General features: G+C 43.4%; 6 protein-coding genes across 14 annotated transcripts; 3 read left to right on the top strand and 3 right to left on the bottom strand.

Moving 5' to 3' along the window:
* Positions 1–19,249: 19,249 nt before the first annotated feature.
* nr2c2ap (nuclear receptor 2C2-associated protein) lies at positions 19,250–21,541 on the top strand (the record flags this gene model as incomplete). The annotated part of the gene is made up of 5 exons (XM_079266838.1): positions 19,250–19,287; positions 19,478–19,568; positions 20,079–20,184; positions 20,343–20,412; positions 21,101–21,541. 5 exons carry the CDS (start codon positions 19,250–19,252, stop codon positions 21,219–21,221), a joined length of 426 nt encoding a protein of 141 aa, XP_079122964.1. The 3' UTR covers positions 21,222–21,541.
* A 142-nt stretch (positions 21,542–21,683) lies between these two features.
* On the bottom strand, positions 21,684–24,157 carry rfxank (regulatory factor X-associated ankyrin-containing protein). Its single transcript, XM_079266837.1, has 9 exons — positions 23,942–24,157; positions 23,735–23,839; positions 23,530–23,640; positions 22,699–22,764; positions 22,491–22,591; positions 22,273–22,398; positions 22,090–22,156; positions 21,933–22,013; positions 21,684–21,826 (listed from the first exon to the last, which is right to left on the bottom strand). The coding sequence occupies exons 2-9, from the start codon at positions 23,832–23,834 to the stop codon at positions 21,777–21,779; spliced, it is 702 nt and encodes a 233-aa protein (XP_079122963.1). The 5' UTR covers positions 23,835–23,839; positions 23,942–24,157; the 3' UTR covers positions 21,684–21,776.
* An 82-nt stretch (positions 24,158–24,239) lies between these two features.
* Positions 24,240–29,045, top strand: borcs8 (BLOC-1 related complex subunit 8). Of its 4 annotated transcripts, none has more exons than XM_079267772.1 (6): positions 24,240–24,367; positions 24,589–24,701; positions 25,369–25,433; positions 25,512–25,619; positions 26,446–26,510; positions 27,940–29,045. In XM_079267772.1, the coding sequence occupies exons 1-5, from the start codon at positions 24,331–24,333 to the stop codon at positions 26,498–26,500; spliced, it is 378 nt and encodes a 125-aa protein (XP_079123898.1). In that variant the 5' UTR covers positions 24,240–24,330; the 3' UTR covers positions 26,501–26,510; positions 27,940–29,045. The 4 variants fall into 4 exon arrangements, with proteins under 4 accessions (XP_079123898.1, XP_079123895.1, XP_079123896.1 ...); XM_079267769.1 differs by having other exon boundaries at positions 26,419–26,510; XM_079267770.1 differs by lacking the exon at positions 27,940–29,045 and adding an exon at positions 26,647–26,786 and having other exon boundaries at positions 26,419–26,510.
* On the bottom strand, positions 27,116–30,390 carry tmem221 (transmembrane protein 221). The gene is made up of 3 exons (XM_079267768.1): positions 30,041–30,390; positions 28,537–28,622; positions 27,116–27,658 (listed from the first exon to the last, which is right to left on the bottom strand). The coding sequence occupies exons 1-3, from the start codon at positions 30,340–30,342 to the stop codon at positions 27,123–27,125; spliced, it is 924 nt and encodes a 307-aa protein (XP_079123894.1). The 5' UTR covers positions 30,343–30,390; the 3' UTR covers positions 27,116–27,122.
* Positions 30,391–34,543: 4,153 nt separating this feature from the next.
* Positions 34,544–47,199, top strand: mef2b (myocyte enhancer factor 2b). 3 transcript variants are annotated; one of them, XM_079266812.1, is made up of 11 exons: positions 34,544–34,614; positions 34,720–34,757; positions 37,632–37,778; positions 38,906–38,986; positions 41,132–41,335; positions 41,544–41,672; positions 41,936–42,125; positions 42,897–43,045; positions 43,190–43,304; positions 43,760–43,871; positions 44,715–47,199. In XM_079266812.1, the coding sequence occupies exons 4-11, from the start codon at positions 38,933–38,935 to the stop codon at positions 45,025–45,027; spliced, it is 1,266 nt and encodes a 421-aa protein (XP_079122938.1). In that variant the 5' UTR covers positions 34,544–34,614; positions 34,720–34,757; positions 37,632–37,778; positions 38,906–38,932; the 3' UTR covers positions 45,028–47,199. The 3 variants fall into 3 exon arrangements, with proteins under 3 accessions (XP_079122938.1, XP_079122939.1, XP_079122937.1); XM_079266813.1 differs by lacking the exon at positions 37,632–37,778 and having other exon boundaries at positions 34,558–34,614; XM_079266811.1 differs by having other exon boundaries at positions 34,613–34,757.
* Positions 47,200–47,914: 715 nt separating this feature from the next.
* Positions 47,915–60,815, bottom strand: tmem161a (transmembrane protein 161A). Of its 4 annotated transcripts, XR_013771930.1 has the most exons (12): positions 60,727–60,815; positions 60,070–60,173; positions 59,892–59,975; positions 59,566–59,657; positions 59,216–59,372; positions 58,841–59,056; positions 58,531–58,674; positions 58,298–58,411; positions 57,984–58,158; positions 57,752–57,848; positions 55,091–56,720; positions 50,559–54,959 (listed from the first exon to the last, which is right to left on the bottom strand). XR_013771930.1 is itself a non-coding variant. In XM_079267665.1 (11 exons), exons 1-11 carry the CDS (start codon positions 60,727–60,729, stop codon positions 50,135–50,137), a joined length of 1,491 nt encoding a protein of 496 aa, XP_079123791.1. In that variant the 5' UTR covers positions 60,730–60,815; the 3' UTR covers positions 47,915–50,134. The 4 variants fall into 4 exon arrangements, 3 of the variants coding, with proteins under 3 accessions (XP_079123791.1, XP_079123792.1, XP_079123793.1); XM_079267665.1 differs by lacking the exons at positions 50,559–54,959; positions 55,091–56,720 and adding an exon at positions 47,915–50,439; XM_079267666.1 differs by having other exon boundaries at positions 50,559–56,720.
* Positions 60,816–69,593: the final 8,778 nt, after the last annotated feature.

Raw genomic sequence — 69,593 nt, 5'->3', positions numbered from 1 at the left:
ACCGATTTCCTATTTTCATAACAGCAAGAGCCTGCTGCCCAAAATGAAATCCCAACTGTTAGAATTTAATATATGTATGATCAGTGGACATTTTCTGGCATTCGGTTGTGCAAATTGTTCCTTGACGGAATAGTAAAGCAGCAGCTGTTGTTATTGAAGTAAAGTCTCCTCTTGCATATTTCAGTCCACCAACTACAACTTGCATATGTTTTACATCGCCGCTAAAGTATTTTTATAGCAATCTCCTACATTTCAGGTGATCACTTTCAATTCATTTCAACATGAAGATTTTTTCTTCAGAAAGGAAACAATGGAGGCCATTAATCCAGCTCCATAATATGATGCCAAATGCATTATGACACGCAATCTAACCAGGCAATGTACATTACGTTGCTAAATTCTAAAGCTAATCTAATCCAGAGTTTTACTTCAACAAAGGATCAGATTACTCTGTCTGGTGTGAGAGGCAGCGCTCATAGAGACAAACGCACACAGAACTGTCCCCCGACTCGCCGCTTCCCCTCAGATCTACGGAGCGTTTTAGCCTCTTTCAGCTCGTTTTGATTTTATTGACCATTTTTTTGGGGTTTTAGTTCAGACTCATCGATCTCGTCAACCACTTTCAAGCTACACACATTTCTCTCAGGATTCATGGACACCAAAACAAAGCTAAGGAGAGAGCAAATACTGAATTTACGTTCGTCAAGTGACCTGAAATTCACCTCAAAATGCACGCTGATGTGTAAATAAGCAACTGTTTGTCAACATGGCCGCCATATCGACTTTAGAAGGAACAGGTAGTAATATGTCAATGTTGTGTTGTCACTTGGGGGCGGTGTACAAGTAGTGACTTAAATCCAGGTTTAGAGCCAGTATGTGCAAAGACACTGTGGCAGACAGCAATGCACCCGCACCAAACGGGCACAATTATTTTAACGTCTACATTTCCGAGGTTTGATTACTGCGGTACCTTTTTAGTAGCTGAATATAGAATGTCAGAGTGTCCCTAAAAGCACCACGAAGAAAACTTTTTTCTGTTTTTAAATGGCCCCGCAAATGAATTACTACACAAAAATAATCAGAGTGTGACCGGGGGGGATAAGGAATGTGGCTGACTACATGAACACTGTGATGGATTGCCGATCTGAAGCAGTTTCTCAAGTTTCAGCTCACTAATTTACAGTGTGCTGGAACAACGGAGGCCGCGCACCGGCCGACTGGAAAGTAGGAAATCACAGTTATGGTTTAGAGAATGGCCAGCAGTAATGTTAAGTGTACATGATTTGCATTTAATGGGCTACAATGCGCAAAACCACCGGCATGGCACTGCAGCGGTTCAGTTTCAAACTCCTATACTTTATTGTGACAAATAAAATGTAGAAGTAGAATTATTCTCATGAATGAACCAAAGACTCACTGAGCCCTCCTGGAAACGGTGAGCGAGAGCAAAGCGAGCATCGAGTCGTTTAATGGCGCCGACTCCTTTTCTTCCTGCAGTCAGTCAACAGCGCTCCTGTTGGCCCGTTATAAATCACCATAATGAGGCATAAATCAGCATTAATTAGCATATGGGTTACAGGCACACAGTAAGACTCGTAATTGCACATGACATATATTCTCCATTATCGACTCGCGCAGAGTAGCGGCAATTACGGCGTCATCTCTCAATCTGCCTCACTTCGCCGGCTCATCGTTATTGGCGATCGGTGTACCGAGTGGCTTCGGCAAATCGCCGGCGCAGAGAGCCTGACGGACGGACGATGCCGGCCCGCCGCTTTGAAACGCAGAAGAGGCATCCGCAAACACGCCAATGACTCTGATGAGGGAGAGGGCAGGAAAGTGATGACAGAGAGGGAAAAAAAAAGATGTGATCAATGGCTCAGGAAAGAATTTGGCATCGCTAACTGCACAGACAATGCTGGACGTAGTACAGTTAGACTGCTTTTGGTGTTCTAAAGGGTCCATTTCACTACAATACTCCAACCAGCCATGTGCTCCTCTCCACATCCCTTTCATCATCTCCTCCCTCTTTCTTCTTCTGTCCTTTGTTTCTCCCCACGGCTCTCTTCACCCATCTCCCTCCTTATCGCCTCCCGCTGCCCGCAGAGAGCTCAGTTTCGAGTGTCGCCGGTCAACGAGGACGCGCTTCTGTCGGCGACGCTCGGCTGCTGGACGGCAAACACTCAACCGGTAGAGGCCCAGCGGAGACCCGTCTGCTGAAGCCACTCCAAATGCCTCTCTCGGTCTGCCACTCGGCATAATCGAGCCTCCAAACGTAAAGGCCCCCCCGCTGCCGTGGCTTTATCTCAAAAGACAGCATGTATGGATAGACCAGCGCAGGGAACAATGTGTCCAGTCGGTGGGGGGGGGGGGGGGGGGGGGGGTAGAAATAGAGTGGATATATTTCAGCCCAAGGGCCCGGTGTGTCCAGCTGCGGGCCCCTCATTCATCTGGGATTGGCGGTCGGCTCCATTCATCTGTTCACTTCAGACTGAACAATTAGCTGGCGCACGTCTTCTCTTGCTGGACGTAGTTCCAGCAGTTCCTGCTGCTGCATTCACGTTTGTTATCGTACATAAATTCACCTACAGGACTCACTGTCAACCAACATTTGTTGTTAAAATATGATGCTGAATGGTTGTTGGTTCAAACAAATGTATTTACCACACCTTAAAGAGGAAGGGGTGGATAACAAACTCACTTTTCCACTGCTTGTGCACATAACGTTTGGAGCGCTAGAAATGAAACAATCCATCAGATATTTTGTGGGCTGTCGAGGTCAGAGGTCAATCTTTTTTTTTTTGCCCTCCTTCCTTTGTCACATGCAGGTTCATTAGAATACACCCACCCCTCCCCTTTCTTTTCTGAACATTAAAGCATGTAAACTAGTTTTAGTAGAAACCCAAAATACAAGTATGAACCTAAAAAATGAAACATGATATGTGCCCTTTAAATAATTGTAGAACAATACAGAATTTAATGTTTCATGAGATTAAACTTATTCCTTCACTTTCCCAGATAAAGGGATTTTCATCTGCAGTCAAAGTTTCAGAACTGACAACCAGCATCCTAAACTGCACATTACGGAAAAACCAAATAATCGAGCTCCATGAGCTTCCATAGAGAGAGGCAGGCATAATAATCACAGCTTCCTATGCATATTTTAGCATTCAAATCATGCCTGCGGCCGTACAAATCTGCTTCTTTTTCATGTTGATCTTCCTCTTCTGTGCGGGAGTCAAAGGAAAACAAGAGAGCCGCTGTTTCAGTGGCTCAATTATGGAGATGTTAAAGAAATGGTGATCGTGCTGTTAATGTATGATGTCAGATGTGTCAGTGTTGGAATTTGACAGCTAGAACAGCTGCTCAAATGAGCCGTTTATGGACGATTAAAGCAACAAAACAAACAAAAAAATATATATATATACACTATACTTTTGGGCTGATGACTCAAACAGAAACAGGATATGGTGAACACAGCAGTTCCATGTCAAACAGCGGTTTCGGGGTATATTTGCAACTGTTTTGCTCTCTTTCAAGCAGCCACGTCTGTCTATTCATGACTATTTCTAATAAAGGTGACTGTGCTCGCTTGCATCAGTGTTGCATATCATTGTTATTCAGCTCTTGCTTCTTGCTCGGAGGCGTCATCTTTTTAACAGGGAAAATATTCAATCCTGCAAGTCAATGTGACCCCCATTGGTGCACAAACTGTCCTGTGATTCTTTTGCCTGATATGTGGACATCAAGTCACTGTCATGCATCCCGCATTATGCCGACACACAGAGAGTGCCTACTGGTGGAGTCTACCAGGATCTGTATTTAAATAATGGGCCGAGCTGAGCAGAAGTCGTGTCCATATGGTCGCCCCCAGCTCTTCCTCTAATGATCTCGTTGGAGAATAAATATCAGGACCCAGATGCTCGGGGGGGGGGGGGAAGGGGGGGGGCTCAGAGACAGAGCTGTGTGCACTCTATTTTGTCAGGGAGGGAGCGATACAGGTTCAATAGACACCTTCAGGAAAGCAGCTGAAAACCACTTTACCCAAAGCCGGACAAAAAGGCCACTCGCTTCCCAAGACATTTGTCCAAAAGCCTGCAGCAAATACACTCGTCCATTGTGGTTTTTGGGAGGTAGTTGAAATGGCTTCACTTCACTATCACACACACGTGCACACACACACACACACTATTTATATACTTCATCCCACATCTTCAGAAGTGATATTTTTCCCTTTTCTTAAAGACATGTTCCCTCTTCATAAGCCTTTTGTCAACTTGTCAGCTCCCCTTATACATAACCTTTGAAACTTCAGATGACACGTATATGTGAAGATCTAAGTGTGTCGAGAATTTAATTTATGCGACTGACGCGGCTGGCTGCAAGGGCTTTTATGAAAGGAAACCTGATGTATATTATGACTCTGTGCCTGGAGTATTAAATGTCATGTTGATAGCATTGTAATACTCTCCCTGGATGAATGAATGTCACATTTATTTGAGAACCTCAGAATAAATACATAGAATTCTCTCTTTACATTGCTGTTAATCAGTTTCGGGGGAAATAACAATGTTGTTGCAAATATTTGTCTTTCAAAAAAGCATGACAGCCGAATCAGATACTTCGGCGTCGGGGTGTTTCTTTAAAAACCTCAAATTCAGGGACTCTTTTCTGAAAGCTGAGAGCTGATCTCCACATAGATGTAGTTAAAATGATTGTGGAAGCATGTCGCCAACCTTTGGTCATCTCAGCCTTTTCATAACTTAATAACTAACAGAAATATGAGATAAACATGGAAATTGTACAATTGAAGAATGGTACAGGATGTCCATGAAACAACTACTAAATCACAAGAATAGAGAGAATTCCAACACATTCTCACTCCACACTGGTCAAATAGCGACGCCTGGTGAGTAGCCCTACACACGTGTCCGTTTCCGTTCATTACATGCATCGCGGCTTTTCAGAATAAACTTCTTTGTTCACAGGAAACCTTCAGTTTCTGTTCGTTTCTCTTTTCTAAATAAACTTCCAAAGAAGGTTGACTTAGTTTTTAGCTTTACTTGGTTAGGTTTCCCTGTGTTTGGTTGTTACGCTTAATTCTTTAAACAGAAATTGGGAAAAGTGGATAATTTTAATGGAACGAGACGGCTAACAAATAACTTAAATGTTGAAATATGAACGAACTTGAAATTAGAATGTCTGTATGTAAACAACTCTCTGTTCTATGTTATGATATTTGTGCTGGCAAAATGCAAAATGCAAGTGTCACAACAAACTCAAAGCTCCATCGGCTGTTTGGGTGGTGCTGAGCTTTAGTATTTCCACAAAGTGAAAAACTACTCAAAGAAATATTCTGTGAGAATGTTCGGCGTGATGAATGAAATTGAATGAGAGATAAAATCAGGGTCAAGACTGTGAAAGTGTTGATCGGATGGATCTGCTTCGAGCAGACTCAAAAACACGGTACTTCATCAAGCAGAAGGGATGATTACCTCAGTATTAATCATAGAGAAGTCTCAGTGGGCAAATCTCACAGGATTAGTCATCATTTCAACCATAACCACCTAAATATAGATGATTGTTCATAGGGGAGAATGAGAGCCAAGAGAATCAAAAGGGAGTTGGACAGAGAGGGGTAAGAAGGAGAGACGAGGCTCGAGGGGAGCCGAGAGGGCACAAAGGGAAAAAAACAAAACGCCGCTGGCTGAGAATCGACGCTGCGAAGAAAGGAGGCAACAGACGAGTAAGAGGTGGCAAGGGACGTGGTTTGGGGAAGTAGAGGGAGAGGAGGGGGAGAGGAGGGGGAGAGGAGGGGGAGGTGAAAGGCAAAGAGTTAGTGAGACAGAAGTGGCAGAAGGGAATCCACAATTTGGGTCGGTTGGGTCCCGGTTGGCTGTCCTGAAACAGCCACAGTGTGTGTGTGTGTGTGTGTGTGTCTGACTTGTTGAACTCCAGGCAACCTCAGCTTCCTGTCAAATCAACACAGCTTTAATCTTGCTCCTCACACTGTGTTTCACCTCATCTTCGCATCGTGTTGTCATCAGGAGAGCGGTCAGGCGTGCCGCCTTTGTCGGGGCGAATTAAAAATGAGGGAGAGAGTTTTGTTGTCTTTACATCACAGTCGGAACGCTTTTTATCAAACCCTGGCTCATTCAAATACTTAAAAGATAATATTAAAGCCTTAAAGAGCTCAGGTGCTGTGATTGGCTGCCACTTGAAAATGTGTCCCACAAGACAATTCATGACTCCCTTATCCAGAGAACTCCCTTTATTACAGGTAGAGAAAGAGGCAGCAGTTGCCACAATATTTTAGGACGGTGCAATATCATACCCTTAATTGACGGTTCGTTAATTAGTCGTCATGGTTATGAAATAACCTACAAATTCTGCAAGTGTATATTCCTGCCACAGATGTTAAGGAAGAGGAAGAAACTGTGCTGGCTGTACAGTAGGTACAGTGCAGCTACCAGCATGTTGTATTATGACTGGTCAGTATGCCCCAACATGGAGGTACGAAAAGAGAAGCTGTCATAACAGAAGCCCCTTCAGGCTGGCGGTCAGTCACTTAAACAAAATATAGTTCTATTAATAGTCAAATTGGCCGTTACTGTCGGCGCGTCTTTGGCCAATCGAGTTGATTAAAGGTGGTACACAAAGCAAAAGAAGCTCATTAGAGTAGCTCTGCTCACACATTATCATGCACACACACACACACACACACACACACACACACACACACACACACTGGCAGCAACCGTACGGTCAAGTTGCCAGACGTCAATTAGTCTAGCATAACAGTCTTTCACTCATTGGCAGGGGAAACTTGTCTGTAGCCGCTGCCATATACCAGCAGAACTTTGTGCCTCATTTATTCTTGAAAGAGTTGGTGAGGCAGCTGATTGGTACCACTGGAAACTCAGCTGCTTGAAAGGAGCACGAGACAGCTGCACTGTGCTGGCGGACTAACGAACGGCGGGTCAACCTGTTGCTGTAGCTGCAGTGGAGTCAGAGACTGGGGAACAACTGTAACAATGACCTGAAAGCTCATCAAGGCGCACATGTAGTCACATCAATAATTACGATTGAATAGTCTATTCAAGCCTCTGCTGTCAACAATACTGACAATCTGACTCTACATATAATCGAAGGAATATGCTGAAGCATCTTATTCGTGGTGGAAGAAGCCATAGAGAGTAATTAAACGCGTAAGCAATCCTCCATATGAATGACTGTACTCACCACAGGGGCTCCTGTCTGGGCCCAAATCATTACCACACTTCTAGAAAACAAAAGAGAAAGAAATCCCACTTCAGACTTAATTGACTTTGAATTCTTAATTGGCTCCACCGCTGGGGGTAATTAAACAAACGATTTCTTTGGACAAAGAGCTTCCATTGAGAAAAAAAAGAAGAAAGGGAACCAAACATCTGTTTGATTTGTGGGAAGTATTACAGAGAAGTGTTCCTCAGCCGAGTGACCAGAATATAATATTAATTGCTTCCGTTCATGAGTTTATCTATGTCCTCTTACCTTGCTACCATGGCCTGATTTATTTATTTCTGATTTATTCGAGTGTACGCGGCACGTTGTGGAGCTGCTTGTGAAATGATGGATGATCTCTTTCAAGATGCCATCTCATACGTCATCGTGCACTGCTCTGTTTGATGTTGGCAGAGGAGGACAATTAAGGATGTATGAAACTTGGTTTCTCTTGTCTTTTCTCTTTTCTTCCGCTCTTTATCTCAGTGTCCTATCTACACACACACACACACACACACACACACACATAATGTATGAACACTATAAACGCTGCAGCATGCAGACAAATTCAGGAGGACTGATAAAATTGTGTCTGGCATCATAATACGGTAGTTCTGATGTGTGTTTTAGCCGTCTACACTTATCTGGGTCCTGTCAGAGTATATATATGTGTGTGTGTGTGTGTGTGTGTGTGAATGAGTCAGCAGGCTGACACAGAGAAACGTGTCACAGCTGATGCTAGCGAGACGACACCACCACCGACAGCATCTGAGCTGGAGAAAGTATGCTGCAGCACACATACGCTAACCTCATCAAACTGCATATATACATCCACGATCAAACCGCGTATCACCCAAGTGCTTTAGGACATCACGTTTCTAACACACATCCATAGCCGTGCCGTGCACGCGTGCACGTGATGAATAGAAGAACGGCTAAGGTGGGAATGTCCACTCACGATGCTACGCCTTGCTACGTTTTGATGGATCACATTTTCCATTCCTTTTCTCACAATAGCGTAATCGTTAAAATTGATGATGTAAAAAGCCTCAGCAGAAGCAGAAGTTACAGCTGGGGTAGGCAGTGTTTTAGGGGGGGTGTCATTGGGCAAGTATAGCTTTAAGTAGCGGGTCGTTGTTGTCTACACTGTGGCTTTAATGTGACTAAGGGCCCAGTTATTATTGTCGTTTCATTTGATCAAATTTCGACCAATGTTAGCATCAAGAGAATTCAAATAATTGACGACCGCTATATGATCTCTGTGTCTTTAATATTGTGGCTACTCTTTTGTAACTTTTATCCTAAAAGCACAATGTTACATTTCAAAATGAGGAGCTTTTTGCATGTTTCATGGTTCAAGAACACAATCACACACAATGCGTCTAAAAATCTGTTGTTTTTCCTTCCATAGCTCACAGCTGTGCTACGTGAATGTGTGTGTGTGTACGTCATGAGGGAGAGGAATAAATAAAAAGATAATTGAGTCTTGAATTGTTTTCCCTTAAAACCTGCAGCTATAGCAAAGCCCTGCAGCGCTGAGTACTTCATACGTGTCAGTAGAACCACTGACATCATGTGACGATGTACGGTGCTGTGAAAGACGGTTTCTACAAACTACATCACAAATATGAACTTTAGGAAATATGTGCGCCTTCTGGACAAATGCTGAATAACAACAATGTTGATAACTGATTCGTTGTTAGTCATTAATTAAGCAAAGAAATGCCAAACATTCTCCGGTTCCAGCTTCTGAAATGTGTCAAATAGTTTCTTCTGAATATCTGTACAAAGGACGAGGACGAGCGTGGAGCACACGCTGGAATCGGTGTCTCTTAAGTGAGATTTGTACTGCGTCTCAGTCAAGCGAGCACCATTCAGGTTACTGGCCCTCGTAAGCTTTTTACAGGGTGTACATGAGCGGAGGGAAATGGTCTGTGGTTTAGGTGATGTGGAGAGGAGATAAGAGGCGTGAGCCAAAAGAATGCCATTACTTTCCTCCGGGAGCCAATCATTTGACAGAGTTCATTGAACATCAACATAATAAAATGTCTGCTGTTCGGTAGTTACGGCATTTTGGTGCTGTGTGATGGTGAAAAGAGAGAGAGAGAGATATGAGCGCGAGGGAGGACATGACAGGAAGCTGGTATTTGTGCTCTTTACAACAGAACTCCATGTGACGCTCGTCTTTTTTTTTGGATCCTTCGGGAGTTTTGCAAAACGTTATCACCAGCGCTATCATCACTCCAGTTTACAACCGCTCTCTGTGTTGCAATGAGCATTGACGTGTTAGTGAGCTGGCTTTAAAGTGAGCACACATAAACGTGCTTCCCTCTGAACTGCAGCATGAAGCTCCGTCTCTGCAGAGATGAAACTGCAAATCCAATTTCCCTTCATAATCGTATTCGCTGGCGAAGAACGTGGAGTCTGGGATGGTGACGTCTGCGCCTGACTGTGTGGACTAAGCATATTCTTCACTGCTTCCAGCAGATGTGAGGTACATCAAGTCATTTCTTCTTCTTATTTTTTCATCAATTTACCCAGCGTCCACCTCCACCATCTGGTAAATGGGCCGTGGCTGGCAAATAAAGCAGTTTATTTTCATTTGACTGAGTTGGGAACTTATTTCTGCAGATAGAGAGAGAACCATATTTCACCAGCAGATCTCAGTCCTGCTTGACGTTGATGTATTACTTTGGTCTCGAGCATTCCCGGTCACTTCTCCGGTAATTGCATTTAGATTCCAGCACCTGCATACTGGAAGAAAAGTCTGAAATACGAACAAACCAGAAAAATACAATTATCCCGTTTTGAAAATGTGCCCGAGGGGGCTGATAGAAGATAATCCCGTCTGAGACGGTGTTTGATTGCAGGAGAGGGACACTGATAGAGCTCACGTCGACACAGATCATTCATCGTGAGCTGTGCTCGAGGAGAACATCCGTGTGTTCCTTCAACCTCTGCCAAGCTAATCTAACAGAAAGCAACGTCATACATCCAGCAATAACAAGCCTAGAAGTATCTGTAGGGCTACAAATTACAATTATTATGATTATTTCATATAATTACTTCATTTCTGAATAAGGAAAATTAAAATACACTGCTCATTTACGTAAGCAGGAGGAGCACAAAGATCCAAAACCACCACCACAATACGTTGGCTGTAAATGTTGTGGGTGCAGTGCGAGTACTGCTGACGGTACCGCCTTCAGTGAAACACGCAGCCGACTGGATTCAACGCAACGCAAAGAGAGGAATCACGCACACGCCGTGTTGAAAGTAATGAGCCGCTCCCTCGTTGATCATTTCCACTCACACTCTAGATGACAGTCTTTTGTTTTTTTAGCACTTAGAAATCCTCTTCCAGTCTCATTTAGCGAGAGAGAAGAAAACACACAACAGAACACAGGTTTCCACTTAGAGAGAGGAGCAGAACCCCGTCACAGAAAACAACCAAGAATCACGCGTGAATGTTGGAGCGCTGCGGTGTAATGCAGCGTAACTAGTACACGTGTGTACATCCTGTGTACATACTGTGTACATACTGTGTACATCCTGTGCTTTCAGATGAAACCTCATCAGAACTCCCTGCATCTGACTTCCACACCTCAGAATCACTGTGCTAAATGAATGCAGTGAAGGAGTTTTAGTAGACATGGGCACACAGAGGAATCACATTCTAAAACAATAGAATTTGAAAATGGCACCTGCCTTCAAGATACATGTTTGTCATTATCAGTACGCATACAGATAAAGAGCCGCAGATTTTAACTGAATAAACTGAAGCGGAATAAACTCTGCTTCGTAATGACTGACGGCAGCAAAATACAGCTAAACAACCTGACCTGCCTTCTCAAATAGAGATACGAAGCCTTTAATGTGGCACCTAACGGCCATATTAATCTTATCCCGTCGGCTTTCCTGTCACTGCTGGGTAACGCGCCACGCAGCAGGCCTTTTTATAAGAAACCATAAGTGACGTAGAAGGTTGCAAATGAGTTCTACTTGGCCAAGCAATTAGGTGAACGGAGCGTCCCTCTGCATCATTAACTAGGTTAGTTGTGCTGCTCGTGCAATACAGTAGCTCTCTGCAGGACGACCTGAGACGGATGGATCTCTCCGCCGCTTCTCCTGATGGATAACTCGTTCGCTTTGTTTTGACGCAGTAGTCAATTAGGCTCGACCGATGACCCCGTCTCTGTTGGCCAACAGCAGAGCTCTGCAGGCGGCCTCACCTGATCGTGAATGATGTCCCAAGAGCTGCTGCTAGTCAGCTCTGCTGGAGATGTACACAGACGAGGGGGTCGCTTTTCCCTCTCAGGGGGATGATCTATTCTAGCTGGTAGGACAGTCAGGGATCCTCTGTGTGGAAGTCTGATTCGAAAGACGTGGAGTCTACGGCTATGACTTACTTACAATGCAAACACACATGCAGATAAACAGCACTTCACGTCATCGTGAAGCTACTCCTACTAGAAGTTAAACGTTTCATGTTTTAGTCCGTTTTACCTTCACAATGCATTGCAAAGACGATGCTAGCACCGTTAGCCAGCATTTAACCGTTGTTTTGGGCTCCCATTCATCGTTTTTTTAAACCCCGCCTTCCCATTCATTGTTATCCAACTCTCTCAACACACATTTATAAAACCATTGCTTCTAGCCAGACTTTCACAAACCTAAACCTTCTTAGCCCAAAACAAGCTGGCAAGCACACTAACTTTAGCAAATAAACCAAACATGCTCACAAATGTAACACTCCGCAACAGTTCGGAACAAGTTGGGAAGAAAGCAACGTCTTGTATCGAACCTGCGTGTGACGTGACTCAGGTTTGTGTTCACAGCGTTTCCACATCATAACCGAGAGCAGCCTGTTCAAAACACTCGCGTCTATGAACCACTATTTGAACATTAATATGATCCTGAACTGTCTATCAGGGAGCTCTGACAGACAGTCTAGTAGTTGATTCTCAGCTAAAGGAAAAAAAGGAGAAACAAGATTTACTTTATTCTGTCATTTCTCTCAATTACTGGAAAATTGGTCAACTGTTTTCCAGTACAGCTCTGGAGCTTAGTTACTTTTATAAAGGGTGTCATTCCTTCTTTTATCGCAGAGGGATTCCCCCCCCCCCACCCTGTCTGTCTGTTTGGTATCACATAGCAATGAGCAATCAGACTGCACTGACACCACGTGTGCTCGTGGAAATGAACACCGCTGCCTGCTCACTTGCACATGGTCCAGGTCATTTTATTACAACCTTCATGAGCGACATCTCCCGAACAGTTGCGTAATATGCAACGCTCCTCCAATTTAAAAATGTGCTTCCTTTGTGAACACGTTCAAATGGAAGCACTCTCCTTCACCAGCTTAAACATTAAAAGGACCTGACGGAGACAGAGAGAAGGAGGGAGGGAGAGATGGAGGGAGGGAGGAGGGGACAAGAGGGAGCTGTTGAGTGTCTGCTGATGGGCTAACTCAATGTCAGGGAACACAATGGAGCCAGAGGCTGATTTCCAAAAGGTAAATTGTCATTCTGAGCAGTATGGCACCTGTCTGGTGAGTTCATCTCCCGTGCGGTGGGTGTACTCGGGGGAAGAGGCCGGGACCAGAGGAAGAGGCCCACATTATGGAGGAGGAGGGGGGAGGCGGGGGGTGGAATTCAAAGTGAAACTGTTTGAAATGCGTTTGAAATGCATTGAAAGGCTCTTATGGCTGCCATTGGAATTCATTCAGAGAGGCGCTCAATTGGTTTTGACCGGATTGAGTGGGTGAACGAGTGAATCGACCCAGACAATGATGCTGTTGCCTCGGCGACGGGGACCGAGGACCCCGATCCCCAGGACTTCTGCCGCCAGTCCTTGTACTCTCAACCCCCAACGCACACACACACACACACACACCCATCCTCCACCTCTATTATTTCTCCATCTTTCAGACTGTGGGTGAACCATCAGCTGCAAGCCCCCCCCCCTTCCATGCAGCGCTCCAATTACAAAGCTGTCTGCACAGATTAGAGAGGCAGCCCATGTGACAGCAGCTAAACACTTCAACATGCACGCACACAAACGGTGCCGCTGTGCAAAGCAAACGGGGCATCGCACCCCATCAGCCTGAAGACGTGTGCACACGTATATACGTCCTGCTGACTGCTCCGCTCTATAACAACTCACCCGACACTCGCAGCGACACGTACGTCTGTCAGCACAACACACCTGACCCCATCGACCGCACACGCACACACACACAACAAGCAGGTGTTTGCCGCTGCTGTCTGTCACATCCGGGAAGAAACAACAAGCAGTAATGAGAACGGGAGCTCCTAATTGAAGGTGCCATCTTTTTTTTTTTTAATTGTCGTGGAAAGAATTTGCCAGACTACACGCGACGTAGCTGTGAACGGTCTTCCAGCTCGCGTCTCTGACCTCTGACCTCGCAGGTGCTCCGATGCTGAGACGCGACGTCAAGAGAGCGAGCTAATCTTCATTCGTGCTCTTTAGCTGCTGAATGCTTCACTAGCTCGTATCTCATTGAGTCAGCCTGCTGTTTGAATGCTGGGCGGCGAGCACACGACCGGCTAATCAGACCTTTTCTTGTTGAAAACAGCTGCTTACTGCATCTCAAAGAGATGGTTTGAATAGAATCAGTGAAGTTGCAGGACGTGAAATCAAAAGCAAGAGCTGAAAGACACTCGAACACTTTGTCGTGATACAAACAGAAGAGTTGGGTGACTGAGAGCCAGTGACATATATACGAGCAACGCCTTTCAGTTAAGCACACAACACTATATTTACATGATGCACAATATGAGTGTATTCATGCATTATTATAAAGCATTCTTTTTGCATTACAGTAAAATAACCACAACATACCAGTATTTATTAGTATGAAGTGAGCGACTGTTTATACTGCTGCCAAAGACACACAACCTCACTTTACAGTAGCTGGAAGCCTTTTTTATTCTGTTGTAAGTATGGTTGTTTCAATCCCTTTCTCTCTCACACACACACACACACACACACACACACACACACACACCGTTTTCATTTCTCTTCCTGTGAAGTTCCATCTGCAGAAAACAGAATCTCGAGAAAAAGTTTTTAGGCGGAAATTGAGTGTATAATTAAAAGCGTGTACGTCAGCTTGTTGCTCAGGCAAGTGACTTGTACGTTATCACTAATGGTGCAAGAGGAGAGGTGAACCTGATTTATAATGAGCAGATAAATAAAGTTAAAGGGTTCTGCACTCTGGGGTTCTGCCTCATCTCACATCAAGTGTTTAGGGAATCTGAACAACATCGTCAGCCGCCCCCTCACCACCAATGATCCAGTGTGACATGGGGAACAACAGCTGACTACAGGTGTTGAGTGATCTCTGACGGTGTACAGTGCGTTGCCTCGTCTTACCTTGAGCAAACCCGGGTGGGAGGAGGGTCAGCGATGCGCTGCTCTGATGCTTGGCTGCTCATGTTCACAAGGTGTGTTGCTGCGAATAAAGTGAGACAAGGCGATTAAGAGGATGGGCGGTGGGGTCAAGCGTGCAGCTGCTCCGGCCCGCTGGTATACAAAGTACGAGGATTAGCCCTCCGCCTCGTCCAGACGGCTGGAGCTGAGGAGAGCGGAATGGTTGATGTGCAAGACCTCAAAGAACATGTCTTCAACGCCGCTGCTACTCTATGTAACACGCGTGTAATTGCTAAAAAGAAAAAATCACGTCTTTGACAATTTCTCTGCTTTTGTTCTAGTTTAATAACCTGAAGAGGGGTTCCCTCAACCGTGAGATCCCCCGACCTCGCCAGTAAAATGACACGCTCTGGCTCCGCGAGCGGCCTCCTGTGAGAGGCCTGCTCGGTGCACCAGTCGTTACCCGAAGGCACCATTTCCCCGCTCGGTTCATCGGAGGCCTGGGCGCCGTTTGTGGCGGCTGAGAGGGGCGAGCGAGGCATGTCCTGCGGGCCTCCAACCACATCATGAGCAAGCAGGGTGCTCGAGCATGAAGCAGACGCGGCCACACTTCATGAATCCTGCCCACAGTCGGGGATGCAAAGCTCCGGGGGGGGGGGGGCACACAAAAGAATTGCAGTTCCTACATGCTGTCAGCTATAGGAGTGGGCAGAAACCTGCATTGTAGCCTGTTTCCTTCAGGCAGCACAAGTGTTGTGTTGCTATATGTCGTCTTTGTAAACAAGTTCTTAATAATTCAAACCAATATGTGAAACTGGTGGTCTGTATTTGCTCGGATACAAAGTGTATTCTCTCTGTGGTTCTGCAGGCAACGTGCGTCCAACCACTCGGACACAACGCGAAGTAATTACGCTCCAGTCGTCCATCAATCTCTCAGTAATTTAAGGCTGTGAAAGCATGCATGTCCACCTACTGCCTGGGAGAACAACACGAAACCAAGAGGTCTGTGGCTCTCACACAAACAGAGCTACAGACAGCCAATCAGATCCGAGATTCAGCTTTGTATTGAAGGCAGCGGAGCATGTTGTGCATCACTGCTCTGCTTTTTAGCGATTTTATTAGAGAAAGCTCGCTCAAACTGGAACATTTCAATGTGCAGATGAGCGAGGAGCTCTGCCAAAGCAAAACGTCTCAAGATCCCGCGTTGATTGCTGCAGCGGTCGGCAGATGAGCCTCACGTTTCTGCCCATTTCCTGCTTTATTAAATCGAGTTGCACCCCAAAGAACGCCAAATGTTGTCTTCCTACACTAAATGATTTACGAGCACCGAGCGGCATCGTGTCGTTCTAATTTCCAACGGTCTCTACCCAGTTTAGAAAAGATGCTGCCTGTGGCCTGAGGTGGTTGAGCGTGTGTTAAATCATTAACCACAGCTAAGTGAGACATGTAACAGGTACAACTTCCAACAACCAAACTTCACAAGTTCATTATGTCTTTGTTTAAGCCTCGAGGCGCGCCACCGGTGACGAGACCAACTACTTTCACACCAACTGGCTCTCCAGTGGCCCCGGAAAGTTTCATTTTTCCCAGGCGGGCTTCTACGTAATCTAACTAAACTACAAAAAACAAAAAAGTTCCAGTAAAGTCACAGAGTCCGTTTGTCTCGTGGACCAAAAAAGGAGGCAGCTCAATGTGCTCAATGTGCTCAATGTGCTCGTGGTGCCGTGGTGCTGCCCCCAGCCAGAGAGCTGTGTCCCTCCACTGACAGCATCACAGGCATTAATCACCAAACTCATTAAGACAATCTGCACAAGTGCCCACAGCTCATAAACTCTGGAATAGACCATAGTGCCTCCTTCACCTCCGGAAGCATCCGCTTATTTACTTCTCCATGCAGCCAACCCACCCCGTGCACCCACTTCACACGACACGGGCCTGGACGTCTCTTTGTCTCCATCATCTCTATCCACGGAGACAGACGTTGCTTCTCTTCAGGTATCTGTGAACAATAAAGGAAAGCCCTCGGTTTTTTTCAATAACATTGGTGTGCAATCGCACTGAAATTGCCACCAAGGGTAACGCGGGGAAAAGTAATTGTTTCCTAACACCGATGCACTTGTCTCTCGAGAAGAACATGCTGTTATTATGAATAAGAAATTAGCAATAAATCTGTGAAGAGTGACCCTGATTCTGTTGCCAGGGCCTGAGAGGATCGCTGGAGGCAAACTGCAGATAGTGTCGCCGTAATGCTCATCGTTACACAGAAATATGTACGACACAAAAGGACAGCTCGCACAATAGGACCCAACAAGAACGGACACATTTTTTCTCGTTGCTCCATCATCCAGGTTCAATGTGCGTACGTTTCCAATGAAACAATATCTAATGGTCACATTGAGGCCATGAAAAGGATTTTCAGCTCACACACACTCTGGTGCAATCTGTTGCCATTACAACTTAAATGACATTACGTTTGGTTGATGATTAATAAACAGCTTTTATTGTTTTGAAGAGGCTCTTGGTAATAAGTGAGGGAGATGGTGCTCTGGAGAAACTGCTGCAGAGACTCAAGGAAAGGAAAGAGGTTTCATTTAAATAAGACCAGTGTGTCGTTATTGACAGAAACCTCTAAAAGGTAAAATAGCAACGCCATTCTCTCAGGGTTGACTGGTGAGGACTCAGACTTTTACATCCTTTGTACCTGATGGAGACTGAGTCACTGCAGCGAGATCCAAAAGCCAGCTTAAAGTTCAGTTTACTCACCACTAATCCAGCGCCTCATGGGACAAAACCCCCGAAACAGAGGTGACAAAAAACACAAGAGCGCAACGGCAACCGGTGCGGTGAAAACGTGTCAAAGGCGGCTGATTTAAGCCGTATCAGTGGCCGAGGTGAAGATAATCCTCTAACAAGCTCAGCGGGGAAGAAAGGACAGAAATGTTTCACTGTGACTAAGTTCACCGAGACATTTTAGAACGGAGACGTCAACAAAAAAACGGCTTTTCCACGAGACAGCAAAAGTAATCATTGGAGATTTTGGAGACAAGTAATCAAATCCGTAGTGACAACAATGACGAGCAAGGCCTGTAGCTTTAGGATGTTGTTCCTGTGTGCGTGTGAACTCGGCCCAAGTTAAAGGAACAGTTTGCTATTTTGTGAGATATGCTTTTTTACTTTTTTTTCTCCGAGGGTTAGGTGAGAAGATCAATAGCACTCTCATGACTGTCCGTTAAATCTAAAAGCCGGTTTACACTCCTGCTATTCTTTTATTGGGCACAATGAGAGCTAATGTGGGTTCTTAGTAGGATTGCCGTGCTCCTTTTGCAGCCCACCTTGGCCTCATTAGCAGCCCACATGGGTTAAACACGCCTGGGACCTTTATGGAGCCAGCACACAAGTCCCCCATGCGAGGCCCTCGTGGAGAGGTTTGGCAGCTGGAGCGTCCAAAATGGCGACGGGCCAGAATGTGAGGCACCTGGCAAATTAATTGTTGAGCCAGCGATTCTGATAAACAACAAAACTCCCAACGATATACATCACGGCCGCTCACATATACGGCACGAATATCACCGCCGCTTTAAATCACAATTTAATGCTCAATCAGACTTGACAAGGGGGACCGTAAAAAAAACAAAAACAGCAGTATGTGACATCAGTGCAAGGCTCACAAAGTCAAAGTGTGTGTGTAGTGGGAAGAAATAACACAGCAGACCAAATGTGTGTGTGTGTGTGTGTGTGTGTGTGTGTGTGTGTGTGTGTGTGTGTGTGTGTGTGATGCTGATTGTGGGAGGGGTAAGGGGGCCAATCCAGTCATCCCAGCCTCCTTTTCATGGAGGCTGGGTTTCATCAGGTTTTGTATTTCAGACCTATTGATTACCTGCAGTGAGGGGCACTGTGACAAAACCTCAGCAGGAGTTCTCTATCTGCAATCAACCATGCACACACACACACACACACATTTGGTCTGCTGTGTTATTTCTTCCCCTGGTTATGAAAGAGAGATACAGGAATATGCTCACTGTTAAAGGCAATGCTGGAATTGGTTTCTTTGATGGGATTATCCAATGTGCTGTGATTCAGCTCAATAATTCACAGCTTTATCTAAACACACATGTAACGTTTAAAGACGTATTTTCCCTCTATCATTCTGTATGCTTCACTTGAAGTTTGCAAACGTGAAAGCAGATCGGCTCACCTGTTTGTTGGGCTCAGTATCTCCAGTCCTCTCTTCCTAATCGATTCTTATCTCCTCCTGACCTTTGTGTCGACAGTAGACAGCACGCAGGGCAAAACGGTACAAATACGAAGGAGAACAGCACGTAGCACCTTACTAGCCAGACTATTGGACCACATAGTAGCAAGAGTCGAATTAAATTGAATGATTTATGCTCTTAAATATTCATTACGAACTTCCCACGGGACACTTAGAAGAAGATGAGAAGACTAGAACCGTCATTCAACAATTTGGCCGGTACGTGACTTCCATCTGGTGGCGGGAACAGAAACAAGCTGCCCGTTAACGACACTGTCGTAAAACAAAGAAAAAAAGTACAGAGTTGTTTTACGGTGATTTGTAATTTCAAAATTCGACATGGCATCCTCATTGATTTGCAGCGAAACTCAGAGCAGGTCAAAATAAAGAATAGTTAAGAAAAAGACGTAACGTTAGTTAATGGACTTAACCGTCATGTTTTAAACGGTTGTCTCTCATTAATACAACACAAAACGACTCGTAGATGTTCTGCTGTAACAATATGTCAGCCTCCCTTTTAGCTAGTAGACGTGGAAACTGACAAATGGGATTTGTTTCCTTTTTCAGAGTGAGTTCAGTGCTCAACAGAGACGTGAAGCAGTATGGAAAGAAGTACATGTTCGACTGCAACGAAGAGACATGCTGGAACTCAGACCAGGTAGAACTACAGCTGTATCACAGTACACGTATTGTACTTTCTTAGGTCCATTTCAAGTACTTTAATGCTCTCTTCTTCACCGGGCTTCCAAAGTTCTCAAAGTAGTTTTGCAGTTAATATACAAGAAACCGACATGCAATAGTATTATACGAACAGGAAATTATCATTTCTTAAACCTCTCCAGATGTGCACAATGTTTGTTTTTGTTTTCAAAAATGTACGAGTTGTCTCTGAATCTTGTTTCACCACTGTCCACGATTTGTTTTAGTATTTTGCAGCTCCTTTTTTCCTGCATTGCATTGTGGGAAACTAGTGTGCATGGACAGCACGCTAAAAAATTAAACATCTGTTAGTATGCACAATAGCTGATTAACACGTATATAGTTATCGTTCCACACTAGATATACAAAACCTGCTTTGATTCTGCTGTAGGATGGAATAGAAATAAATGTACTCGGGCACCTGAATGTTTACTTAGCTTGTGAGTCATCAGCGTCATGTCTTTGACAGGGTGAATGTCAGTGGGTGTCTCTGGAGTTCCCCCAATCGGTCAAGGTGTCTGAGTTAAAGGTCCAGTTCCAGGGAGGCTTCTCGGCAAAAACATGCAGACTAGACGGTACAACTTGCACGTTCTCCGACTGTACGCCTCGTCGCAAATACGTTTCCTGATGTGATTATCCATCACCCTCTTATTTCAGTGTTTGTTTCTATTAGAGACGAGATGTTAGATGTGGGACGATAAGGTGAATGAGTCTCCACTTATGTTTTCCGCAGGTTGCCCAAAAGATGGAGCCTTTACAGAGATCAGCCATTTTTATCCAGAGGACGACAACTCTCTTCAGATATCCTTCTCTTACTGTGCAGCATTTTAGAGATTTGATTGCTAAACCTGTTAAGGATTTTTTTTTTTTTATTCAATGCTAAACAGTGGAGTAACATTTTAAAATTGTAAACCTTTTATTTTCTATAACACATCATTATTTACCAGTAATCAATGTAGCTATATTATATTTAAAGGTCCAGTGTGTAGGATTAAGGGGGATTTATTAGCAGAAATCTAATATAATATTCATAACTGTGTTTAATTACCTGAAACTAAGAATCATCGTGTTTTTGTTTGCTTAGAATGATTTCTGGCTCTCAAGAGTGCCTTTTCGTGTTTTGTACATTCCTTGCAGGCCACCGTAGTTTTACACACTGGTCCTTTTTAAACTATTCAATCAACTGCATTGATCACAACCACTGATCATGTGTTCCAAAAATAATCTTTTTACTGAAGAAAACCACTATATCAGACCAGTTTAACCAGATAGTTGGCATAACAGGAAATGCAATTCTGCTTTTATACATTTAAACTCAGCCTGTCATCAGCAGGGTTGTTACAGCAGCTCTTAGCTGTACCTGTCACTCTAAATAGTGTGTTTCCTCTTTAAAGCTGTAGATGGTTCATAATAAGTATCAAACAATATTTGTCCTGGACATGGTTTTTCATTATCGCCATGCTTATCTTGTTCTTAACTCCACACCCACAGCTTTCCCATACAGGAGGCCTCTGCAGTGGTCAAAGTAAAAATAAAGTTTGAGAATAGTGCCGACTTTTTTGGGAGGATAATTGTTTATTCCTTGGACGTCCTGGGAGAAAGAGCCTCGTGACAATTTTTTTTTTCTTTCATTCTGCTCGTGAGAGAGGAAATGACTCCTGAGTAAAGTACAGGATGCACGACGGTGTGGTGGCACTTAAGGGAAACATGTCATCTGTGCTGCCACCTCCATCAACTGATGTGACTGTGGCCTTTTTTGGTATGGACGCTCTCCAGGATCTGTCGAGCCATCTCACTCCTCGAACACAGATTTAATGAGTTTCTTGTGATTATTAAGAGCACTTGAAATCATGCTCCCTGTACTTATATTTTGAGTTGAAGTGCCATTCCAGTGGAACACAGAGTATAAAAATACATTTTTATTAAAAACTTGTTCACATTCCTTTTTTGTTGCCTTTCAGCCAAACAAACTGCATTTTAGTCCTTCGTACGTTTTTGTACATTATAATACATACAATGGAAAGCATAGAAATGGAATGAATGTAGATTCCCCGTGTAAATGTCTCTGCACCGATCTGTGATGGGGTCTTGGTCATCTCACCACCGACGATCGCTGGTTGTCAGAGATCAACTGCGTCCGGCTGCCCTTTCCAGTTTTAAACTAGTGTCACGGAGCCTTGTAGAGTTTCAGGATATGGTCCTCCAGCACTTTCTGAACTAAGGAAACAAAAGAAAGGAACATGTGGATTCAGCAAAACAATTTTACAGGAACCTTTTATGAAAAGAAAAACCTATTTGTCAGGTTTAATAAGACAAGACTTACTCTTTTTGTGTCCAAGGGCTACAGCCAAGGCCATCGGGCTGTACCCAGAGTCGGACTCAATCGTCATGTCTGCCCCTTTGGCTGAAAGAGAGGACGTAATTAATAAAGCATTGAAACAGAACCGATCAGGACTTGACATCATAGACACGCAATGTACCTAAAAGTGCCTCTACACATTTGATGTGGTTCCCTCGCACGGCATAAAGAAGAGGAGTTCCACCGTTCTGAGAAATAAAACAAAACATAGATCACATTGTAGTTATATTTGAATGTCAATGCTATAACTTATTCATCTGGTGGACCTGTGATGACATGTCAGATGTAAAGAAAGTCAATGTACCCAGTCAAAGGCATCAATGTCCACTCCATGTCTGAGAAGAGACTCAACAATGTCCACATAGCCTCCAGAGCTGGCCAGTGTCAGGGCGCTCTCTCGCTCCCTCGCAATGGTTTTGGGATCTGCACCCTAAAAAAAATAAAACAAACAAATCCCATAAACATCAGAGAGAGCGTGCATTCTGACACGTCTTGCTGGACGGCAGTCGCTCGCTTTCTAACCTTTTCCAAGAGGAAATCCACCGCCGCTTTCTCTCCGAATGCCACGGCCCACATGAGAGGCGTGAAGCCACGCTCGTCCTGTTTGCTCAGCAGCGAGCCGTCTGCAAATATCAAGCGGGTCACGGCGCATCAGTGGGAATTGTTTTTGCGATTTAATGCCCGACATTTGCATCCTGTTACACTGCTGAGTGACATCCAGATCTCTCACCTTTAGTCAGGTGTGCAGCCACTTGTGACACCTCGCCTTGAGCTGCCAACTGGTGGATGGACAGAGCTGATGGAAAAAAAACATCTTGATTTAACTTCATATGCTTAAGACAGGGAAGATACCAGTGTTGGAGAGTAAACTAGTTTTTTTAAACTGTATTTTGCAGCTTGCTGGTATTTCAACAACATTCATATTTGCATCGTGAATCAAGTTGTTTAATTACATTTCGTTTTGCCATTTTTCGTGTAGTTAACTGATGAAACTGCAAAACAGTTGTGGGCCATAAAAGGAAATTATTTTTTATTCTACATTGCTTCTCTACTGTAATTAAACCCCCTTTGACCCGCCCCCCTTTATTTCATTGCATTTGTCCCCATAAGTCACCACCCCACACTTGACCTTTCACCTTTGTGCAGTTATAAAGTTACAAGATGTCACAAAACTGATGAATAAGACAACAGGGCCCATATTTTTTTAGACTAGTGCTCAAGCCGGTCAAATGGTCTCGAAGGGAGCAAGTTAAATATGTTTGGTGAAGTATTTCATTTATTTGGTTTATGTATGACCTGTGAACAAGTGTGCGTACAAATAAAATCACTTCAGCTTTTATTGTATTTTCTTTTCTTTTCTTTTTTTACAAAGTAGTTTAAACTACTAAGTAGCTTTATGTAACCAAACTAGACTTACTACTACGGTAGCTTTGCTGTAGCTAAACTTCTTGTAGTTTGAAGTAATTAGTAGTTTTCCCAACACTGTTAAATACCATGACTACTTGTGTTGCACACAATTTTGTTCGAACTTTGCCACCAGAGCATCTCTGCCAGTACTCACCGTCTAATGTTGCTGGGCGCACTGTAACCTCGTTCCCACGCTGCTTGTTGGTCAGAGTGGTTGGGTGGATGAACAAACCCTCTTCATCCACATCCATGTTTTCCGGAGACACTGGCCCAAGAAGACGAACCACAGACATGTCAGTGAAAGCAATCCAAACATCGGGGAACATGTATATTAAAAGGTTTTAAAAAGGCACGGATACCATTGGACCCCTCATCTCTGGAGTCGGATGGACAAACATTAGCGTTAGACGACTGAACATGTTGGCCATCTGCAACCTCTTCATCACCTCTGGTCTCCATGATCACTGCAACATAAACACGTCACGAACTACTAAATAACCTGGTTCTGTCCTCAAGGAAAAAGTAGGTAAAAGTACTTTAAAAAGCCAGTTGCATTGTCCACTCACCACATAGAGCCACACTGTCTAATTTGCGCCAACTTCCTTTCGGGAAAACTGAAAGTAAATAGTTTCGAGTTGCACGACGGGTGTGTTGATGGCCATGGAAGTGTACCGAAGGTACATTAACGTTACGTATCGCTCAGTTAATTAGCTATTTAATTAATATCTTATTTAAACAAAAGAAACACGCTTTGATTCAACCCGTGGCACGTATCACAGCGTTCGGCACTATTTCCTCGGAAGAACTGATTTCTCATAATCGATATTTCCGCCCGGAATAATATCGTGTGACACATGACAACAACAACACGGAAGAAGCCAGAATCAGCTGACACAAGTCGCGTACAGCTGCATTGTGTTGTTATTATTTCTGACTGTCATAACCTGCCTGCACTATGGAGGACCAGGAGATGCAACTGAAAGTAAGACGAGGTAAACAAATGAATCGGCATGATACTTACCTCATTGTTAGCTTGCAGCGCTGCAATTAAGCTAGTAGCTAGCTAGTTAGCTCACGTTAGGCGCTAAGCTAAAGCTACAACGCCAGCATTGTGTTTACATCGTTGTTCGTCCATGTCCCATGATGCTGGGCGTTGTTTTTGTTATTTTTCTAACATGGGTCGTGTATTGTCTGCACGTCTTTGACCACACAGTGTCTGACAAATTCACGGAGAGCATGTACGTGCTGGCTAACGAGCCGTCAGTGGCTCTCTACAGACTGCAGGAACACGTCAGAAGGTCGCTGCCTGAGCTGGTGCAACACAAGGTATTCATCCTGTGACATGTTGGAGAAAAAGCTAAATAAAAAGCAAGTTAAAGGGGCAAAACAAAGTTAAAAAGTGCACAATATTCTATTAAATGAATACAGACAAACACTGAGTACCATTACTTAGACTCCAAATGCTCTTCTATAGTTTTATTTTCTATTCTTATTTTTAGTATATGTACCTCCTATTTTTTATTTATATTACTTCCTCTCATCATCTGTATTTATTTCTACCATCGCTCCCCAAAAACATAGTTGAACAACTCATCCACACCCTCCTTTCCTCCAGCCTGGACTGCTGTAATCCATTTACTCGCCTAAACAATGCAGCAGTTACTACAGTTGGTGCAGAATGAAGCAGCAATACTTCTCCCAAACACTCAACGTAGGGAACGTATCGCTCTGGTCCTGCAGACGAATTACACTGGCCCCCCACTCGTTCCAGAATTCAGTTAAAGATTATATTAATTATTTATAAATCCCTTTATAGTATGGCTGCACTTTACATTTCAAAAGTGTTAACCCCTTATTCTGCTCTGAGACCTCTCGGATCAGAGAATCAAAGAGTCTGGCATTTGTATATTTTTTCCACCTTTTGAATTTTGTTGTTTACATTTTCCTGAATATTTGATGGTTGTATCTTTATTTGTTGTAATTCCTCACACAGACTGACATGCAGAGCTGGGAGGAGCAGAGTCAAGGAGCCATCTACTCTGTAGAGTATGCATGCAGGTGAGGAGAGGCCTACATATCTGCTGTCAAGTCATGACTGTTAACACTTTCATTGATCTGTTGTTGTTGTTTCTGCAGTGCCGTGAAGAGCATGACGAACAGCAGCCTGTACTTCAAAAACATTGATGGCCTCCTCCGTCAAGCCATCAGCATGAAGGAACAGATTAGCAACTCTCAAGGACGCAGGTAGGAGGCAGCAGTGAACACGAGTGAGACCCGGTGTGTCCGAAGTGTAGGGAGGGGAAATATGAAAGCAACAAAATGTTCCAATTTAGATGTAGACCAACATTTGTACAGCGGCACAGTGAGTTCTCGTGGCTGGTATCTATCTCAACTCTTCCATATACGACACATTGTTATAGCTGCTTCATAGGAATGCACCTCCATTTTTCTGGTTCCTGTGGGTATAATTCATTAGAAAAGGTTAATTGAGAAGTAACGGAACATCTATCTACAGAACTCAATGGCCTCATCTCTCATGTGTTAGGGTTATACTTGTGCCTTGTGTCATCATTCGAAGTTGTTTTTGAATACAATTATCTGTCCAAGTGAAAAATAGTCATTGACATAATTATTTGAACAAGCCAGATAATTCAAGGATGTTATTTTTTTGGCCACACCACCCACCCCAAAAGTGTCAAAGATCCACTTGTACTTTCACATTTCCCCAAATCTCTCTGCATTATTAACTTAGTGAGAGACAAAAGTGACTCGGTTCTTTGTATTCATTCTTTGCAGCACATCATAGCTTTGTTCTTATATTATCACCTTTGTTTCAGTTTGTTTTATTTAATACTTAATAATATTTTGTATCAGTTCATATTTTGGGACACCAGCAAATGCATAATTTCCTTTCAGTTTATGCCACTTTAATAGCCAAATAACTGCAAAATATTTATTCTTTTGTGGTTAATTGGAGCTTCATATTTTCTTTTTATTTGTCTTTGCTGTCTTTTTTATTTCCCCCACTGACACCTGCATGAAGCTTACATGATGTGACCCCCTCTCCCAGTCCCCTTGTCTCTGCTCCACATGCCCCTTCCACTTCCTCATGGCCTCTGGACTGAGGTGTCCAAGGTTAGTATTTCCTCCAGACAATAATAATAATCACATTCAGGCCTGTATTATGTATATTCTTGTACAGAAATGATTGAAATGTGCATTTAAAGGACATTTAAAGCTTTTGTAAACATTATTTTAATCTCCTTTTTAGGTCTTGGGAAATCATCCTGCTTTCAAACTGAATTATATTTTCTAAAGTGTATTAATTGGTTGATATGAAATATTGAACAAAACATTACAAAAACTGCACATTGTGCACAAATATTTGGCAAAAAGCCACCATATACAGCAGGATAAAGTATTCACATTATTACAATTAAAGCTATACATTTTCCAGATTGATACTTGGGCAACACTGGTGAGTTTGAAATCAAGCTCATTCACCAAAACACGACACATTATTCAAGAGTTGTGCTCAATATGTTTTTTCATCAAATTTAAAATTCTTTATAATCCAAACAGGAGAAATCAGTTGATAAAGGTCCAGTTAGGATGAACCTACTGAGTAAAAAGGTACAAACTGACAGTTCTACATCTGTGTGAATCCACACTTGTGTTAGCGGTCCTCTTGTGCTTGATGCATAAAGGTCAGCAGTGTCTTTAACCACAAGCTCAGCTTCCTTCATGTCAAACAAGAGTAGAGTCTTTCGCGGAAATCCCTGACTTGCGTGCGAGGACGCTCCTCATCTCATTGTTGACCCCGTTCCAGGGTTTAGCCTGGGCCTGCAGTAGACCAGATTCAGTAGACGGGGTCCTGTGCATTCGGGAGCCACTGCCTCCACTGCTGTAGCCGTCTTTATCGCTGGCGTGGCCCTGCGAGCCTCCGGCAGGAGAGTACTGCTGCTGCTGGTACTGCTGCTGTCTCGGGTTGCTGCACTGAGGGTAGGAGATCGGCTGCTGGAGGTGAGACTGGCTGCGGTGCATCCGCGGTTTGTCCATGCCAATCTTGAGCTCGCGGTGTCGGGAGACGGGCGTGTTGCCGCCGTGGTCGTTCTGGAAGAGGGTGTCGAGGTGGTCGCTGTGATGGTGCTTGGCGCCGCGAGAAGCTTTGACCAGAGTGTGGATCACAACGACCAGCAAGACGAAGATCCCAGAGGAGAGTACGCAAGCGCTCGCCATGCCCGTCTCCACTTCAAATATGAGGAGCATAAAGATGGACATAGCTGCAGAGGAAAAGAAGGAAACAGAGGATTGATATGCACAGAAACACTGAATCAATGTTAATCTGTTGTTTGGTTCATCTGCAAAGAGCCTAATTACTTTTAAACAGAAGTAATTTTTTACTTGCATCTGGATTTGCTGCTAGTTTTTGCTACATTTTGATTTTCACATTACTTGCTGCACATCCAAGCAATTGGATGCTTTAAAAAAGTGTTTCATGTTGTTGGAATGTCATTTAAAGGCTGGCTATTCTTAGCTAAGTTGTTCTTGTGTTTATCTGCAGGAAAAGGACCATGGAGTCAGGCATGCTGAAGGAAGGGGGAGAAAAGCACAGCGCTGGGATGTGACGCGACTTCCTGAGTCGGTGGCGTTGCCTCTACGGTCCCTTTTCTCTGCTACCTCTTGATTGAAGCTGAAGTGGGCGTCATAAAGGCGACGCCTCCTCATCACAATGGAGTGACTGCCTCCAGTGCCCCCCCCCCCCTTGTACAAGCCGCTCAGTGGAACAGAGCAACACAGCGCTGCCAGGTTCAGCATTAACAACACTTAAGTCATGGACGCTGCTCAAAGAATGCATTGTTCTCTCGGACTCGCTGGACGGACCAGAGAGAAAGCAGCAGTGCTGGTTTTTGCCCCGGGTGTTTAAAAGCCACTGCACTGCCAGTGTTTTGGACACTAGTCTTCAAGTCTTTTGTGAATTTGTTTGTTAGAGGCTTACAAGTACCCTGCATGCAAATTATAAAACACACTTGCACAAGGAAAACATACAAATGTGCGATAGAAGGCAATAACAGGTGTCTTTATTTCAGGATTAAATTTACGCACATGCCAGATCGGGTAACAGAATCTTTAAAAATATGTTACTTTTTTTTTTTCTTACCTGCCAAGTAGACAGAAACCCCGAGGCAGAACAGTCCAATAGCCACGTGTCGCACAGCTCTGCTGTCTAAAAGGAACCAGTCTGCTCTGTGGAAACAAATGTTGTACGTTCAATGTTGTGGCTCAGGCATGTTTACACTGTTGCTTTGATATTCTCATCGGTGCATAAATTGACAGTTTCTGTGTTGACAATTTTCTTCCGTGTCGGTTCATTACAACGTTTTTACGATACAATCCAACTTTCCTTGGTCCTTTTTTTTTTTGTTCTAAAACATTTGATTACTGTTTATCTGGCTATGTTTAAATGAAAAGCTCATGAGTATTCACATTTTCTTGGAATGTACCCGTCTGTCAGTGGGGAGGTCCTGGGGTATGCTGCTGGATTTGTAAACCGACGTGGGAAAGGCCCAACTAGAGGCTGTGTGCTGGGTGAATAATGAGAGGAAGGCCATTGTTTCGATGGGATTCATAGGGTTTGAGAGGTGGGGGTCGGCCAACCGCATTGCAGTACGGGCCGCTGCACTCCGACACATAAGGAAGGCTCTTTTATAATTCTGAAACAGTTTTCTTTTAATGGAACTTCATGCAGTCCACCAGGATCTGCTGTGGTTTACAGAGAACAATTAAAGAAGATTGTTTGGGCGCAGGAAGAAACACTGACGAAATAAATAAAATGTTTTTTCCACTTTCAGCAACACTGACTCTAGGGCCATTTAATAAGTATTACCTTTCTTGAAGCATGATGTTTTTGTGAGGCATTTATTCAATTCTGGGGGTTTATTTGAAGCTGTACTTTGTGGTGGTTTTGTTTTGCTCATTTTCATATATGGACGAACACAACACAAACTACAGCCTCAAAAATGAGAATGAAGTTGGATTAGCATTCCTCCAACATAGTGTCAACATTTCAAATTTAAGTAGGATTTATTAGGCTACAGGATTTGCATTACATAACACAGGGGGGCTATATTTCTGTTATTACTTCACTTGAACAAATAGTTCAAGTGAAGAAATTAAAAGTTATGTAGCCACAGTGGCCACAAATGACACTTACAGGATACTATTAATGCTAAAATGTAGAGTAATGTAAGACAAGTAAACGTAAGTGTTGACCAATGTTTGCTAATTAGCCACCGAAGCTAGCTCCCTGTTCGCACAACACCACCTGAATTGAGCTATGGTCGGTTTTACTGCTTATGAATTCAAACTTTGTGTTTGTTCGTTAGTTCGAGAAATATGTTATTTATTATTTTAAAACGCACACAGTCTTACCCCAAAGGTCGCTTTTCAGTGTAACAGTTGATTTCCAGCCGCGTATTAATATAGCAATTAACTATAATGCGACCACGGGTGCGTTTACGCCTTCAAAACTGACCGGAACTAGCTGTTTCTAAACTATTCACTGAACAGTGAGTGAAGCGGCTCAAAGTGACGCCGCAGGTGTTTTTGTTGTTGTTGTTTTTAAACTTGTGGTGGACGAGCTGCGTTACATGCAGACTAAATACCTTTCAGTGTCCTGCTCTCCTCTGCAGACCTCTGTGGAGAAGTAGCCGTGGAGGAGACAGACCACCACAGAGCTTAAGTGAAGGCTGAGAGATAGAGCCGAGAGGACCGTGGAGACGGGCAGCAGGACGGCCCAGATCTGAGCCGGTACGAGCAAGGAGGTGGACGGCGGGGACTCCTTCACGGCCGTCTGTTGAGACTGAAGCTGGAAAATCAAAATGACCGATAAAACAGACATGATGGCCGATAAAATCCCCAGTAAAGACAGAACTATCAGACACCGCTGGCTGTACTTGAGCGTCATCTTTATCCTCAATCTCAGGTTTCTCCAGAATAAAAAAAAAAGTTTATCCTTCCACTTTGATTAAAACTTCTCCGGCGGTGCAAAACTCCCAAAAAGTAGCGCTGGCATTGCAGTGTGAATAAAACAAAGTTTCCCCCTCGGTCCCGTCGGGATGAATCGTGTTTTCCTCCCCAACATGCAGCAGTTTGCCTGTTGTGGTAGAGCGCCCTGCTGCTCAGTCTGAGCATGTGATGTGCTTTATCCCCAGATTAAAAACTTCGCAACAACAATGGACTTTTTTTCTTCTTCTCCTGGATCCTCGGAAACAATGCGTGGACGCGCTCCTGCACGGGAGAGAGGCAGCGCTGCACTGACTGCACTCAAAACACCGTGACAGGACAAACAAAGGGCATGAAAACAGTGCAGCACCACCATACACAAATCACAACCTGCGCCCCAATTTAATTATAGAAATACAGAAATTACACCAAATGCATTAACTTCTAGGGCCTATTCTCCAAAAACGTGTCCATATTGTATTTCCTGCGCTAATAGATTAGCCTACTTCCTCTGATATGATCCTTTTATCCTCATAACGTGATTAAAGGATTATATAGCAGGCTACATTTCAACAGGCCATTTGATTGTCTTCTTACCAAATACAAAGAGAAACAACCGACACAATAAAATAAAGCTAAATCAAACGTGAATCCAAGTCCTGCAGTTATTTCCTGTGCAAGATGAGACTACGGCAGGTGTGCATTACAGCTATAACTTTTGAGGAATTTGCAGCAGCAGCCGCCTCAGCTCAGCCCCTCTTCATTGTAGAATACAACCTTCTATTCCTCGAGCAGCTCCTCGGTCTCTCTGAATCTAATTAGCGTTGCCATGGAAACATGCACAGTTTACCTGGGATGCTCTTTTATTTTGTACCATTGCATTCCTACTTAGTTTTGTTGTTGCCACTGCAAACATAACAGAAGTTACATGTGCAGTATCTGCCTCATTTCTTGGAATTAACATTGAATGTTAACTTTGTGTAGACTTCACGTACGCTGGACCGCAAACGCCTCGACTTCTAGTCTGTGACTTGTGTTACAGAGGCCTTATTGTTCTGTGAGAGGTTGTGGTTTGATGGGGGTGGGGGGGGGGGGGGTTAGTAAAGGTGTAGCCCTTATTCTGTTGAGATGTAGATAAGACTAGCTATAAAGGTACACAATGTGAACAATTGCTCTCACACATGTACACTGACCATGGAGGCTATTTCTGAATTCGACAGCCTCACCACATGCTCTGAAAGGGCCGCGGCTGATCTTGTCGAAAGCAGAAGTGAGAAGTTTCAGGAAAATGAAGAGAAAAAAAGAGAAAGAAAATGGACTTGATACGGAAAGTTCTTAATCTCTCTCTCTCTACTCTACTCTACTCTATGGCTCCTTGCCCTGGGTGTTGTATCAGTAATATGGTTGTAATTCAGCCGTCACTGCTTCAGCTGGAGCTCCCACAGTGTTTCGAGTAAATGCACGAAGAAGAACACACTTGCACTGAGAAAAGATATAATCTCCCCTTTGGCTGCAGGCGATGAGCTGCATTTACAGACGGGGGTTGGCACGATATTCTCTGTCAGATTGACGGAGCCCACGCAGATGAATCCTGGAGGTAAAGGCTGTGGCAGTCTGCGGGGATGTTGCTAACTGTTGCATCAGATGCACACTTTGAGTTTACCCCTTGGGGATCTCTAATTGTGTGTGTGTTGACATGTGTGTGTGTGTGCATGCGTGTGTGTGTGCATGTGTGTGTGTGTGTGGGAGAAACAGAGTTGTTGTCCACACTTCCACTTGATCTGTGCTATTAAATGTGTCGCTGTATTATATTTAGGAGTGCATTGTGTCACATCCCAAAAATAGTCAATAATGCAGCTCATGCAGTGATTCAGTTATGACCTCTAAATATATCTATTGAGCTGACAGCATGTCTGTGTTCCATCCGTGTCTTCGCTTTGCTTGAGAGCAATTTATTCCTCCATATTTGTTTTTCACTTTTCCTCTGTCACCTCCATTCACTTTCATTAGTGAGACCCAAATAAACTCTCTACAACATCAACAGCAGAGCTACGGTGAGCTATGCAGCAGTTTGGACATGAGGAAATATTGTATACGAGTCGTAATTAGGAGTAATTAGTGTGTTTTTTTAATTGACATGCACAGCAGGTGAACACAATAATAACTGTATGCAATCTCATATGGCAGCCTCGCCCCCCCCCCCCCCCCCTCCCTTTGAAGCTTAAATGTTTGTTGAGACTATCAGAGTAGTTGATTGAACTCAGGTTATTTTCGGAGGCTGTAACGTGCGGTGGTGTTGAAACAAATTAAAGCCTATTGTTAGGTGTTCCTGTCGTTTTGTCCGACTCATAGGCCTGTATGTGCAGAGGTGGACTGAATTACAGTTTCAGTTCACGGCCTCAGAAACGCTTCAGTTTAACAACCAAATTACACGGGAATGCGTCCTGACTGATCTCAACAAAACAGCAGAATGTAGGAGAGAGACGACATGTCATATGCTGTCGAAACTGAGGCAATAAACATATAGATATGACACTGAATTAATCTGTGGGGATTTGGTCAATTGCCGAGGGACACTTCAGCAGCGTGAATGTCAGCCCACATGCTTAAACCTTGAAGGTCTATTGAACCAGAAGGCCACTCTGATGTGCCGATACCTCTGATGCACATCACTGCATTTTTAGATCTAATGATACTTAACACAACAAGACATCATTGATCCGATGATCCATGCTTGAGAAGCGCTTGACGTGCTCCAAGATTAACTTCGACTTTCAGAACATGTTGTAAAATGAGATGCAAAAATAGTTTTGTACCATTCATTGCTTTTAAAATACCAATAAAATGTGTAATTTCTATCATTTCACACAATTCAGAGTGCAGCTTCATAAAACCTGTGACAAAATATTGATCCCATTCAAATCATAATTTCCACGGAGAATGTGTCTTAAGGGCAAGGGTTCCCATCCTGGGGATTGAGACCCCCATACGGGTCGTGAGAGGAATCTAAGGAGTCATGAGATCAATAACTGAAAAAGCTCAATTCTGATGCACAACATTCATTTGTCGTCCTCTCTCTCATCTTAACAGCCTAAAGGGGGAAATCCTTCTGAAGTACTGACAACTCATGCAACTGACCTCCTGCACGTCACACTTCTACCTGAGACACAAAGGTGGATTTACACTCCTCTTGAATTAGAGGGATGTTGCGTTACTCACAAGTGCTAACAATTCCAGAGAAGAAAACCTGTGACTGGGTGAGTATTTTAGTCTCACCACAATCCTCAATCATTCCTTTACTTCCTTCACATCAACAGTTTCACTTTCTGCCACCTGGAACCCTCCTCACCTGCTGACACCAAAGACTACAAACACTCCTCTGAACCCTCTGGTATCATCCAGAGGTTTAACTTATTGTTTTATTGACTGAGTGTTCAGACTGTATTTATTGTTTTCTTTTTCGTCTTAGTGTTGTAGTCATGTGCCCAGTTTTACGTGTGCTAACTGCATCCATTGAATCCATCAATTGGGGACGAATAAAGTGATAAATCAATTTTAAGATCCTTATTTTCTCGTTATTCTTGACATACTAGGTCATTATTTTGAGATTCTTAGTTCCTAGGGTTCTTTTTAGAGATACTTAGTCATTATTTTGATATGCTCAGTCAAAATATTGACAAAGTTTCTCATTATTTTGAGATAATAAGTCATTATATTGAGATACATCAAAATATTTAGAACGTTTCTAATTATTTGAAGATACAAAGTCATTCTTTTGAGACACTAAGTCAAAGATACTGAGAAGGTTTCTCAGTATTTTGAGATGCTGACTAATTTTTCTGAGATACTATGTCATGATTTTGAGATTTAAGTCAAGATATTGAGGTTTCTCATTAGTTTGAGATATAAAGTAATTATTTTGAGATACAGAGTAATTATTTTGAGGTACCATCTCACCAAATGGTTGGTGTCTGCTAACAACGCGGATCTTTTTCGTAGCCCTCCTACACACACTGATTGTAAAATAAAAGAGTGTAACTGATGCTGTGAACTCGCTGACAGGCTGGAAGGACTGCTGCGTTTGAAGGCGGATGGGAGGCGGAGGAGCTCGTCCAATGGCGCGGCCGAGGAGGAGGAGGAGGAAGAGGAGGAGGAGGAGGAGAGAGAGAGAGAGAGGCGGCTGTTGGAAAGCAGCGCTCCTGATTCTCAACCATCCGCTACCAAAGCGCACCAGGTGAATATCTGCACATCAGCGTGACACCAGAAGAACACAAGGCAACACTCCGTTTAGACATCTGTGTTTTATTTTGTATTTCCTGTTTGTTTGGTCTCGAGACAGCGGGTGAAACTCCGTAGAGAGAATCACATCGACAGCAGGTGAGATGTTTGTTTTTCTTTCTTGTTTTTCTGCGTTGAGTATTTTTAGGATCTGTGTTGTTGAGGCTTTCTGTGTGGACACTTTAAAGATGAAGCTGTGTTTAACGTACCTGTTTCTGTGTCATTGAACGCAGCCTATAGATGAGGCTATATTAGACAGGGATGCTTGGCAACTCGGGAACAGACGGGCTATTCTTAAACGGATTTGGACTGACGTCAGCAAATTATTAGGCCTAATTATCCGCTCACATTTTTTTCAAGCCATGTATTTTTACATTTTTATTTTTATTTCTAGCCTCCAATGGCCTGCCGTGCAAAATAAATCCTTTGGATACAGACACATCTCATGACTCTCTCTCTCTCTCTCTCTCTCTCTCTCTCTCTCTCTCTGTCTCTCTCTCTCTCTCTCTCTCTCGCCATCTTTCTCATCCGGTCAACCTGTTGCATTTTCATTCTTCACTGCTGAGGCTAGTTCAAGACGTGCACTCTGAGCTCATGTCTGAGATTATTCAAGATAAAGACGAGTGTAAGGCGTGTTGCGTTTCATTCAAAAGAGCAGAAGAAGTAGAAGTTTCCTCCTGTCAGTTCACATTAAGGTGTGTCTCATCTTCACATTGTCTCACAGTCAAGGGGACCAACTTTATTGAAAGTCATCAAAAAGTCTTCTTTCATATGTTCCACTCATGCCTAAGACTCCTAAAAAGAACACAGTCATTCACCTTCACACTAAAAACTCTTAAATGACTGCTTAATAAGTAAGTGCATGATAAAATATGCATTAATGCGATAAAACAACACCGTGTAAGATCCCAGTTAACTGATGAACACCTCAGATCTGTTCTGAGAATTGCCACAACCAAACTGACACCAAACGTTGACGCACTGGTTAAAAAGGGTGACCAACAACACTGTTCCCCTGAAATTAAATGCAGGTTACTTTTTAGGTCATGGCTTTTACTTGTAATTTATATTAGTTCACACAAACACACATTCATCTGCTGCTGGCCCGGCCCGTCTGTCAAATTTTAAAACTCAATGTGGCCCCCGAGCCAAAGAGTTTGCCCAGCCCTGCTATAGAGGCTACTATTGCCATTCTGGCTATATCGAGGCAATTCAATTATCTGCTGTTAAAATTAGACAAATATTTCCTCACCATTACTCTGCGAACTGCCTGACCCTGAAGATGACACACACACACACATTTATTTATCCTGTTATATTGGTGCGTTGATGTAAAAATGAACACAAGCCTCAGTAAGAAAAGAAGAGTAACACCTTCCTCTTTTTAAAATATGTGACACTTTTTGTCACAACTTTGGTTTTGGAGGATTTCTTCAATGGTTCATGCAAAATCTGCTTCCAGTTTTGGTCCGGGTTTCACATTTTATCTTAACACGAGACTTTGATGCGGCTGAAATGACTTAAACAGCGAAACCAAGGGGCTGACATCCACACATGGCTGCAGAGCTGCTGCTGCTGTTACAGCTCACTCCATCGCTGTCGTGTCAGCCAGTCACACAGTTTATCTGTCGACTGCTTTCATCGTACAATCAATGCATGTATGAAACATTGTATTTCACAGAAGCGGGACGATAATGACGCAGAAACGTCCGCTCCTAAATGGATTGTTGTTGCAGTGTCTTACGAATTAAACGCCTTTGATGAATCTGTCAATTGTGTTCAGCCATATTGAACAACCACACGGTCCTGAGTGTGATTGGCTGTTGTAGGAATCCATCACATAGGAAGCCATGAGCTTCTCTGCTCACACATGTTCGGCATGTTTTTGCAACATTATCAAGCCATCATGCTCTAAATGACTCATGGAAAGGAAACCATCCAAGCAGAACCCCCAATACTCTACCGATGCCCTACTTATTTCCCTTCTCATTCATGCGTACAGTTCGCCGCAGCAAGAGAAACCCAGCGGTGCAATAGATGCATCTGAACTTATGAAATGATCTTGTCTGTCGATGCACAAGCTTCTCGTCGTTCCTCTGCGTCCTCATCGTTGTCCCAGTGAGGTCTCCGGTGATTGGCCACAAAGCTCCCAGGGTTTGTTCAGCGATCAGGGCTAACCGTGTGCCGCTGAGCTCACTTGTTTCCACGGCGTCGCCTCTGGGAAGGCGTCTGACAAAGGGCCGCCGCCGTTCCCCACAGAAGCCTGAGACCCAGAGGCGAGAGTGCATGTGTGCAATTACTGCGCTGTTACAGGACACACCGTGAATCCGTTTCACATTCATATCTTACCGTAGTGCTTTTGATGCTCGCTGAGAGGTATACAACACATTTTATTGTGCACCTTTTCTCAGCGACAACATGTTCAGGAGTTGACCGTAGCGATGAAAGGCCACAGGCAGCAGTATGTGCGTTCTGGTGCATTCGCAGACCTCAAACGGCAGTTGTCGTGCGGGAAAAGATCCAGAATTAGCTGATGTGTGAAGCACAGCCAGGCCTTTTCCTGCCTGTCTCAGGCCTTCGGGGCCTTTTTTCGACAAACCTACTAAACCACATAGAGTCCTAGCTGTGACTCCACACCGTTTGGCTTGAGGTGTAGCTATATTTACCCAGCCGCTCGCGCGTTTGAACACGGCGCTGATAGTCGTCGTTTGGTTGTATCTGAGAGGAGAGGAACTTTCTGTAAAACCCCTGAGATAAAGATCTGTCTGCCCTGTTTAGAACACATGTCCCACTTCCCTCTCTTCTCGCCATCAACATGTCTTGATGTGCGGATGAATGGACTCGCTTGAGTGACAGATCAGCTTGATCTAGAGTGAGTTGAGTTGTTTGTGGTGTGGCTGGAGGTGTTAGTTGCACAGACCAATGCTGGTTTTTGTGGTCCTTTATTTTTAAGCAAGAGCTATTTGTCCGCAGTGTGGCTTGTTTTAAAGTCTCGACAGCAGCAGCATCAGCAGCAGCATCAGCAGCAGCAGCAGCGGCGGCGGCGGCTTCATCTGCAGCTGTTGGCGTCGAGGTGTGTCCTGTCTCTGCAGCACGGTGGACATCACAGGCCTTTATAAGGTAATGATGATAGCAAAGAGGTGGATTCCTCCACAAATGCCCCAGATGCCTGTGTGCCAAGCTCACGTCGAGGGACAGCGGGCACTCTAGGGGTCGTGGGAACACAGGAGTCATATCCGCTAAGGCACCATCAGGAGGGCCGGGGGACTAAAAATAGAGACGTCCGATACATGTCCAGTATTGAGGGGGAAAACCAGTGAAAAGTGCTCCGGGCTTGGGAGAAGCACCGTTTGGTCGGAGGAGTCAAAGCGTCGTCGTATGACTGATAGTGGAGCGTAGAATAGAAATAACCCACACAGCAAATCTATGTGTGCACTTAAATGAGTGTTTTACTAAGTTTGCATCAAAGCCACTTCACGGCTGTCACCCATGATGCATTTTTTTTTCTCTCTCGCCATAGTGTGCATCTCTATACAGTCCTGCAGGGTCAGGGACCGCAGCGGGGGGTTTTCTAGAACAAGAAGAAGAAAAAAAAAGCGGGTTTTCAAAAATGGACATTCTCAAGCCAACCGCAATCCATCCATGTCTTGCTTTTTTCCCTCTGACCTGGCCGTGCATGAGAGAGGAGTGGGTGGCTTTTAGCTGCAGCCGTCTTTCAAAAACACACCGTTTTCCCTTTTCACTGTTTGGTTTTAGCGATGGCCCGCTGAACCTTTAAAAGGAGCGATCGACTGTATTTTTAACCCCGTCTCTCGGGGGGGGCCGTGCGGTGCAGGCGAGCACTGAGCCGCTGGCCCGGGGGCGACCCGGACTGTGGGTGTCAGACTGTGTGGACGGCTGGCCCGGCAAAGGCCGCTCTAACTTTAGACCGCATCGCCTCATGGTGGTAAAAATAAACAACCCTGCTCCTAAGGAGGGAACGAGACTTGAGTCATTTCAACCAAATGCATGACATTTTCCCACCAGACTTCTTTCAACGTGAAGACGAGCGTTATTGAACAGTCGCACCGTTTTGCATGTGCACAAGAAGAAGCCGGTAGCTCAGTGGCGAACGGGAACAAGTGTGACGCTCAACACAACTTTTGCGTTTTCTTTGAAATCGAGACGGAAAGTGTTTAATATCACTGCAGCAGTATGAATGCAAAAACATATTGTATTCTGTAACGTTGTTATATGTTATTTCACAGGTGTCAGAGTGACAGACAGCAGAAAAAATGGGAAGAAGGAAAATACAAATATCTCGTATTCTGGACCAGAGGAATAGACAGGTGGGCAATATTTCATTTATTATTTTCATTTATGTCTGCATGTGTACTTGGGGCAGGTATCAGCAACATCTGGAGATACAGGAGTTACAATATATTGCGATACTTTAAGCAAGGGGAGATATCGACCTCGACCAAAGAAATCCTGAGTCGCCGAACACGGACACGATGTTGTCGACTCCTCGAGCAGTAGATTTAATCGACAAATCTGTGAATCTTTCTCCACAAATAATCACACAGAAACCACGATCTTGTGTTTACCAGAGACGTGCTCAGACCTTTCTTGGAAATAAGTCATTCAGCATGAATAAGCACAAAAACTGACGACCAAGACGACTGATTAGTCAGCTAATTGACTAAGAGGAGGCAGAAAACTGTCATAATCTAAAGAACACGCCACGATATGCCTTACATCTGAGTAAGAACAGTGATCTGCATTTGCATTTATCACAGTCTCTGTAACATCCAACAGCACGACATCTTGTGCAGTCTGAGCCGCTGTCTGACATGAATCTTTGCATGTAAGTTTAAAGAAATCAATAGAGTGTTTTTGAGAATTAATCCAGTCTCTCAAAACATAATATCGCGATACTCTACTGTCGCCTCACAGCAGTAAAGTCCGGGGTTCGATCCCCGGTCTGTGCAGGAGTTTGCATGAACTCAGGTGGGTTTCCCGTCACCACTAAAACATGTAAAACATGTAAGACATCCGTCATAACGCAAAATCTCAAATCAAACGTGAGGATCATAAAAACAGATTTCCTTACCGGATTGACAATAAGACGGAGATAGACGCTCTGCTGTGGCGAAGAGATTTGTAAATTCAGTTATTAGTGCCTCATGAGAGCAGGAGATGCAACAAAATGCTGATGTAATTGTCACATAGTGTACAGACAAGGCTGAGAGTCCAGTCATGCATAGGACACACAAACACACACTGAATTGGGTGTAAAATATGTTTCGTGCATCGTGCAGCAGGGACTCAGCAACAGGGGTTCATGTGTGTGGGAAAGATTTCTTCATGCTACAAAACACTGTGGAGGAAATATCACATTTTGATATCTAGACATCTACATTTCGAGGGCCAGCTCGGAGCCAAATAGGTGTAAAAGCAGCATTGGGTGAGACTTGAGCGTTAGAGCGGAAGGTTTGCTGCGAATTCAACAAAAATGTGAACGATCGAACAGTGAAAGGGAGATTTTCTCTGCTGTTCCAAAAGGTCAGTAATGGCACTCAGGCTCTTTCACGCTGAACAGAATGGACCGAGCACTTTAACAGAGCGAGGGAACATGGCTGAAGCCTAAAAAGAAGTCGTGTTTGACAGTATACAGTAGAGGAAGTTCTTTCTCAGTTTGATGGACGATGGATCCCATAAAGCAGATTATACACACAGAGCAGTGTTGACGTCAATTTACGGCCAGAAGTTATATTTTACTGGGTCACCGCGGACTGAGGTGACGTCAGTGACATACTGTGTCGTGACACAAGAAATCAGAAGAAGAAGAAGAAGAAGAAAGGCGTATTAGACTGTGCTGGCTGATACGATTTGTTTCTCACATCTGATCTTCAGGACTGAATGTTTTTTGGGGCGTTTTTCCTCATCTGTGTTGAGGGTGTGAGGACAGACAGTGTTGTATATGTTGCACAGATTGCAAATCTTCTGGGACAAACGTGTGTTTTTAGGCTGTTTAAAACTGAAATCTAAAGCTGTTTAACGCTTGTTCGTATTCCTAGTTACTAGTATTATTAGTTACTACTCTGTTATTCTGTTGTATATATAGTGCATTTTTTAATACTTAATATTTTGGTTACTCTGTTACTTTGCTTTTTGGTGTGTCTTGCTGCTGTAACATAGAAATCTATCGATCTGTCTGTCGGTCTCTATTTGCAAGCAATCAGTTAGAATTTGTGGGTTTTTCTCTTCCAATAAAAAAAACAAAGATTTGATTTTCAACTCAACCCCAAAAACATATAATAGGCTGATTATGTGACACACAACACACTTTGACTGTATTTATTCCCGTTATTCATTCCGGCAGAAATATTTGAACGAGTTCAAACCAAAACATTTGACACATATTTGTCTTTAAACATTCCTTTGACTCGATCTGATCAAGACGACACAAACCTCCGCCTGTGTTCTTTCAGGTGACTTTCACCAAGCGGAAGTTCGGTCTGATGAAGAAGGCGTACGAGCTGAGCGTGCTGTGCGACTGCGAGATCGCCCTCATCATCTTCAACAGCACCAACCGCCTGTTCCAGTACGCCAGCACAGACATGGACAAAGTGCTGCTCAAGTACACCGAGTACAGCGAGCCGCACGAGAGTCGCACCAACACGGACATACTGGAGGTGCTGTGCACGCTATTTAAGGAAATGACAAGTGAATCATGATTTAGTGTTCACGAAATACCTCATTATTTCAGAGCAGGAAGCTGTCACATGAAATTCCAGTTGCAAGATTGTTGTATTTTGCATGAGAATCCTTCAAATGTTGCTTTTCTAAATTTCCACTATCATCGTGGGTCATTTTCCACGTGCACTTTCTGTTCTGTATCAGACGCTGCGCAGGAAAGGCCTCGGCCTGGACAGCTCGGAGCTCGACAGCTCGGAGTGCATGCAGGTGGCTGCAGAAAAGTATCCTCTCAGCGAGGGCATGGATCTCTCGTTGGCTCGCCAGCGCTTCTACGTCAGTCCACACACACCTCTGCTGTCGCACCTCCACCACACACACACACACACACACACACACACACACACACACACACACACACACACACACACACACACACACGCACACCTGAAGTTGATGTGTTTTAAATGTGGATTCCTCTAATTCTCATGACTTTAATGAATTGAAAGAGCTTTAAATGACCAGGTATTTCTTCCCTTCCGGACAGTTTCTGGACTTTAAGTCTCACGCTGTTATTTCACTCTGGTTTCACTCTTCAGGCTCCATCCCTCCTCTCACCGGAGGCCCAGTTCCTGGTGTCTGCAGGCTGCGAGAACGGCTTCCCCAACTCCTCCGGACCCGGCATGGCGTCCCACAGACCTCAGGCCTTTAAATCTCTGAACTTCAGACCCGGCTCTGCCAGCCCTGCTGCTCCACACGCAAACACTGCGTTCATGTCTCCACACTCAGGTGAGCAGAACTGGATGAAACGGAGTCATTTTACTTACAAAGAGAAAGATGTGCAGGACTTTTTCACATGTCATATGATAATTACAACTCTCTACTGAACGGTAAATCGCTTTTCAAAGACACCAGCGGTTTGCAACTGTCCATTTACAAATTGGCAATATTTCACAGAAAGTTGCCATTGGTTGCCTTATTGAGCAATGAACACATTTCAGCCTTAAAAATAGATGCGAAGCATTTCGCCCGATTATCCATTAAACGCTCGCTGCACAATTCACACTTTCAACCTTCTGTGCAGCTGGCTGTGAACTCACAGGAAGTGTGTGCGTATGTGCGTGTGTGTGTGTGTGTGTGTGCGCACTAATCCACACATGCAGTCGGTCTGTTTTGTGAAACTGGCCCTCCACCAGTGTGAACAGTGGCTGTCACCAGTTCTGTGGTTTCTGTACAGAAAGTATCACACCTGCCAGTGTTTGACTGCTCACTGATGTTATTAGACACTGATCATTGACGGCCTTTGTGATTTTCTTATTGTTGACTCTGATTTTTGTGATCAGGTCAACAATGCAATAATAAATGCGTTGTCCATTGTCCTATAATGATCGGACACCGAGTCAAGGGCCAACCTAAAAGAAGAAGTTTGTTTTTTTTGTCACACTTGTGCACAGAAACCGAGCGAGGTGGAAAAGTATCACAAAGAATAAATTATCCCTCCGTGAGTGAAACAAGCTCACATCTCTTTTCACTTCCTGCTCCTCTCTTTTCACTTGAAAGGCATCGGCTACTCCGTGTTCTCCCACGGCAACCTGAATCGAGCTCTGGAGGTGAAGAGCCCCCCTCCTCTGAACCTGGGCAGCGAGAACCTGCGGGGGGATGCTGCTAATGAGGGCATGGGCGCCTCACGTGCGAACCACAACTCCGCTGTAAGTCACTATCCAGTGTGAGCTGCTTTAAAATGTGTCACACTTCGCACATGATATTACGTTCATGTTGTATGCATGAAATGGTGTCACTCTATCACTACAAACTCGAGATTGTTTGACTGTTTCTCCTTCCCTGTTCATCAGAGGGGTGTCTTGTACCAGGGCCTGCACAGCAGCAGCTCCATGGTAGCCATGGGCAAGGCCGGCCTGCTGGGTCACGGCCTGGGAGGCTACGGCCTCCCCTCTCCTGGAGCCTCTGGTGCGTCGGTCATCTGTCCAGTGGTGGTTGCTTTCTTGCTGAGAGTTAGATGAGAGGATTGATACCACTCTCATGTCCGTCTGTTACGAATCAAGCAGCAGCTGATTAGCTTAGCTTAGCACAAAGGCTGTAAACAGGGGGAATGAGCTAGCCTGGGTCTGAACCAGCACATATACATAAGCCGAGGAGCAACAAGGACAGGTCGTGGTTTTACCACTGGAGCTAGGCTAGCTGTTTCCCCCTGTTTCCAGTCTTTATGCTAAGCTAAGCTAACCAGCTGCTGGCGCCATGTTTATAGTACAGACATGAGAATGTTGACTCTCGGCAAGAAAGTCAACTTTTTGAACTGTGGTCTTATGGTGAAGACAATCTATCCTATCATTCACTGATTCTGGTTTATTAAAATCTTTGTGTCTTCTTCTTTTTCATCTTTTGATTAATATCTCTCTCTCCAGAGTACAGCCAACCTGGTTTTTATCACTCTGTTAGTCTACAACGAGGAGCAGTGAACCCCTGGCAGCAAGCACAACCGCCTCAGGACTCCGATGGGCCTCATATGAGCCCAGGGTGAGGATATTTATGCCTGATATGGTACCTCTGTGAGGATGAATTATGGCACAAAGTTGAATCTGCACTCTCGTCTTTGCTCTGCAAGGATTTCTTTATTCACTCCTGCTCTGCAACGTCGTCACCAGGCACAAACACACATCACATTTCATATACATATCGCAATATGAAGCAATCGTCAGCATCAGAATGCCGAACACTTTGTTAAACAGTGAGACGGAGCGATGGGAAGGAAAAAATAGAAAATATATTAAAAGCTGTAATCAAAAGAAAATGTTCGGAAAAATAACAGAATTTGTTTTTCAAGAAATAAATATTAAAGAAAAGAAAAAAGAAAGAAAGAAAAAAGATGAATTAAACAAGAACATTAAAACAATTATATTTACTGATAATAATAAAATTATCATGAAAAATAAAAGTTAAATATGATTAAATACATTACAATAAATAAATAAAATAAAAGATAAAAAAATATTTAAAGTAGAATCAAAGAAAATAAGAGAAATGATATATTAAATAATAATAATAAAGGAAAACAAGTATGAAAAAAGTGAAAAGTTAAACATAAAATAAAGAGTTATTATTATTAAGTCTGTAAAGATGTTCTTAGTTAAATATGGAGCCACACATTCATGTTCTCGGGTTACATCTGGTTCCTCTCCTGGTTTCATTTTCTCTTTAAATGAAGATATGTTAGAAGCCTTTCTGTAACTGTCTATTCGATCAAAACAGCCTTTTTAAAATAGATTTTAAGTACATACAATTGTTGTCACGCTGCACCATATGAACTGAAGACATGACATAACACTGACGACGTTCAAACATTTCTCTTGTTGTTTCCAGGATGTCCAGTGGAGGGTGCTCCTTCCCCTCCCAATCCTGCTCCTCAACCTCTCCGCATATGTCCTCCCTCAACCTCAGCATCAAATTGGAGCGTAGCTCTCCGGAGCACATGTCCTCACCCGCCTCCCCTCCTCTACACCACCTCAGGCAGCACTCTCCAATGAGCAACCCCGATTCGGCTCGCCAAACCCCTCCAGAAGCCCGTCTGGCCAATGAGACGAAGGACTTTCCCAAAGCCGGCTACCAGCAGGGCGAAGAGGAAGGAGGGCAGCCCATCAGGCAGTTGGAGATAAGTGATGGGTGGCAGAGATAGCTGGCTGCTGCAGTCTAACACCATCTCCCATTCAATCAGCTATCCTCCATCAAAACCAGTCCTCTCTTACACACACACACACACACACACAGATATATAACACAGAAGATGGGGTCGATTTGTCCCCATCATCCCAGAGAGGAATGCCTCTCTTTGTCTCCTCACACAGAGCTGGTCTCTCCTGGGCGAAGGAGAATTTATCACTCGATTGATCCCACGAGGGGACGAGATGCGTAGACATTTTCATTTTGTTTGCTTCGGTTTCGTTTTCTGTGTGGAGCTAATGTGAATTCGAAAAATACAATTTGAAATGTGTTTTTTTGTTTTTGTTTTCTTAGCTACAGCAGCACATCGGGACCAGCTGAATTTCTCCAAAGCAGCTAAACCGTCTACGTACATATTTGTTTCTGCCAGCGGTCTTTAGTGTTTGACTGAGGTTTACACCTTTACACCTTATGTCCCTCTTGTTATATCAGCTTTAATGTTTTAGCCTTTAGCCCAGAATCATTGACTTGGTCCACATGAAAACAGCTGTCCCCCATCACTGGAGCCGTGGCCTTTTTTCAAATACACTTGGATATTGTGAAGGAGTAATTTACATTTTTTTTGTGTCTTAAAACAACATTCTGTTCCCATGGAGACGAAAGACTTTTTGATTGTCTGAAATTATTCTTCCTGTCCGTGAAAAAATCCCTTCAAAATGATATTCTAATGTAAAGAGATGGGGGACTGAAGTCTATAATTCAGCTAATTGTAGGCTTCAGTCATTTGAATCAGTCAAATTAAGTTGTTGAAATGTCGTGTTTCACTGCATTGGTGGAGGCGTGGAAGGATTACTGAACGGGCACAGGCCCAGAGGCCCAAAGTGTCAGGGGCCCTCCTGGCCTTCACCTACAAAATGTTTTCTAAAGAGACAGGTGCCAACCAGGAAGAGACTCAAAATGACCACAAAAAAACCAGACTGCAAAGAAATGCAAAACAGCGAGAACACAAAGAGACTCACAGATAACTGTGAAAAGAGGCAAAACAACCACAAAGAGAAGCAAAATGACACACACACACACACACACACACACACACACACACACACACACACACACACACACACACACACACACGTCTTACTGTACATTGGAATCATATTGAGCAGAGGATACACATGGACATTAACAGATGTTTTTAAGACAGACTTACAATGAAACATGAAGCTGTCCTTTACAGTTCTGGGCGTCAGTGTCTCTCAGGGACTTGGATGATGTTTTTCTTGGGAAGTTTGAAAATGGCTTATTTCTATCTTTATTTGTGAGATTGTAATTGTGGATAAGCTAAGCTTCAGTTGTATTTTTCCTCCCAATAATGCTACTTTCTATTTTTTACTTTACCCCGTCAATAAAGTTATGGCAGTCTACAACTAAAGACCAAAGTGTTTAAATATCATCTCTATGCATTGCAATCAAATGCTGCAACAGCCAAAGACATCCTGCGTGTGTCTGATTTAATCGAACATCAATCATTTGAAGGGCTTTATTAAGTAGAATTGAGCTTTACTGACATCATTGTCTTATCTTATGATATTTAGAAATATATGAGTCACCGTGTATTGAATGAGTAAATATTCATATTTCATTAAAAAAAAAACATTTGGTTTTTTTTTATTGAGGATTGTTTTCATTATATCTGTAAATGTGCTTTGCACGGTATTTTTGTGCACTGGATTTATGTTCATTTCAGTTTTCTTTGCATATTCAACTTTTGTTCTGCGGGTTTGAATGAATTTCCACTTGTTGTCCACAAGGGGTCATCTTATTTCACAAAATGTCGTATTTTTAAATATCAAGTGCAGAGCAGGGAAGACCAGCCTTAACTGTTGGTGTTAATGACGTAATGAATGAACCTCTATGACAGGACACATGGTTCAGAGGTTCACCCTGAAGACATGCAACCAACACATGGCGACAACCTGCAGAGACGCTCTGCAGACGTCTTCAAGCTCAAGTGCTGCTGTGGAATTAGCTCTTTTCATTGTTTATGCAGTTATGTGGATTCATATCAGCGTGAAGAACCAAATGATCAGTATTCTGATGTTTTTTGGGGGTTGAGTTTTTATAGGTTTGCTGAATGCTTCACTAACAGAACAAAGACAGATTTCTATTTGACATTTCTTGTGATTCCTTTTAAATAAAAAACGCTTTGATTTGTACGTTTGCATTGCTCTGCTTTTTATTTTCCACAGAGGAAATCTTTCCCTTGCTTTAAAGAAATGTGTCCGTTTCTTTTCTTGTACAACCTGAAGACAGATAAAATGCCATCCGCCGCGTGGCTATCAAGCTTTCATGTGTCCATTTATTTAGTCTTATCCACCTCCGCTCCATCTTTTTGAACACACTCACTCCCTCATTATCATGTCTGGCCCGTCAGGCAGCGCACCACGCAGCCACCAAACAAGAGCAACAAGAATGGGCCACTTAAAAGCCCGGGGACCTTTATGTCTTCAAGTAAAAACAAAAAAAAGGCTCCACAGCTGGTTGTCTGACATAACTCTGCCAGTATCCTACAACTATGAGCAGAGCCCGGGTCCTCCTCTGTCGTCTCCCCTCCCTGAATGAAAAGAGGCTCTCACTGGGGTCATGTCTGGTCTGCTCCCCCGAGACCAGGCCGGCCCCGTCTGTAGGGCAAGTCTGGGTCCTGCACATGCACCGACTGAACTGACTTGGCCCCTCTTGGGGGTCAGAGGTCAGGACCCAGCACGGCGGCGAGACACTCCATTGTCATGCACGAGGCTTTTTTAAAGAGGAAATGATTCAATCAGCAGCATCTCCCACGCTCCTCGGAGGCAAAGCAGAATTAAGTGTGAACATCAAGCGGACACGAGTCTGAAAATAATAAACGTTTTATTGAGCCACACAAAATAAAAATAATTCAGTTACAGCTAAAAGTTTGCACACCATGCATTCAGGAAATCAAAAAAAAAAGGCAATGTTTTCATGTGAAGTTCACAGTTTAATGATTTCAGAGCATTCAAATCAAATATACTATCTGAAAACCGGAAATTGCTACAAAACAATACAAAAATGTTCAGAACAACAGCATCTGTATCATTTCTCAACAACAAGTTATTCGAGGCAATGTTTCATAAATAAATAAAATCCACGGACGCAAAACTCGTTCAAAGTAGGCTTTGATCAAACGTACATGAATTATTATAATAATAATAATAGGCAATAAAAAGAGCAAAAAACTAAAAGCTGATGAAGCTAATTAAGACACTGCAACTAAAGGTGTTGCCAGTGAGTAGTGTTTGAAAAGGAAGAAAAACAAAACAGAAATGGGTTTGGAGTGTTCATTTCATCCATTAACAGGTTCTAGTCATTCTAAATACGTACGATTTGGGAGAAAGGAGATTTTAAGATAGACTCAAAATCCCTGAGCTCCCAGGCACTTAGGAATACTGAAGGAAAGTCTTCAGCTGTTGGCCGACACAGACAGAAACCACAGCTGGACTCACGTTCAACATGATGGATCGGAGCCTTACTACACATTTAAAATAAACACCTTACAGCAGAAAAAACAAAACAAAAAAACATTTAGTACTCTTGAATCGGTTCCGTACGGGGGACTAAGAGTCCCTCGCAACAATATGACGTGTTAGCTACACAGGGAGGAAGCACGAACACTTACCCTGGTACCAATTACACATCTTAAAAGCAGCATTTAACAATGTTCTAGTAAAGAACTATTCAGGTAACATTGGCATAGGTACGTCTGGAAAAGGTTCATGTTGAAAGAGCCGATGTCTGGGGGCATGTATCATGAAGTGACATTAGTGGGTCAGCTGGATATCTTTGGGCTTAACGCCCGTTTATCAGACAGAATCAGAGAAGGCTAACTTCAGAGGATCAGATGTAAGTGGATCACTCATGATACAGTAAAACAAAGCAACAGACTGTCTCTTCTAGAACACTGAACATGTCGAAAATACCTCATTCTTACGCTTATCTATAGCCATGAAGGAAATGATTCCAGCTATTTCTAAAAGCTTCTTGTGCTATTGAACTTGTGTGATTATACTGACTATCACCTGTTAACACAACAAGCTCATTATATCTCTGAGTCACATCAAGTGATCCTCTCACGGCTCTTGTGATAAACTGAGCCAGACAATAACCAGCTTTGTGATACCGCTTACCAAAGATGGCTAATGTGAGACTCGGTGACGCCGGGTAACCCACAGAGAGCCAGACTAAGTAGATGTTGCTTTGTGATACAGACCCCAGCTCTCTCGGTGTTATGGATACCAGTAGCCTGCTGGTCACAAACAAAAGCCACGAGGGCAACAAGGTACCGGTAGTCTATATTGCAACAACAGCAGTGTGACGAAGGACGACCTCAGACGGGTTTCGGAGAAGCAGCCGAGCAGGAACCGCACGACGCCCCTTGCGGAAGACGACGGCAGTCAGCTGCTCGCGGACTAATATTAACGGCATTGAGGAAGTGAAAAGGCTTGAACGAGAGTGGCGGCGCGAAATGACGGCCGTGTCTGTAAATAGATGAGTTTATGTTGCTGTTCAGAGTTTGACTTTCAAGACTGTGTGCGTGCAAACAACCAGTAAGTGGATGTAAAGTTTGGTGTTAGTCTAATGTAGTTATAAGTGTTATATTGTGTCATTTGCACGGCAATCTATTCTGATAGTTAGTAGCTCGTTCCTTGTTTGCCAAGTGGTGGCTGTAGGAGTCCCGGACCGGTTTATCACGGCCTGTATTCTGACCCTGTATGTCCTAATTAGAAACCAATGTTGTATAGAGGTATTTACTAATGATTATTTCAGAACCACACACACAATTGCTTGTTTGACGATTGTCAATGAACCTCTAAAAGGAACATCTTGTCTGGAGTGCATTCTGATCGATGCCCCCTGGTTTAATGAACCACAGTAAAATATACAGTCCTTTCCCAGTCAATACAACAAACCGTGTCCATCGCCTGTCTCCTCTCAAAAAAACAAAACAAAAATGTTTAACTGCCCCCATAGCTGCTTTTGTGCTGCTGCAAAGGAAACCTGCAGGCAGCAGAGGGCTGGAGCTGCATCGCAGGTTGAGCACTAGTCAGTTAGTTCTGCATGAGGTACTGGTGGAAGTAGATACCAAACAGAGAGCTGATGACCTGGCAGGCGGCCACCCACCACGTCAGGAAGGCGAAGAGACCTCTGAAGAAGAGCGGAGTGAGGACGGACCGCAGCGCCATGAAGGCCTCCGACAGGCGAGCCACTGTGGCCTGGATGTCCTCCTCCATATCCTCCATCCCCTCTTCGTCTTCATCGAGACCTCCGGGCAGCACGGGGGCCGCGGTGGGCATCACCAGTGCTGGTGTCACCCCGGGGGCCCGCTCTACACCGGGGGCCCAGGAGAAGTCCCCTACAAGATTGGTAGAGATCAGGCAAGATTTAGAGTTTACAGCTCAACTTGGGAGAAGAAGAGGAAGAAAGTAGACCCTCGAAAGAAACTATTTATTGTGATGTTTCACCGTCACTTGACATTTACAATGGATGGTGTTGTGGAATATTTCTATGAAAAGTCGGGAGAAGAGTGTTAAAGTGTTAACAAATCAATGTCAAATGAAACAGAGTCTGGATGAACGATCAAAGTTGTAATAGTCAATTTATTTGCTTGCAAGCAAAGAGAACACGTCACACAGACACATCGCCGTCATCTGTGTAAGGTGCTCTGACAACATAGTCAGATACATGGACCTTTATACTGCTTCCTTTGATTGGGTCACTGTGACCCAATCAAAGAGTTCAGTCACAAGAAATACAGAGTCTGAATAAGCCTGTTTTACCATCACATATCACACATACATACAGAGGGTCATGCTCTTCAGCTGATGCTGATCAGGAAGTACTGTAATCTAGACCTGTGTGTCGCCGTCTTTGAAGACAGAAACAATGCACAGGAAAACAGATAACAAGATAACAGATAACAAAAACAAGACACCTGGATGCAAAACTGATAGAATCATCTACTCAAATAGGTTTTGTGCCTGCATTTTTAAAGACTTACATTCTTCAATCCTAAAGCATAAGACCATGACATATTTTCCCATAACATTCCACTCTTTGATTACATAGTAATCACACAATATAGTAAAATATGTTATAAGGAAATTTCAATAACAACAGAAGTATTACCCAAAAGTATGATTTGAAAATACATCACTTGAAATATCTGAAGAAAAACAGTTCTTGTGAGATAAAAGATCCCATAAATGTAGCAGGCAATATAATTCAATTAACACAAAAGAATAAAAAGACAGAAATCAAAAACTGTTTTTTAGACCTGCGCATCAAAATCATCAAAGGAGTCTGTGTCGCTGTCAAAGTCGTCCGCATAGTCAGTAATAGGAAACAGGTCAAGTTGTTGGTCGTTAGTTGCCACACGACAATACATAGTCAGCTGTTTGGCGAAGAGCTGAGAGATCATGTTTCAAGTTTTTTTTTTTTTTACTGCGGTGCGTCTGGTACAGTTATGCGTCGTTGAGTTGTCATTGTCTGAGTCAAAAGTCGTGTTGTTGCGCTGGTCGTGGTTGCTCTTCATCTTTGTTGTGCGTTCTCCTTTTCTTGTGTTTGTTGGCATAAACACGTGTCGAGAGGGGCTCTTCCAGCCGTCTTTCTTGCGTGGCATCCACGTCGAGTTGTAGACAGTTAACACAGAACACGCACGTGTCTGTCGGCTAACTGCTCGTCGTGATCCCGTCCGTGAATCACTGCATCTCATCTGTCGATGGCACCGTCGTCCGTCTCTCGTCCCTCGGTGGTGCCGGTTGGCTGACACTTGGTGTAGGTGCTCGCTCACCTGAAGCTTCTCCTGGATCTGGAACCTTTTTGCAGTGTGACGCATGAACCCAAGTTGTCATCTCAGCTACTTTGACAGCCGTCTGAGTGACGAGGAGGACCTGGAATGGACTTCCTTCTGAAGTCTTTCACCACCTCGAAATCACCAGCTTATGGAGAGGTCCTTCAGCTGGTCTCTGGAGGGCAGCTGCTACCTGTTGTCTTATGTTAGATAGAGCAAACGACAATTGTGCACAATATGTTTACATTTTATGTTCGCATAAGGCGGTTTGAGGGAAATGGTGCTCTCGGTGCTTCCGTGCCCACATGGGGAGGAAAACCAAAAGCTTTTGTCCAAGACAGACCTGTGTCAGCACAACATTTAGCTAACTTGGTCTTAAGTGTTTCATTTAATGCTTAACATTTAACATCCCCTCTTTTGACACATGGTCTAACCCATGAGTCAACTCAGTGAGAAATAATGTTTAGGCAAACAAGGTTTACCGTCAGATTTTAGAAAACTGTCTGTGTTTCCATAATGCACCAAAATCATATCTGCAGTCAGTGTGAATAGTCACAGTGTTACCCTCGGCGAGTTTGCAGGCTTCCATGAGTACGATAAGCTCTGCTGTAACCTAATTTAGCGTAATGATGGAAGAGACCACATAGCAATCTATCTAAGCTAAGCCATACATAATTTTACAACAATCGAATATCCTAAGTGAGAAATATTTCCGTAGACACACCGAACCTAAAAAAAAAAAAAAAAAAAAAAAAAAATCGCCTTCACAACAACAGCTTCAGCATTTCCTGTTGAAATGGGATCAAAAGCGTTAGTGGGAGTGTCGGTGAGGTCAGGTCTCTGTATGCAGACCTGTTGAAGAGAAACTACATAGTTAATCAGCCTTCCATCTGCTGGAGGAGGAAAAAGAGTGTTAGGATTAAGGGTAGTATCGTTTCAAAGTAGTGTTAGGCAAATCCATTGTATTCATTTGCTCTAATCTGTAAAAAACAGCATAAGGAAACATGTCGCAATATCACGTGCAACAGCATGCAGACAGAGGAGGTCCTGGTGCTGTGAGGTCTAACCTAGTCGAGTAACCAGGCCTTTGTCTTCCCCCCTGTTCCTAAGTCTAAACTAATGTCATGTAACCGTCTCTCAGGTCAACGCATCGGATGAACAGTGTGTCAAGTTCAGATAGTCCAAGTGTCGGAGCTGATAGTAATGCGTCCTCTATGTCATTAAAAACAGCAGTCAAGTAATCAGTCTGGGTCAGTTCGTCTTGCGCATAAAGATATTACCATGAATCATGGAAGAGAGGAGTACCTCTCTTTCTGACTAGTTTGGGATCCACTTTCTATACTATGACGTCATTCCTAAGAAGCTCATCATTCGTTTCTTCGTTCATAATTTAGGCACAGTTTGAATTGCCTGTATTATTTTGGGAGGGAGGGTTTTTGTCCTCTGCTGTGATCACATGTCCCAGATATGAAACTTTATCGAGAGCAAATTGCAATTTGGACGGTTAGGCTTGAGCCAAAACCTAAATAGGACAACTGTAAGTCTAAATTATTCTAATTTACATGCTTCTTCTTTGGCCTGCAAATCATGATATCATCAACATATCGTAAAAAGGCTGAACCATTTGGTAAGTGTAAATCAGCCAGATTGTTTCACAAGGCTTTGTTAAATACATCAGGACTTTTGGGTGGCAAAAGTCTTTCCCCACTGGGGATTAATAAAGTTGTCCTAATCTAATCTAATCTAATCCTATCTTTCTGAATAACCCTAAGGACACCTGGGTCCAGGTAGAGACTCTTCCTTTATGAGAAAGCAAAAAAATTGACTGTCCTTGTGCACAGGTACAGGAAAAATAAAAAAATAAAATAAAATAAAATATGCATTGGCCAAGTCGACGACGAAATAAGTCTGGAGGGATGAGTGACATAATGGTGTGTGGATTAGAAATTTGAGGTGCTCGCGGCTGCACCAAACCTGCTTACAAATGTTCGCCAAATCGTCACTCAATTGGTTCCCTCAGACCATGAATTTTCTTTACCGGTAAATTTTAGTGTGCACACTGGTGAATCATCACACTCCATTATTAATACAGCCTTCAATAAAAACTCAAAAACAGGTGTAATACTTTCAATAGCCTCTCATTTGAGACAGCTCAGCCATGTTGACAGATGTGTGTGTGTGTTTTATCAAACATAAGTTGAATGACTCTTTTTACTGATAAAATTGATTTGTGTAAGTCACCTTTGTTACTGTACATTACCAGGATCCTCTATATTGCTGAAGTCAGTGAATTGAGTCTGACTTGCTGCCAGTCAGACATGTCCTTCACACCAGTCCTGGGCTTGTACCATGTGGAAACATGTGGAAACATGTGGAAACATGTGGAAACATGTGGAATCCTCCCCCTTTACAAACTCAGATTGTGTGGGACACAGAGAAACAGACAGCAGCAGTACTTTTTGTCCAACAAACTCTTACTTCCTCTAACCTTGCATCTCGTTCACGTAACCCATGTGCTGTGCAGTGAAGTGAATCAGCCTGCATGTGACAGTCTAAACATTTTCTCTTTTTTTTTTCTTAACAGTTAACGTGACTTGCTGTGACTTTCTAAATCCTTCAATCTCATTCGAATACATATGTGGGTGTGAGTGGTGTTTGTCTAGTTCCTAATGTGTGTATTAAATGTACAAGTTTGTCATCTAAAGAATCTAAAGTTAACTCACCCTCTGTGTTGTATTTGTGTGCGCGTCGTTGGTCCAGCTCTGGTCTCACTCCGGTCCCTGCTGCACCCCCCCCTGATGGCTGATTGTCGAGCCCTCCCACCACTCCTTGTTCATGGAGCGTGAGCATCCGTTCCTCAATGTTCAAGCTGCCACATGTATGGCACACAAAGTCTTCAGTTGGTGTGTGTCAAAGTCTCTTTCAGCTTCCTCTCATGCCCTGATCAGCTGGGCATGCTTGCATCTGTGCTGACGAAACTTCTCTGTTGTCCGTTGTTGAACTGATCCTCATGTTCAGCATGCTGCATGTCACACAACTCTCTTGTGTGATGTTCTCCAGGCTTATGGATGGCGGAAAGCCTTCTTACAAAGTTCAGTCAGGGCTGTCACCGCATGTTGATACGCTACGGCCAGTTTTCACCATTGTCGTATGCACTCACTGCAGGTTTGAATGCCGCAGACATTTTCTGTAGTTGTGAGCATTGACATGGTACCTGTAGATTTTGACGAGTCTCGTTCGTCTTCTTCATCCTCGACGTGTTGAGTGGTGGGTGTCGTTCAAGTTGTTTGTGGCTGGGGAGCATACAGCAGGAAGCGGAATCCCCAGACCAGGACCAAGGACTAAAAATCAACAAAACAAACAAAACAAAACAGCTGCCGAAAGTTCAGCAGCAAATGTTAGACAACGTTGTCTCATGTAGAGATACAATGCTTAGATCTCTGTGTTTCTGTGTGTGCGTGCTTCTGTGTGTGTGTGTGTGTGTGTGTGTGTGTGTGTGTGTGTGTGTGTGTGTGTGTGTGTGTCTCACCCCTGCATTCCTCTCTCTCTCTGCTCATATGCCTCTCTGTCTATTTTAAACAGTTACACCTATTTTTGTTTCCTCTTGGACATCAACTTATTTGTATCTGCTTCACCTCTTTCTCTGCTCCAAGCACGTTTTGAGTTAATCAAATTTTAATCATAGGCTAAAAACTGCCTCTTTCAGGGAATCCCAATTTAGTTCATTTTTCCAATTGTTTGGCAGTCTGATTGTCCTTGTCCCACATTAATTTATTATCGGAGGTAAGACCTTGGCATCGGGCTGCTCAGACTCATTCTATGACTTTTATCATTCCCAAATGTTTCACTTTTATTTCTAAGTCTTTGACTCGGTCTTTCTTCGTACATTTAATCTGTTTCAATTTACCTTCTAAATCCCCTCTTAACATTTTGAGCTTCGCGGCGCTCAATCAGCCGTTTTCAGGAAAACCAAACTCCTTTAACCAGCACGTGAGGCATTCTAAACACCAGTTTCCATCTTTCTGTCTCATCACATCCACTATCGGACCCGAGGGCTCCGCGCTCTTACTATCTTTACCACCCATCTTTCAGGCGTGGATACGTTAACGTTACCGTTACAATACGACCGTCGTCGTAAGGCTTAATTTCTTTACCAAGGAAAAATTTTGCAAAAACCTTATTTGAAGTTCACGTTTAATTATTTGTCACGGTCTTATTCTATCAGTATAGAATTCACGTATTGGCGCACGAATCTTATTCTATCAATTACTTTAGTAGAATTCACGTATTTAGCGCATAACAACGGTCTTACAACAAACCTATATCTGTAGTCAAGCGATCTGTGTCTACGATCTCAAAATGTTTTTATTCTGAGTTAAATCATCACCGTATAACACAATCCTGTCTTCTACGTAAAAGCGTGCAAATAGTGATATGCCAGAAAATGAAAAAGGGAGTTTACATGAACCATATTCGTAAAACGAAAACACGAACGTCAAAAACAATTGTCTTACCCAAATAATAAAATAAAAATGACTACTTGACCATTCATCTGTGTCTGTTAAATTATATGACCTTAGTCTAATTTTACCATTACTTTTACAATTGGAATTTTAACTTTCTTACCCGTTTGTAGAAATTAATTCTTTTTCGTTGGATTCGCGTGCCGTCAATCAGAAACTCCCTCGGGTCTGCCGGCTCTCTCTCTCTCGGCTAATGAGGTATGAGACAGGAACTTCAGTTGTGGATTCCTGGAGAGGCCTTCTCCTCCGGTCAGTCCCTCTGGAGCTCTGATAGACAGACAGCGAATCCTGCCGACAACGCCAAATTGTTGTGGAATATTTCTATGAAAAGTCGGGAGAAGAGTGTTAAAGTGTTAACAAATCAATGTCAAATGAAACAGAGTCTGGATGAACGATCAAAGTTGTAATAGTCAATTTATTTGCTTGCAAGCAAAGAGAACACGTCACACAGACACATCGCCGTCATCTGTGTAAGGTGCTCTGACAACATAGTCAGATACATGGACCTTTATACTGCTTCCTTTGATTGGGTCACTGTGACCCAATCAAAGAGTTCAGTCACAAGAAATACAGAGTCTGAATAAGCCTGTTTTACCATCACATATCACACATACATACAGAGGGTCATGCTCTTCAGCTGATGCTGATCAGGAAGTACTGTAATCTAGACCTGTGTGTCGCCGTCTTTGAAGACAGAAACAATGCACAGGAAAACAGATAACAAGATAACAGATAACAAAAACAAGACACCTGGATGCAAAACTGATAGAATCATCTACTCAAATAGGTTTTGTGCCTGCATTTTTAAAGACTTACATTCTTCAATCCTAAAGCATAAGACCATGACATATTTTCCCATAACAATGGGTCTAATATTTAACTCCACTGTCGCTGCAAATGTGTCAGGGTGACATTATAAGGAATAGCTTGACATCTTGGGACATTTGCTTTCATACTCTTCTATCCGTCTTGTAGATATAGAGCCACAGCCAGCAGCTCGCTAGCTATCCAGGTTAGACACAACAAGCCTGGCTCTGTGCGTAGGTAACACAATCCGTCAGCACATCTAAAGATCACTCGTCAACATGTTATGACTTTTTCAATCCGGAGGTTATATGTTGGACTATTTCTGGCTAGAAGCAGCAGCTGCCTGTTTCACCGTTTCCAGAGTTTATGCTACGCTAAGCTAGCTGGCTGAGGCTTCACATTTAACAGACAGATCTCCTCATCTCACTAATTAAACATATTTCACGAAATGTCCAACTATTCCCAGAAATCTATATTTTGCAACAAAGATGCAGAGTGGTCTCTTCCTCTGATGCAGTGGTCACGATGATGGAGGTTTTACTTACCCAGTGCCTTGAGTGCCAGTGTGGAGAAGAGGATGAGAAAAACAGGAACCAGATACTGAAGAGTAATTACCGTCAGGTAGCAGAAGATACGAGTGACCTGAAAAACAGCATATTTATGCCGAGTTAACGGTTGGGGAGTTTTCCCTTTTCTAATTCCAGTAAACCTTCCCTTTATGTAAAAACTTCTGGATTCAGACTGTTTCCGAGCTCAAGTCCTTCATGAATATCTGACCTTTCTCTGAATGTCAATAGCCGCGATACGTCCCGCCTCCTTCTTCATCTGCTCCACCCACTTCTGAGCCAGATTGAGGTAGGCCTGCAGGTGGTAGCGAGTCAGTAACAGCCGCAGCACACACGACCCCACGACGATCCACAGGCGCATGCAGTCAAACGCTTCACTGGAAACTCTGCAAGCGGGAGATTTCGAGAGGATCAGAAAAATTCAAATGTGGCCTTTGGAGGACATCTTGCATTAGTGGCCATTGTTTCCGTCTTGAGAATTAGTTGGAGTGGATAAAATAAGTATATATATGTAAGTGCACTCACAGCGTTACTGAGGTCTTTCCCATAGGTGCATTGGCCAGGAAGTCCCTTGCGATGGGTTTCACCCACAGAATCAGCACAATGACTGGAGAGAGGAAACTCAGGTGCAGCAGAATCCTGCAGGAAACATTAAAGACTTCTAAGAAAGCAAACTACTGCTAACGGAATGTTTGTTAATCAGACATGGAGTACTTGTTGGAGTTGCTTGTTGCGGTGGCAAATGAATCAGTTCTTACTGGATGAGTGGTCGGTCTGAGTTCATCTGTACTGCATCTAGATGCGTCTGAGCCAATCGCAGGCCGGGGAACGCCAGCAGAGCACCAATGTAAGCAGAGAAGGCAGCCAGACCGAGCTTCACCGTCAGCTTGGTCACTGGGATTCTGAAGGGCGTCAAAACAACAAACGTTGGGGTGCGTCTAGCACAAATATTTGTCAGGTAAAGTCTGTGTGACTCATGCATGGTACCAAGGAGGTGTCTCTTACCGCCTGATGCAACGTCAATCGGTACGAAACTAACAACGTGTCTTTGCAGGAACAGATACTTACGACCAGTCAGCGTAGCCCTGCTGTTTGGCAAAGACTTCCAAGTTGTCAAAGAGGTTGGAAAAGCCCGACTCCAGGCCGAACTCCAGGTAGTCCTCTCTGACCACAAGAACCAGCATGGCCACGAGCAGAGACAGGAAGCCAAAGGCAAGGCACACCGAGCGCTCGCCGCCCTCCTCAGAGAGGAAGTAGTGGCGCATGAGCGTGTGAAGGGTCTTTCTGAGGGTTGTGGGTTAAATCAAAACAACCAAGAGGAAAAGTAGCATTCATCCAGTCCAACACTCCCCATGTTTTAGACCACTGTGTCTTCAAATAAGCTAATTCTGTTCAATTGTTCACAGATATATGTAACTCAGTGACTTCACAGTTGAAGGATACACACTGAAGAGAACAGTCAGGACACACCAGATGGCTCCGAGATTGATCTCTTTGCTGGCATCCACCACACTGCAATAACCCTCAGTGAACAGGAAGACGACGGTTGCATAGACGGCAAAATCTATCAGCCACTGGTAGTCCAGGAAAAACCGCAGCACTGAAGGTAGAAACAAGACACAAATACATTAGTAGGCTCAGAATCGTAATCAAAACTATGATCCATGATTTCTTATCACGCAGGGACTATGGCAAAAAATGTAAACACTGCATTGCGAGTCAATAGCGGCGCTTGAGCGGTGTTCGTACATGACCAATGTCACCGTGATGTGGATAAAGTAGTGTTTACTTACCGAGCGAGTCGAGAGCTTTGACTGGAGCTTTGTCCAGGTGAAGGTCAATGTCTTTGGGCACAGTTAGAGGCTTACTCTCCCCGTTCTGTCTCCTAGAAATCAAACAAAGACGACACACGACCACGTTAACTCTGCTGTTATTGAGCTATAAAAGAAGGACAGAAGTACAGTCCAGCGCTGGCAACACAAAGGCATTACTCGTTATCTCTAAAGGAGTGCACAGGTCTAGACATAAGATTTGTTTTTAAAGACAATTTCTTCCTCCAGGCAGCTTTACGTTGTTGTGACTCCCTTCTTTATCATCAGTCCTCTCCCCCAACTCCCACCTGTCTCTCCTGGTCGGTTTGGGCATCTGCTTCCCTGCCAGTGCGCAAAGCTCTCCCTCTGACGGGTGTTTGAACCGGAACAAGCTGAAAGGAACGACAGGCACATGTATGTATGCATGCATACCGAGCACATTCACATTATGCGTTTGTGTAACCTGATTGGAAGGAGTTATTCTACCTGCCATTGCAGATGAGCCAGCGTGCAAATGAGCAATGTGGCGCCATCCTCTGCATGATGCAGGCGGCCAGCAAGCTGACCACCAGCTGGATTCCCATCAGCGCCTGTCAGAGCAAACACACACATGTCTAAGTATTAGATCCAACTCTAAAAACACCCTTTTAGGACATGAAATCAGCTAATGTTACGTGTCAGCAAGTACTGCGTCAGAGTATGCGGGCCTTGTCTACAGTTGTGACAGTCAGTCAAGATCGTATCTAAAGGTGACTCGGCATAAATTACCTAATAAAGTTTAAAGAACAGGCAGTTTTTGCCGCAACAAAGGTGAGTTACTCGTCATATCACAGGCTGCGGTAGATGTCAAGTCGCATGCCATTCTAAAACAGCCAACAGTGAAAAATGCATTAAGCATAGGATGTGTTGAAAGCTCCTGCAAAATGAATGAAAGTTAGCAAGCGGCTATCGTGCTAAATTTAGTTCAACTTCGCCACCTGTCAGCGCTGCTGCAAACGTTAGCTAGCTAAGTAGTTAGCATTAGCACACCAGCTCTCGTGGTGACCAATATAGGCAAAAATAGCTCAAATGCGAATTTTTACATCAGGATGTCAAGACTGGTGACTTCATGCCTGGTGTGGTGGTGCGTGTGAATTAGCTTACCATCTCTACCCTCGAAAGAAAGACGTGGTTAAGACCAGAATAGCTGCTGCCGAGAGCTTCTTCACATGCAGGAAAGTCTTGACAGCTGAACCAACTGGCATGTGAAACTGCCGAATGTCCCGGATGTAGTAGTGGAGCCGGGCGCTGCCTTCGAGTGCTCCCCCGGAAGTCTGTCAATTGGAAGACTTGTAATTTCCTACCAGCACAACAATTTGTGCTACTGTTTCATAACATGTATCGCACTGCTGCGGGTTATAAGTGACGTTTCACATTGAAAACACGAGGTAAGATTAATTATTAAACTACAGCAGCAGTCAGTGAACGCGTTACCGTCCACTGTACTGCAAATAAACCAGCACATTAAAAGGACATGTTAACTGCACAGCTGCTATTTTTAAGATGGGAAGAAGAGAGGAGTTGATAAAGATAAAAAAAAATGCTCATGGCAATCACAATCAGAACCCTTTATTGCCAAGTATGTTAAACATTTATTACACATTTATTCCTGCACTCTCAGCAATTGGCTAAACTTTATAAGCAGCATTGGATTTTGTTTGCCCCGTTTTTCCTCTGTTTTTGTTTACTATCCCCTTAAAAGGATGCAAGAATTGACCATTACTCAAACATAAGGAAGTAAAAGACAGTCATGTCTTCTACTGTCTGATGTAAAGATGCATATACATTATTTATGTGAAAGCATGAGGCTTAAACAAATATATGATTTTAATTGGCATTAAGGTAGTAATACTACTGCAATAAACATGGCATTCAACATATCATTAGGCTATATCAGCCACAGAGAAAAATAAGTGCTTTCATTGACTCGTAGTAACACGGACTCAAAAACATTATTATGATATTTAAATATGTATTAAATACATTAGTTTTTCCACATTATTACTGTTGGAAAACTGAAAAGTTGAAAAAAAATCTCTGGAGGAACAGCAGTTCAATGCACAATAAATATGTATTTCCTGGTGGTGGATGATGGCACACGGCACTGTTCAGGAGTGTTCTGAAGAGTCTCCAGACACGTCATCCAAACTGACAACCGCCAGGGAGTCACGGGGGAAAATGTACTCGGCCATGTTGGGGAGCCCGGACAACACACAGAGGTCGTCTCTACCGAGGATGTCGGCGAGTAGCTTATTAAAGCAGCCTATTACTGTATCCAGCTGAGCAGCTTTCATTTCACCAACATGGTCCCACTCCTCATCTCTAATTAAAATGTAAAATGTTGCCCGTCTTAGTTCCCTGTTCTTCCTCAATACCCCTGAACACCTCCGTGAGATCCTCCTAATGATAATCTCCATGTTTCATGCTTCCGCCATCATGTATCTGAACATTTCATTGGATGGAAACAAACATTATGCAAATGGAGAAGCTTAAAGTCTCAGATATGCTCCTCTTACGCTCTACTTTGGCATTAAAACACAGACATCAGGGAGGGGAGCGAGAGGAACCGGGGATTTTAGTTTATTTTTCCATTTAGATGGATAAAAATAAGGAAATACTTCATAATATCAACATTGTTATCTTCAAACCTGTAGACAAAGTATATATCTTTGTAATTTCTTTGATTTATTATGTTGTTTGATCTCTTAGCCTCAGATTATTATCAACCATGAGGTGTTTGGGCAGGGCGACAGCTCTGGGTGCACTGATGCATCCTCCGTGTGTGGTATGCTTGGTCACTCAGGACGAGAATGATTGTCCACACACACACACACACACACACTCACACACACACTGGCCTGCACATGCATTATAATGTCAGCTCATCCTCTGTGAAGCGGAGGCCCGTGTGTTTCCAGCAGCACGCCCTCCAAAGGATCTCTTTCCAAAAACCATTCACCACATTCAAATCTGTGTTTAGCATGTGCGTTCATGTTATTTGGGTGGTCCGCAGAAGTTGATTGAATTCCCACTTTTCTGCTAATTGGCGGCACCCCGTCTGCTGAAGATGTGTCTGATCCTCTGCCCCCGTGAATTTGCGCACAAGAGCATGACATTTCAATGAGAGCTGTGAATTCGATCAAATGGAGCTTTGTGCGACGAAGCAGCAGCATCTCCGGAGGGCATGTATGTGTATGCGCCAGCGGGCAGATGTCTGTAAACATGAATCACATAAAGTTAGTTGTTCAGCTCGATGTCAAACTCTGTGTGGTTGAGCCTCTGAGGCAATTAGTCAATGCCATTCTGAGCAATGGAGCGATCACATTTTAATTACAATTTCATTTTTGCATATTACCTTAAAATCAATAAAGGTGCATGTTTCTGCATCTCTTGCTGCTGAGTATAAAATATACGCAGTATGTAGGACCAGACATGCTTAAAAGTCATTTTTTGCAAGTTCAAGTCAATGTACTGTATCATCACTTCCTTATCTGTTAGAATACAGTATCAACCCAACAAGCCCATTGGTCCACCAAACACAGGACCTTCAACCACAAGACATGGTGTTCGACACCACGTGTCCCAAAGTATTGTTTTAGTTGGATCAATGGATCTGTGAGGAACCAGAACAAGTCAAGTCTCAGGTTTTTGAGGGGCAAGTCCAAGTCAGGTCTCAAGTCTTTGAGGGCCAAGTCAAGTCTTAAGTCTTTGAGGTCCAAGTCCAAGTCAAGTCTTAAGTATTTGAGGTCCAAGTCAAGTCTTAAGTCTTTGAGGGCCAAGTCCAAGTCAAGTCTCAGGTCTTTGAGGCCTAAGTCTAAGTCAAGTCTTTGAGAGGCCAAGTCCAAGTCAAGTCTTAAGTCTTTGAGGTCCAAGTCCAAGTCAAGTCTTAAGTCTTTGAGGGCCAAGTCCAAGTCAAGTCTCAGGTCTTTGAGGCCTAAGTCCAAGTCAAGTCTTTGAGAGGCCAAGTTCAAGTCAAGTCTTAAGTCTTTGAGGTCCAAGTCCAAGTCAAGTCTTAAGTCTTTGAGGGCCAAGTCCAAGTCAAGTCTCAGGTCTTTGAGGCCTAAGTCCAAGTCAAGTCTTTGAGAGGCCAAGTTCAAGTCAAGTCTTAAGTCTTTGAGGTCCAAGTCAAGTCTTAAGTATTTGAGGGCCAAGTCCAAGTCAAGTCTCAGGTCTTTGAGGCCTAAGTCCAAGTCAAGTCTTTGAGAGGCCAAGTTCAAGTCAAGTCTTAAGTCTTTGAGGTCCAAGTCAAGTCTTAAGTATTTGAGGGCCAAGTCCAAGTCAAGTCTCAGGTCTTTGAGGCCTATAGGTCCAAGTCAACTCTTTGAGAGGCAAGTCTAAGTCAAGTCTCAGGTCTTTGACCTAGAGTTCAAGTCAAGTTTCAAGTCTTTGACGGGCAAGTCCAAGTCTAGTCTTAAGTCTTTACGGGTCAAGTCCTTAAGCTAGAGTCCAGGTCAAGTTTCAAGTCTTTGAGGGGCAAGTCCAGGTCAAGTCACCAGTCAATGTGTGTAACTTAACTGCAGTCTCAAGTCAGAGTCCGTATCTCTGGTGTTGACTGACATGATGAACCAGAACATTTGAGAACTCAATGACCTGTTACATGTGAATAATGCAACATAAAGAGATGCGTGTTGTTTCATTCGCCGCTATAACATCGTCTCCTTTTTCTAACGCCAACATTTGCCATCAATCACAAGCAGCGAAAATATGCAGAAACACATTTAAGATTCTGTACATTTGCCCAACATCTCCGACATGAAACTGTCAGTCACACTGTGAGGAGAAATGTCTCTCTCTCTGGGTGGAAAAACACTTCCATAATCATCATCTTTGACACAAATGCTAATCCCTCTGCCATGTTAGCCATCTGTGGCTGAAGTGGCGGGGGCAGAAATTACTGAGGAAAATGGACACAAATAAAATGCTAATTCGCCACGGGCTACAAGTGGATCCCCTCCCTCTGCTCAGCTCGGGGGGCCTCTCGGTTCCCACACCACTTCCCTGTGTCTCTCCCAGGGTGCTGCTGGGATACCGGCGGCTGCTTCGTGGCCCGCAGCAGGGATGCGGCCCTCCGATTGGCTCGTCTTTGTTTGCCCCCATGCATGGCATTCATCGGCCGATTTGAATATATGCAAATGTTGCAATGGTGCCCCGTCAAAGGAGACTCACCACCACCACCGTGTTTCTTTTCCCCGTCTCCCTTCATTTTCCCCGCTCTTTTCCTTTTTGTCTCTCCCCTAACTGCTGCAGATAGCTGTGGGAACCATCTACAGAGGGCCAGATCTGCTTTGTCACAGGGATTTATTTAGCAGTGAGACTCATGACTGTTAATTACACACACACTGTATATCACAAGGAAGAGAGAATAAAGGTGTAAAGGTGACACACCGCTGCAACCTGGTCGCTCGTTAATGTCTGTGCTGTATACAGTCAAACCAAATATCACAGTTGTCTGCGTGAGATGTGATGTTGCAGACGCATGCAAGCAAATACTGTACATATATTGCTGGTTACAATAAGAACTTTGCATATTGTGTATATGTATATTATATATATATTGTCGGTTCAAACTTGCAGTCCAAGTTTGTACTTTAAAAAAAGAGACAAAATATGAAGATGTGGCTGAGTCATATTTTGACTCTATAACATCAACAGTGACTGATTCAATCAAAAGTTCGTGAATTGATCGTGAGCCAAAATGCACAATACCAGGACTCTTCATCACTCTTCAACCATAATTCATGTGGTCGTTTATATCGCTCCTCCTGCTGTGACACTTCATAATGTCTTCCGTGAAAAATGCCTCTAATAATAATAATCTCGCCCACAGCACGACCATTAACGCATCACAGTAGAACTCGTGCTCTGCATTCATTTTACGTTTTCTTTGGCTCGTCGACTTTTCGGGGGTCCAGGTTGGAGCGGAGGAGAATGATCTGCAGGCCTGGCTCTGCTGTCATGTGTTAAAGCCGTTCCTCGGGCTCGTCCTCACACAGATCCTGGATTTGGTTGGCACGAATCGATGCACACTTAAAGCTTCTGTAATTACGCAAATGTATGCTGCTAATCGTGTTTCGCTGAGTGTTTGTAACGCAGAGGATCCCGTGGGTGATCCGGCATGCACAGATGGGGGATGCACATGCACACGCAAAGACAAACGCAGGTGTCATGTTGCACGTTTGCTCTGTTTTGCACGATTTCCTTTGAGCCTACGGTGTCAAATGAAAACATGTTTACACAAAAATGTTCATTTACACTAAAAGAACGACATATTAGGCACGTCTCCAACATCGACTTGCAGTCCTCTTTACGCAAACTCTTAACTCATTTATCTTTTTGTGCTGGATGTATATATTCAGGTTTTATTCAAAGGAAATAAATGTAATAATGGCTTTTCCGTGGCTCACCGCATGCGTCATGAAAGGAAGAAGCCTTTCATATTTAGTTTATCCACCCAGACACTGCATGCTCTAAAGAGGCCGCACCACTGTCCATCTGGAAGAAGCTGCTTACTCGTCTATTGAAAAAGAAAACACCCTTTTTCCAGCGGATAAAAACAAATGCAATGGTTTTGTAATCATTTTACTCATTTTAAAGGTTTAACAAATGAACATGTACATTTTATTTATTACTAGTCAAATACATTTTGCTCCAGATGTTGGCCTTTTTTCGCCCAAACGTAATTAAAGCTGCAAAGTTTCTCATTTTGTGCAGAAATGTTGTTTGTTAAACGAAAAACAGCTTTGTGTGGGAACGTGATACGTTCATTTAGTTCTGATTGATCATGTGTAACTGTGTTACAGTGGAGCCGCCCCCCCCCCATGAATTAGCTCTGTGCATTAACGTGTTTTGAATGACAATCGTGCGCAGTAGGCGCTGAGCTTGAACTTGACCGGCGGAATTGCCTGGGAAAAGAGGCGCGACTTTGGCCCTTTGCTCCCCTCCTTTATGGAGAGGAGGCTGTTAAGACTGATGTCAGCGCTCATTTGCATGAACTTCAGCCTGTTCCCAATTAAACCAGGGAAGCAGTGAGAGCACCGGTCTGTTTTCACATGGCAGGGAATGAACCAACATCTCTCTCACCAACACTCTGAGCATCAGAAGAAGCTGCTGCAACGTAAGTTCATGTTTTCTGCAGTTGGAACTGTGTCTTAAATTGGGTTTGATTTATTTTTAAATCATTTTCAAATGTGTTTGTGCTGATTTGATAAATTTTTTGCAAATTCCTTGTAGATTTAATTGAGTCTTTCTGTGAATGAAAGTGAGGCTTGTTCATGTGGGAATGAAGTTCACATGACACCTGCAGCAGTCTCTCGCCCGAAGGCCTGAATGTGTAAGAAATGTGCACGCGTGGCATCTTTGGTGTCTGTCGTGAGTCTGGAGGTTTTACTCCCTGGTTCTTTATTGACACATTGAAGTGCTGCTCTGTTGAAAGCTTGTGCATGAGGCAAACTGAGTGTATCTGCAGTACAGTATGTCGTAATGTCAGCCTAATGCAGGAGGCTGTAAGTGCTCCTTACTCACCTGTTTGAGAGGCGAACTGACTCCTTCATTGGGTTTTTTTCTGGGACTTGGATTTGCAAAAGCACGATGACTCTTGAGGTATTATACAATGTGAAAACAATGCATTTGTTGTAATATTTGTTGTCATATCTTCATAAGCTGCCTATAGCATATGAAAGCTTTGTTTTATTCCCAGAGAAATGCTTCCATCATGCTGCTGTGTCTGCAGCACTAAAGGAAACCAATGGGGCTTTACATTCGATCAACTGATCCGCGTAATGTTCCTCCACCAGCACAAACACCAACAAGAAACAGATGCAGGGAGTTTCAGTACAGACACATGCTGCTGCTGCTCTTGATATGCAGCAAATGATGCAGCACTTCTAAATGTTCAGTCCTCACCAGGATTTCCTGCAGATAAGACGATACAGTGGCTGAATAATACACATCTGTGGAATCGTTTTACCAATATTTTTTTGGGATTTCAATATTTTAAAATCCTTTGTATGCCACCTCTACCACCACAAAGTGGTGATTATTTACAATGAGCTGATAGATGATGATTTGGTAACATGACAGAGTGAAGGATAAATATTTGCTCCCTTGTGGTCCTCATGTGTGACCTCTGACACCTTTCAGGTCAAGCCTCTTTGAAGAGCGGCCATTACAATTCCCAGAAGTGGCCGCTTCAATTGGTCAGTTATTAACGACTGAGCCCAACAGGGCTCTCGGCGTGGTCGCGCATGATCACCACGCAGTCAAACAAATCTGACAGAAATGGATGAATTTAAGGCGGAAGCTTGTTTGATCTGGGAGAGTCGGGATCTGATGCGTTTCTGCCTGTGTGTGTGTGTGTGTGTGTGTGTGTGTGTGTGTGCAGTGTAGTTTTAAAGTGTCAACTAATTCAATTACATATATATTTATATATATATATATAATTGAAACTATTCAACAAATATGAAAATGTGAGTTATTGAGGCCATTTCTTCTCGTGAACAATATGGTTACACATCAGATAATATCAGTATTTTTAGAGATTTAACAACTGAAGAATATTTTAGAAAATATGAACAAATATTCTGCAAATCACACTAAATTACTGAATAACTGCAATAATTTATTCAACATATAAACACTCTTGTCTCTTTTGAAGGTCTTAAAAAAGGAGAGGACCAGTCCTACTTCAGATTTCTACTAAATCAGAAATCAAACAACACAAAATAATAATATTATTGGTAATTCAGAAGTTAATGAGCATCAATGAACTGTATTCAATAAATGTCCATTTGCGCTGAATCAGCTTTGCTCGTTTGGTTGGCCCCCTGTGTTCGGCTGATCTCTGCGTTTCATTGATTTTAAAGACCAAGATACAAAACTTAGAAATCTTATTTATAATGTATTTTATAAAGAACAAGGTATTTATTGCGCATACTTTGCATAACTGTGTAATTTCCGCTGATATCTTTTCTCTGTTGCTGCTGAAATGATTTTACTTCTGTGTAATTAATCGGCCACATCAACCAAATATCTATTTAAGTCATTTAAAAAGTAGGCTTTTAATTCCAAAAATAATGAATTGTATAATGATGAACAACTGAACAAATAAAGCCAAATTATGTTAAGGTAAGAACGCACCTTTTCTTTTCAGTAACTCAGAATTAAACCACAGGATTTACTGACGATGCGATTCTAAAGATATTTAAAAACATCATTTTCGTTTTAAACTGAAAAACAAAATCTTTGAGAAACTTTAATGTTTTAGAGCCTTTGGTGAATTAGTTTAGAACACCTGTAGGCTATATTCTGTATATTCCTGTGTCATACTTTTCATAAAGAGAAACGCAGCAACTAATAGACACAACAATTCCTCCACTATTTTTGTGAATCTAAAACACCCCATAATATTATTACACATTTTATTACAGCTCTAAGAGAGAGAGAGACTATTACTGATAGCCTGTTGTTGAAATAATATCATCATTATACTGTTGTGTAGCCTCACATATTTACCTCTCCACGTGCCTCGGTATTTTAAGGTGAATCGCGTTTTTTTTCTGCAGATTTGTGCGATTATAGAATGATTTCTTCTATTTCCACCGTCACGCGGGCCTGTACTTGGTAATTATTCGATAATATCTACATATGTAGGGACCTTCATAACAACAAAATATTTATCTTTTTACCCACTCTATCATTTCACTCATTATCGGTTCAGACTTTTCTAAATTCACCAGCGTTTCTTTTCGTTTAAATACATTAGAACATTGAGAAGAGGCCACTTCCTGCATCAGAAACACGATCTCTTTGTCTGTGAAGTTTGAGAGTTTTAACATGTTCGACTGCATTCATTTCAGAGGCTGCGCTTCTATAATGTTGTTGTGATGCGGTTTTATGTCGCTTTATGGAGGAATATTCAGTGTGTAGTTTGGATTTAGGCCATTCAGACCTGCGCAGGCCTGAGCTGCAGTGCT

Source organism: Melanostigma gelatinosum (genome assembly GCF_949748355.1).
Source record: "Melanostigma gelatinosum genome assembly, chromosome: 4".
In the NCBI taxonomy this organism is placed as follows: Eukaryota; Metazoa; Chordata; class Actinopteri; order Perciformes; family Zoarcidae; genus Melanostigma; species Melanostigma gelatinosum.
Note: the sequence above shows the minus strand (reverse complement) of the source record. Positions and strands in the feature narration are given on the sequence as shown.

Bases quoted from the DNA above. Each gene is read 5' to 3' on its own strand.
- rfxank (XM_079266837.1), bottom strand. From the start codon at position 23,834: ATGGAGACCAGAGGTGATGAAGAGGTTGCAGATGGCCAACATGTTCAG. The intron at 22,157-22,272 runs GTACATTGACTT...TTTATTTCTCAG, and splicing joins ACATTGATGCCTTTGACTGG to AACGGTGGAACTCCTCTTCT. The intron at 21,827-21,932 runs GTAAGTCTTGTC...TTGTTTCCTTAG, and splicing joins AGCCCTTGGACACAAAAAGA to TTCAGAAAGTGCTGGAGGAC.
- mef2b (XM_079266812.1), top strand. From the start codon at position 38,933: ATGGGAAGAAGGAAAATACAAATATCTCGTATTCTGGACCAGAGGAAT. The intron at 41,336-41,543 runs GTGCTGTGCACG...GTTCTGTATCAG, and splicing joins CCAACACGGACATACTGGAG to ACGCTGCGCAGGAAAGGCCT. The intron at 43,305-43,759 runs GTGCGTCGGTCA...CTCTCTCTCCAG, and splicing joins CCCCTCTCCTGGAGCCTCTG to AGTACAGCCAACCTGGTTTT.
- tmem161a (XM_079267665.1), bottom strand. The intron at 58,675-58,840 runs GTAAGTATCTGT...GACGCCCTTCAG, and splicing joins CAGGGCTACGCTGACTGGTC to AATCCCAGTGACCAAGCTGA. The intron at 57,849-57,983 runs GTCAGATATTCA...GCTGTTTTTCAG, and splicing joins CTATTGACATTCAGAGAAAG to GTCACTCGTATCTTCTGCTA.
- borcs8 (XM_079267769.1), top strand. From the start codon at position 24,331: ATGGAGGACCAGGAGATGCAACTGAAAGTAAGACGAG. The intron at 24,368-24,588 runs GTAAACAAATGA...TTGACCACACAG, and splicing joins GCAACTGAAAGTAAGACGAG to TGTCTGACAAATTCACGGAG. The intron at 25,620-26,418 runs GTAGGAGGCAGC...ACCTGCATGAAG, and splicing joins AGCAACTCTCAAGGACGCAG to CTTACATGATGTGACCCCCT.
- tmem221 (XM_079267768.1), bottom strand. From the start codon at position 30,342: ATGACGCTCAAGTACAGCCAGCGGTGTCTGATAGTTCTGTCTTTACTG. The intron at 28,623-30,040 runs GTATTTAGTCTG...TTGTTTCCACAG, and splicing joins GGAGAGCAGGACACTGAAAG to AGCAGACTGGTTCCTTTTAG. The intron at 27,659-28,536 runs GTAAGAAAAAAA...TTTCCTCTGCAG, and splicing joins GGTTTCTGTCTACTTGGCAG to CTATGTCCATCTTTATGCTC.